General features: G+C 38.6%; 2 protein-coding genes across 5 annotated transcripts; one reads left to right on the top strand and one right to left on the bottom strand.

Moving 5' to 3' along the window:
- Positions 1 to 24064: 24064 nt before the first annotated feature.
- LOC125326388 (von Willebrand factor D and EGF domain-containing protein-like) lies at positions 24065 to 31557 on the top strand. The gene is made up of 5 exons (XM_048304594.1): positions 24065 to 24315; positions 27044 to 27139; positions 28979 to 29083; positions 29487 to 29582; positions 31149 to 31557. The coding sequence occupies exons 1-5, from the start codon at positions 24135 to 24137 to the stop codon at positions 31256 to 31258; spliced, it is 588 nt and encodes a 195-aa protein (XP_048160551.1). The 5' UTR covers positions 24065 to 24134; the 3' UTR covers positions 31259 to 31557.
- Positions 31558 to 35693: 4136 nt separating this feature from the next.
- VWDE (von Willebrand factor D and EGF domains) lies at positions 35694 to 67673 on the bottom strand. 4 transcript variants are annotated; one of them, XM_048304582.1, is made up of 30 exons: positions 67493 to 67673; positions 65948 to 66179; positions 63972 to 64037; positions 62976 to 63235; positions 61489 to 61578; positions 60267 to 60411; positions 59379 to 59593; positions 58479 to 58552; positions 56192 to 56465; positions 55901 to 56109; positions 54436 to 55421; positions 53136 to 53272; positions 51055 to 51210; positions 50344 to 50448; positions 49884 to 49998; positions 48278 to 48528; positions 47940 to 48159; positions 47272 to 47409; positions 46624 to 46686; positions 44528 to 45184; positions 44101 to 44196; positions 43921 to 44016; positions 43304 to 43399; positions 41952 to 42047; positions 41518 to 41613; positions 40932 to 41027; positions 40739 to 40834; positions 39367 to 39462; positions 38717 to 38820; positions 35694 to 37597 (listed from the first exon to the last, which is right to left on the bottom strand). In XM_048304582.1, the coding sequence occupies exons 1-30, from the start codon at positions 67535 to 67537 to the stop codon at positions 37577 to 37579; spliced, it is 5331 nt and encodes a 1776-aa protein (XP_048160539.1). In that variant the 5' UTR covers positions 67538 to 67673; the 3' UTR covers positions 35694 to 37576. The 4 variants fall into 4 exon arrangements, with proteins under 4 accessions (XP_048160539.1, XP_048160513.1, XP_048160530.1 ...); XM_048304556.1 differs by having other exon boundaries at positions 43921 to 44196; positions 67493 to 67613; XM_048304573.1 differs by having other exon boundaries at positions 35694 to 38820; positions 67493 to 67613.
- Positions 67674 to 72089: the final 4416 nt, after the last annotated feature.

Raw genomic sequence — 72089 nt, 5'->3', positions numbered from 1 at the left:
AAGGAAAATTAGCTCCTGCATAACAAAACTATCTGTATGTAGGTATCAGAGGGAGGAATGCTAAAGTCAATACAAAAATCAACTTTACAGCATTGTTTAGCTGTTGTTTTCTCAGATGGAAAAGAATATTTCCAAATTTTTTCTTTTTTTTATAGAAATAGGTATTATGTAGTAGGTTTTTTTTGTCATTGCCTGATACAAATATACTGGGTGATTTCCTTTGTCAACTTGATCATTAAATTAAAGATATAAAGCAAATAATTTTAAGTAATTTTGAAAAATTAAGTGTCCTTCTAATGAAATATTAAATGTGCCATATATAAGAAAAGCAGTCATTCAAATGCAGCAGGAAGTTAAGTGTAATTAAGATAATGTTAGTCGAATTCCAAGTAGATGGATAGAAAGATACACTGCTCTTTCCTGGTAGGGTTAAAGTATGATTTATCCCTTGCACACCTAATTCTATTAAAAAGTAAAAAATAAAACAATCAGGGAGGAAGAGCTGTTTTATTAATGTAGTACAACACTCAAAGTCTGAAGCAATTTTCCACAGACATATGTGGCTTTTGTAATTTTAATATCTTGATCTTTGTTTTTATAGACTGCATAATCTGTAGATGTTTGCAAATTACTACTCAAATGCCTAAGTCTTAGCATTAAACTACCACTGCTGACTGAAATTTGATATCCATGGAAAAAATTGCATTTTGTTTTGAATCAGAAGAAAAATCAGGAGTTCTCCAGGTAGCATTATGCTGATTACAATATACTATGGAAACTCAAACTATAAGGATGTTAGCAGGTAATTTATTTTACTTTGCTGTAGGAGCAGGGTCCCAAAGGCAGCTTCAGTCCCTGTTGTGGTTTGTGGGTGGGGGATCTGGGTTACAAAGAAACACTGGAGATTCTATGGAATCTCATAGGTATAGCTAAACCCAGGATTTTGGAGACCTAAAATTGTTTAAATCAGGAATAGAGACATTTGAATTTGGTAAAGACTTTAATATGAGACCAATTGTGATTGGTTTGCCTACTAGAAAAAAAATTAAAAACAATGAACTAGACATTGGTAGTACCAGTACCATTGCTGTTCTGACAGCTTTCACCCATCAGGTTTGTTTCTCTTCAGTGCATAAAAGTGCATTATAATTTTGACCTCCAGCACATGAAGAGATGTGTTTATGTGTATGTATACACATACATAAACAGACATTTTAGTTACTAAGCTCTGAAGGCCCATGGTAGAAGACATAAACATTGATGGGGTCATTGAATCTAAGGATTATTCTGGTTTTTTGCTGATGAATAGGCTATTAGGCTTTAATATCACATTGTTTAAACTACATTTCTGTGGAAGAATTATTATATAATGACCATCTCTGCCATCTTTGTAATATACTGATGGTCTTGACAGATTTTCAGGAGCCATTTGTTAACAGTCCCGGGAGGGGTGTCATGATGATAAATAATGACTGTATCATCCAGTGTTGTCTCTAGAGAGATGTTCCCTCCAGAACAGGGTGACTGGGGAAAAATGGCTAATGGCTCAAACTGAATTGACATACAGACTGAAGGTTTCATATGACAGTATTTCACGCTAAAGGCTGATTCTGTATATTGGTATACATCACCCCTCCTCAGTGTGTCGTTATCCAAATAATTTCCTGGCACAGTTTATCCAACAGTGTTTCCTGCTTTCCTCTGACCTAATTTCTGCCTTCAAGTGGTGCAGCATCCATTCATAACGTGTATGATGGAAGTCTCTGGCTTGTAGGCTGTATCTGAAAGCATATTAAGCAAAAACACAGTAGTGCCTGTAAGCCATAAGCCTGGACATGTCAGGTGGATGATGCTGGAAATACAGTTTCTAGTTTAACTGTCATTTGCGATACATTGAAAGTGAAGTTACTATTTATACAAGTAACCCATGTGTTTTCCTGGGACATCCAGGACAAAATTTTCCATCTGTCCATGTATGAAATGAGTCTTACAGCCTCACAATCCTTACACTGTCCTATCTAGGTACACTTTTTGTGCCTAGCTCACAAAGGTGACTCAGGTGATAGCAGATCTCCAATGGCTGCCCAGGCGGGCAGCTGGAGTGGGACTGTGAAGGAGGAAGGACCAAACATTAAAAGCTTCATATATTCTGTGGATGCAATACTTGATATCCACAAAACACATTCACAGACTTGAAGGAAGAAAATTAGAACTCAAAAGAGATGTTCCTCCTTAGGGGTTTCTAACCTCCCCTTTCCCCTCTGTGCTGGGGTGTTTTCCAACAAAACCATCTCAAGATTAATTTCCTTACATTAAATTTTTGCCATTCCCAGCAAAAATAGTTGCACCTTTTTGCTGGCAGGAGATTACTTAACACATTTTTTACCATATTGTCTGTCTCTATTTATTCTCATGAATACATATGCCTGTGCACATATCCAGAATACATGACTTATACATCAGATTGTAGTGGAATCTGCAGCAAGAAACATGAACAGTATGAGGCCAATAATATTCATTAAAAAATTATTAGCAAAACTTATTTCTACACTTCTGGTTAAACCTACAGCATTCAGTCAGAAACACCCTTTTGTGTCACATTCTGCAAAAACCAAGGTAAACAGTCAATGCAGAATGAATTGTTCATTGCTCCACTGGAAACTAGCTATGGACTAGGTTTAAGCTCCAGTATAGTCAGGATAAGACTCACTGAACTGAGATTTTGGAGCACAATTTACCTGAAACAAGGAAATTATTTTTCGTTAAAATTTTGTTCATGTACTTGGTTACATATTTAAAGATAACTTTTATTAGGTATCTAAGTTTTAAAAACTTTTGTTAAGAGTTTTGTGAAGTTTATGAAATTTTGTTGAGATCTTTGGTCAAACATTATGTTAAAATGTTACTGAAACTTTTAATATAATTTAAATACGACAAGAAGCTGCTTTCTTCTTTCAAAGCCAAAAAGAATGTTGTAGATTAGATAATGTGCTTATTTAAATTTTTGGTTTGGGCAATCATCACTCTGCCAAGGATTTTAATTTGACCTGGAAAGGCTGGCACCTCTAAAGCTGTGGTAACATTTGCTTCCTGCTCAGAAGCAGCACAGAGCTGGATCTGGGGAGGAGTTAAACAGGAGAGGCTGCTGGATCCAAGTAATATCCAGAGGTTGTAATGTAATGTGAAGTACTGTCTGGACACTCTGACCCATTCCATTTGCTTGTGCACTGGATGTGACAGTCCTGTTGGACAACTGGAAAATAGCCCTTAGCTTTGTGGTTGTTCAATGTACCTTCAAGCTGCTCATCTGGTGAACTTGTCAGTCACATTCCCCGTTGGCAGTGCAGGGACAGAAGGACAGGGTGGCAGTGCCAAGGTTTCACAGTGTCCTTTCAGTTTCAGGTGCAGACACAGCACCCATGAGGAGAATGCTCTAATACATCTTACACCACTTCATGGCTTCTGCCTGAGTCCCTGCAGCTTTCCACACTCTTCTGCCTTTTCCCAGCAGGTGCTCTGCATGTGGCTGCAGGTGCTCCATGGACATGGGGTGGCAGGAGAGATGTGCTCTCTTACACATCTTTGTGTGCGTCCTGCAGCAAAGTCCCTCGAGCCTTTCCTCAGGAGACCTCCATACCCAGTGTGACAAACCCTGCTTGACAGACCCCATCAGTGTGGGGATTTCATGTCCACAGACAGAAGTTATTTGTTTATTTAATATTAATTCCATGCCTGCATTCAAGGCAAAGACTTTGTGCACGTTTACTCCCTCATATATGCACACTCACACTCTTGCACCTTTGGGTCATTGTACATTTAGCTGGAAAAAACACATGTAAGGGTAATACACTGTTAATATTTAATCAAACTCTATTAAGATTTCCACCAAACTAACGTTCAGAAAACTGAACAGATTAAAAAAAAAAAGGCAACCATCATAAATGGGGTTATTTTTTAAAGTCACAGGTGAACTAGGTTTATATAATGTAATATGTGATGGATAAAATACTGTAAATAAGATAATCTTTGCCATGTATCTTCATTTTCAGAAATGAAAAATGAAAGCTCTGTGGGGGCTCATACTGCAGATATGGTTCCCACAGTCTTCTATATTGTTAAACAACATGTGCTTGGGTTAGTTAGTGTCCCATCATAAATTCAAGCAAATTCTGACAAATCCTAAACAGAATTTAATTACATTAGGAGGAAGAAACAAAGGTATTTCTTAGGCTAAGAGTTTGCAGAGAAATGTAAGTTCCATCCCTCCTTGGGCTGTCTTGATGCAATGTAGTGACTGCAGCCAGCCTGAACCAAATCCTAGAATTGTCAATGGGCTTTTTATCCCAGGTCTCTTGCTGAAAAAGTCACTTTTCTTGCGGATATGCTTTCAACTCCGTGATTGAACTGTGAATTAACATTGCAAAACACTGTCTATAGTCTCTGGTTCCTGACTGTACAGCTTCTGCTTGCACAAAGTCTCCTCTGAACTGTGGAAGGGCTGGTTGAATCTATCCAACACTTAGACCAAAAAAAATTGCCATTTTTAATTTTGTGTGAACAAACACTTTAAAGCACTGTATTACAGTTGACAAAAATGAAAGCAGATTTTCTCATGTAGACAAGTTTACATGTCATGTGAGTGACCACATTGACAGAACTTAAGGTTTCCACTTCCTTAGCCTCATCTTCAGTCTCTCGGGCTACAGATTTCTTCGAACTCCCAAGTTTCAACCATGGAGTTGAGCTCAATGCCCAAGTTAATCTTCTGCATTTGTCAATGCTCTCTGGAGAGAGATGAGTTTGTTCTGTCTCCACCTTCCCAGGCACTGGCATGGTTTCTGTTGGAGCTGCACCACTGGTCCTGTTCCCAGCCTCCTGCTTGGCTCACAGGCTCTGCACAGAGCATTCTTTCCCTGAAAAAGGTCTAGCAGAGAGATGAGTCCATCCCTGGTGCATCTTCAGGGCACCACAACCCTGCTTGAGTGTTAACAACAGGGGAGGGCTGTGCCCAGCTCCCCAGTTTCTCCTGATGGGAAACTACCTAGGCAAGAACATTTATCCTTTCACAGAAAGACATTTACCATATAGTTCCTCTGCACCCTAATGATTGTACTTCCTTCATAGTCCCTGCTGCTGTGCCCCAGAATACTCCATGCTCTAATGGATAAAACAGATCATTGCAATGCTGGCCTTAGTGTGTTTGTACTTCAGATTAAAGGATGTGGTTTTGACAAGACATCTGCTGAGCAAACCACTTTTTCCTTAATCTGCATGCTCTGCTCCTATCTGCTTAATCTCTTCTAACTCTCATGGCAAAAATAATCGAGCCCACAATCTCAGAAGCATAGGCTCTTAGGAGATTATTTATGGCACTGACCAATTTGGGATTTATTTCTTAGAGGGATTGTGTGTCTGGAAATCTAGGCACCCCTAATTTGCCTTCCCTTAAAACTTTTATTACACTGTCAGGAACTTTCTCTTTTCCATTTTTTTTAACAGTAATTACTCTGTCAGATAAATCAGTAAATCCTTTAGATTAGATATTTTGCAATTGGACCATTTGTATGTGGAGTCTTCAGTGGTCCAAAAAAGGGGAATTTTCCTACAATTTCTACTTTTGACATCTCTTTTTTAAATGAGTATCTGTTTTTGCAGCAATTTCAAAGGCCTGATATCTCTGTTGTCTTCACTTTTGTGTTTGGTTGGTGGTGTTTAGTAGGTTCAAAGACAATAGGCAAGCTCCAGTCAGGCAGATAGACTGTGTGTATGCGTATTTATTTCTCTAAAACCAAGCTGAAAGCTTATAGTCCCTGTTCCATTATGATTGCACTTGTTAGCTACTTCATCTGTGGATTTGAGTCACATGATTTTGATTTGGAGATGCCTTGAAAAGCTCCTTACGTAAATGGGATTCTGTGTGATGCAGGAGTCAAATAACTGAGTGCCAGGTGAATGTGAGAAACATGACAATCTCTCTGCACCATGCCCTGCAGGTGAGGGACATGGTCATGAAGGGAGTATGAATGAACAAGCTTATTCATGAGATACACTGGCATCTTCCATCAGCCAGTGTGACTTTGATGAACTGGATTTGGAGCTGGTTTCTTGAACTGGCTTCACTGCTGAGTCACTGTGTGTTGGTGGCAGAGGATGATATAAATAAGCCCCAGCACCTGTGTCCTGCTCCACAGCTGACTGAAGACTGAACTCAGTGTAGTTATTTGCTTTCTTGATGTTGTAGTCTTCCCACATCTGAAAAAGGTGGGGCAAAAATGAACTCGCCTTTTCTGGAGCCTGGACGCTTAGGAAGATCCCTCTGTAAATGCAAGTTACAACTAATTTTTCTTCTCCAATGTCCTGATCAGCCTATCTCTTAAGGGATGTGCTGAAACTTTTTATTCTCTTGGTGATTTATTTGGAGCTACAGATCCCAGGTGTTGTTAATGACATCACACAGGCAAGCAGATAGTCACACAAACAAAATTAAATCTAACTTTTCCTGTTTGTCACTGCAGTGAGCAAATATTCACATGCTGAACCAACTGTAACTCTGAGATGAGGAGGAGGTAGCTGGTATGAATCTGTGCAAGGAGGGTGGAAGTCGGAGGGTCAAACACTGGCAGGAATTGACATCTCTGCCTTTGATATGTGTTATCAATTGTGGAGAGCAGGAAGTAACTGCAATGGTGTCAGGAGCATGGTTGCTGTCCTTAATGACATATTTCTTTGGGGATTGCTGCATTCCTGGTTCATTTCAGAAAAGTGTGGCTCCCTGACCTGCTGTGCACACCCACTGAGTCAGGGCAGCAGCTGGGGCAGAGCACACCTGGCTCACGGCTCATGGCACCAGGTGTCTCAGAAGATCCTTGTCGTGATGCCCTCTGCTTTTCCTTTCTCTCTCCCACTGTTGCCATTAAACAGATATCACCTCTGGGCAGTGTCACACTGGATGAAGCTGGCTCTTCCATCCTGGACATGCAAAGGTGAAGCCATGCTGGTCCTGGCATGCTCATCTGCGCCTTTGTGACTGCTCAGTTGATGCTGTAACTCTGTACAGGTGAATCGGCACTGCAGGCATGATGTCAGCGTTTGGCTTCACCTGTTTTCCTGGCTCTGAGGAGAGCCTATCACCTTCCCCAGAGTGGGAAGGAAAATTATGTCCCTTGCTACTTTCTATGTTCTATAGAAGAATTATGTCTTGTGAAAGGGAGGAAAAAAATGTTCCTCACCTTCTGAAGTGCTCTTACCTCTTAGAAATACTCTCATGAAATGCTCCAAATGAAAAGCTTTTGACTACAAATTTTATCATTTAGACAGAAGTGCCAGTGTTGTGGAGAGGCTTCATTTATTTCTTTGCTTAAGTGTGGAGTCCTAATTTCTGGTTTAATCTGAAGACTATTTCAGACTTGAGCTCTTTGGGAAAAGGAAATGAAAGTGGGCTCAAGAGTCCTTTGTTTCTGAGCCCCTGGTTACCACTCAGTAAAATGCTTTTATGCTACAAATGGATAAAAACTACAAGGGTTCATTCAGGAGTGGAACATCTATTTAATTGATCCATTCACTATCCCAAAATTAAAGACAGAATTTATTAGGCTTTGACATATGGATTGAGTATGCTCCTTTTGTCTCTAGATGACGTTTTCCTCCTCTCAAGTTCAGCTAAAAATGTAATAGCCCCTCAGTTCAACAGATTCACAAACATTCTTTGTCTCTTCTTGGCCAACCATTGACTCTTTGTAAAGCCCAAGAAGGAATCACAGTCTTAATGGATAGTCCCCTTATGCTGTGGAGTAAGAAAACCAAAAAGGACTATCATGAATTACTTATAAAGTTCACTGAGATACAGTGACTGACAAGAAGAGTAAGGACTAGCTCCTAGGCTTAGCTCTTCTAGGCTTTTCTTTCTTTTTCCTTCAGAAAAGACTTTCATTACTGAGCCACAAAGGTGTAAATGGGCTGACAGTGTTTCCTGAATTCACAGAGTGATGGAAAATCTAACAAGTAATGTAGGACATGGACATTTTTCATGGCATCATGTTTTATCTTTGAATTGAGAAGTACCAGCTTCTTCAGATAAAGTTTCCCTCAAACATGAAAGATACCTCCTGTCTTCTTCTTGACTGTGCAAGTCACAGCTGCTGGGCCTGTTTGGAATCCACCAGGAGCAGGTTAATCAGATCCCATGGTAATTTCTGTACTAAGAGGAGAAGCACTAACTAGATTCCTTGGAATGTGTGTGTGAGATTGAAGGCAGTGTGGGCTAAGGTGGGCTTAGGGCATAGCCATGCTTTTCCAATCAGTGCTGTGCTAGGGGCTGAAGCAGTGAGCAGCCCTGAGTAGAGCATAACTGGGTTTCTGAAATGCACTGCTGTCACCTCTGTCACTTGGACCCTGCTACAGAGTTACTGTTTCTGCAATGTCACGAGCTGCTGATAGCCATAAACTACATCAGACAAACCATGCAACACAAACAAAAACATTATTCATTTATTTAAGTTCAACCAGACACAAAAAATCCCACTGTTTCACCACCCTGCATATGTAGGATTTTCTTGCACATCTTCCAAGATAGCTGAGTCACCTCAGACTAAGACAGCTGCTTATGTGGGTTAGGTTAAGGTGCAGACCTCTGGGCTGTGATGCTGATGAACCCTCTGAAAAACATCCTCCCACTCTGCCAAAGAGCTCTTGGAAAGAGCTTAAGGTGTTTCTCACCAATTCTGCCTTCTCCCCACAGCAACTCCAGCTCCCCCGGCAGGTTTCCCTCACCTCACAGTGAGACCTTCACACCTAACCAAGTCAAAGCCTCATCAAAGCTGCAGGGCCAGTAAAGTGCTAGTGTGGGCAATATAAATCCTGTTCTTTTGCAGTTAAAACTGGGAAACTCATTTCCTAACCTCACTTTCATGTTTGCATGGCCCTTCCATTGTTTTGTGCTCAAGAGCATTGATAAGGATGAGATGCATGTTGTGGACAGCACTTTGCCAATTGCTTTAATGCTGTTATGTGCTGGGATACAAGAGCCCTCAGCTCCACAGGTGAGAAGCTGCAGCCATTTCACCAGCATTGCTGATTCACAAAGTTACCATCTCAATTTCTGCTGGCCTCCTAGACAGCAGGGAATTGCTTTACTCATCAGTCAGGGGCAGTGCTCAGCTGCCTTCCTATTACCTGTCCCTCTTGCCATTGGTACTGTGTAATAAAATGGTACATTTTTCGGCTGAAACCTCACTGTTTTGAAAGATATTTGCAACAGAGCTGTCCCAGGGAGCTTTTACTTCTTGCTTTATTTAATGATGAGCCCTAACAGTTTTGTTTAATTAACAGTGTATCTTTTAGAAACAGGGTGATCCTTGCAGGCAGATACCCAGACTTTAAAGGCTACATGTATATCACCTGTTTAATTAAGCGTGGGATTTGCCTAGGACAGCTGAAATAATTTGCCAAGAGAAAACCAGATTTTTCCATCCCTTGCAGCATTATAGATAGAAACTTTGTTATGAAATAGGCAAATTTACCATTGTAGCTTTAAAGTTATTTAGCCTCTCCACATTTTACCATCTGATACTTTGAATTTAATATGGCTTGCAATTAGCTTCTGCAGGCTTCATTCAGAGGAGCTTGTTCAAAAGCACTTAGCAAAAACCACTCCTTTGGCACCATTACAGGGAAATGCTTGAAGCTCTGGGTGTAAGTGGGGCCAACCCCCTCCCCCCCCACAGATAAGGAGGGTGAATTTTTTTCTACAGTGTGTGCTTGTCACTTGTGCTAAAAATGAAGCCAATTTTTTCTACATTTACTTCAGAGGAGCTATATAGTCTTATGCTAGAACAAGTAAGGTAAGTGTGGTGGTTGTGAGGTTTCTCTTTCATGATGATTTTTTTAAGCTGTGTCTGAGGTGACACCAGGATTTCTTTCTTAGTATTTTGCAGGACTGAACTCAAACTGAAGCCTACAACAATTTCTTTTCAGATGTTGTTGGAACAAATAAAAAACATTTTAAAATATGTCCAATTTTTTTTACAGTTTATGTTAAATTACAGGTGTCAAGGTAAAAGTATCAGCCTCTCTTTTTCTTCTGTGAGACTCATGCTGAGGTCTTTTGAGTTGCTGAGCAATAGAAAGTATAGTTAGAGCTTTATATCGATTTTTATGTGAATCACATATACATGTGAACCATCAGATGCAGGCAATTTAGAGGGACATTTGCTGCTTCCAGAATGTATTCAAATTGCTTATTTTATCCAGCTATCTTGGTTATAAACAGTTTTCACAATGTTTGGTTTTGCTTTCTCATTTCTTTGCTGTTTAGCAATATTGAACCTGATGGAGAAACAGATTTGTTTTCTTTTTTTAATGATTATTGTCTACGCTGATGACTTTTCCCCAATAAAATGTAGGCCAATTGATTAATGTTGTGAAAAGTAATTTGTGTTGTTTTGTAAAGCTTGCAATTGTTTCTGTGTTGCTTTTATGTTAGGCTGCAGACTGTAAGCCTGATTTTAGGAGCAAATCATAAGCGGAATGAATACGTTACTGTGAGAATAGACTGGGAACTAAAAAGCTGTGATAGCCCATCCAATGGTGCTTTCCTCCTGCCTCTATTACCTCTCTAAATGACAGGTCTCTCATTCTTCAACAAGCTTTCTTGTGAATGTCTTCTTCCCAGATCATGTCAAGCTGTGGAGTCTCTCTAAAAGTAGTCCTAGTAATAAAGAAAACATACTCTGAACATTTTTACTACTATCGAGTCTGAAATGTAGCTCAGACAGAGGCTGAATTTTTGCTACAAAAAGAAAAGGTGTGAGAAGAATATTGTAAAATAAAAAAATAAACAATGGTATAAATAATAAATAAATCTCCATTTAGATGATGCACAATACAAATTGGTCTAAACAGTCCTCTATTAATCTGTTTATATCACTTTCTCTCACATTTCTCATCCTAAATATTTTAAATTTGACATTGTATAAAATATCAAATGAATGCTGAGCAATTCTTACTTGCAAGAACATAAAGTGGAGTGAGCACTTTACATATCTAACCCAATATATAAAAATATAATAGCATATGGCATAAAATTAAACTGCTGGCTGCTGTTCCACTGAACTAAAAGGTTTTTTTGGTCAGAGATGAATCACAGTTGTGTGTTTTCCTGTGTGCAAATCTTAACACGGTGACATATTGGATAATAGTGAATCTGGGGTAGATACCCCTATGGCACACTGGGGGATGATAGGGCTGTAAAGCTACACCTGGATTAGTGTATTAAAAGTATCAAGGTTTGTTTACTGATGAATAGACCAACAGGCATGATGTACCCTGCCCATGTAAACAGTCTTAGGCTATGAAACAACGTGGTGGGGCACACACTGCCTGCTGGGAATAGTCCTCAAGGAGTTCATCCCTGTAAATGTCCTCGGGAGTGGCCTGTGAGAACACTGGCTCATATGGCCAGGGACCAGACTGAGGGTGTGAGCTGTGTCCTGCAACACAGAATTTGCCATTTTCCCAGTCATGGTCCCTGGCACTGTTTAATGCAAACCTACAGGTTTAGCATGATCTTTGTGCTGGTTTCATATCTGCTCTTGCTGTTCAGCTACAGACTTGGTTCACATCCCAAATCCATCATGTCAGACCCATTTGTGGTTTGAAGGATTAGAGCTGCTGCTTTGCCAAATAGAGTATGGAGGGGAAGGATGACTACTCAGGGGGAAATTCAAAGCTGAACACTGGGAGGCCTGGGCACACTTTGTCCTTTAAACAGATCAGGAAATATTAGAATGCTGAAGTACCACTTGTAATATGTACAGTCAACAAACAATCATCTAATTGCACAGTCTGGAAATACAATGTACAGAAAACAGTAAAAGGAGTAATTAAGTAGTCCAGAACATGGGATTATGTGGGATAGACATGTTTCTGTTGCCTCCATGCTTTTACTGCCTTTTATCCTGACTTCAGCTGTTTCTTTTTTCACAGTTTGGATTTTATTTGTTTTCAGTTCCTTGTTAAGAGTTTACCCCACCAGTTTCATCAGAAACTCCAGGACAGCTATGTGTGATACCCAGATATGGACAAAAGACTTTTTCTGTCACTGTTTAATGGAGATTGAATTTAAAAAATCTACAAAATTGTTATTTTCTTCTGGAAAATGGAAATAATACAGACAGGATTGATTTTCAGTGGGCTTTAATTTTTGGCTGATTCTAAGCAGAATAAATTAAACACTCATTCTTCTTCACAAAACCAAACTAAAAACCTCTGCCAAGGCAGTTTGTATCATTACTGTGCATATGTTAATATGGAATTGTATTTTGGAATCAAAGACTACAATCTAAGGTGATCAACAACAACAACAACAAAAAATCATAATCATAAGTTCCATGTTATTTTTCTATGGCTGTCTTTTTTTGACCATATCAGACAGTATCCTGTTTGGATTTGGTAGTTTGAAAATACTTCTTAATTATTTGTTACTAAGTAGGTATAGTACCTATATGCTGGATGTGAAAAGAACTTAAACAGAACAGAAACTGAGGAAGTTATTGACAAGGAAGAATAATTATGCTTCTGGCCAGCAAAAAATCTAGTATGTTTTGGAGGGGAAACAAAACCTCAGGGGAGAAGGAAAGGCAGCTAGTTGCCATCAGCAAATAAGTGGCAGGAAGTCATACTTCACATCCAACTAGAATAACACAAATGACACAGTGAAGCACAAGCTAATAACTGCAGCCATTTTGCTGGGGGCAAGTAATTGAGAGACATGGGAAGCAGTTTTAGGAGTGCCAAAAAATACATCATTATTGGCTATTTGATGGGACATGTCAAAAAGGCACAGTCAGCTGAATATTAAGACACATTTGAATAGACATATCTGTAGCAGCTCAGACAATATTCTACAGATGGAGAGCTAATACTCAGGAATGACATAAGCAGAGAAGACATTAAGGTATTTACACTCCACTTTAGCTCTGCTGTATCCATAAACTGTGAGCAGCTCACCAAGTCCCAGTGAGACAATGGGATGCACTATATGGGCTGTGCAGATTGCTGGGTCATCTCCTTCTATTACAAATCCATAATGGCCAGTAGCTAATGTGAGGATTACAAAGAAGACAGAAATTCTTACAGTCTCATAATGACTCCATTCACTGCACTAGACTGTATTGTGTGTTGACTTCCATGTCTGCTTATGGATAATAGCTTAGAGGAGAAACAGCTATGAATATGGAATTATTCCATGTAGGTGTTCTTAGCACTGAAAATAGGAAATAAAACTTTCTTTTTCCAGACTATTATTTTTATTCTTATTATGAAACAGAAATATAACACGTGCTTTTACAATTTTAATTTTTGCAACTTCCCTTGTTTCGTACCACTTTAAAATCAGTCATGCTTGGCTTTGGCTATATACTGCTTCTTTTATTTCTGTGATTAGGCTCATTGCAACAATGGCAGTAACTCACAAAAACAGTATCCACAAGTACACCTGGGAATAGTAGCATTGGCCTGCTGTTGGCCAGTACCTGGGCCACGACACTGGTTTTGCACCAGGGAGACTCCGACTGAGTGGTTTTTGAGTAGGCAGAATGACTGCTACCTGGTTTTGATTGTGTTGCTCTAGAGGAGCTGGTGTCCTCCTTTCCTTCTCACAGACTGGGCTGGCAGGGAGCCACTGGTGGGGTATTTCTTTATGATGAGAAACATTTTCTTCTTAGGGTTATTTGGCTTCTCTAAATTTTCACTAAGATAATTCCAGGCAGGTTTAAGCAAATGGAGCTTTTGCAGTGTCTTTCATATACTTTGGTTTCTTTCTGAGGAACAACACAATTTTCTCAACAGGTTGATTTTATGTACTAAGAGTTTTTGTTTGTGTAGGGTGTTGGTACTGGATGACTCAGAGGGCTAAGAAGGGGTGCAGGGACCCAGTGTCTTTGGAGCCATTGGGATGGTGCAGATTCCCATTAGCCTTATCTTCTTCTGGCAGTGTAAAAAGCACTTCCAACGGTGAGTCAAGCATTAGTGATATTGATTACTAAGTGTGAAGGGCAGTTTGAATTGCATCTGGAACACTTGAATGCCACTGTTGAGCTGGCTGGGGAGGGAAGTGATGGCCCTTCATTTGTGATCTGCAGCCCACATGCTCCTCTGAGTGCCATTAAAAAGAAAGGGAAATGGAGGATGTATGATTTATAGAAAAGAGCATGGCTGTTTTGTCACTTTCTTCCTTGCAAATATATATTGACTTGCACATGCAGAGGCATCTTAATTTAAGGTGCCAGGGCAGCAGGACACCAAGTTTCTCAAAGCAAATGACCAACTTTAGAAATTCTACTCGACAGCAAAAAACAAGTTTCGGCTTTACTTCATCAGCCATGTGGTTTATTTTAGCCCATAAGCTAATACAGCATAAAGCATGAAAATTTCAGTCCTGTAAAAATTAAGTCAAGCACCCTCTAACAATGATTTGTCTTAAAACAGTGTCCTGTAACCTATGTTAATTCTGCAATCCGCCTTAACAAGCCCTTAAAATAAATTCACAGAGCAGCATTTGACATCCTTTACTGTAGTATTTTTGTCAGCCTGTGTAGTCACCAATCCAGGGTCTTAAGACAGAACAGAATGTCTCCAAAAATGAGCAAATATGTATGAGACTGTTAGCACAATTTTATATGCAGATATGTTCTTTTGAAGGATTTTGCTGGCAAATACTATTGGTGACACGTTTGTCACTAGTTTTCATTGCAGCAAAATAAAAATATGGGTATGAAATTATTTTTAGAAATGAAAACTGCTGCCACTGGGAATCATTTTAGAGAGAGGATAGAGATATCATAATCTAACAGTATTAACTAAATTGTATTTATGTTCTTTTATTCTGTTTTGACTTAGAAAAATTGCTAAGACCCTTCTTGAAAGTATGTAAAAAAAAATCTATAAAAGGGGAAGGTCTGTTTGGTATTGTCTGGTTGTCTTGTTTAGGGCACAGAAGAGGCTAAGTAATGCAGGACTGGACTTTTTTGTCACTTTTTAAACTTTGGTTATTCCTTCCTCCTAAAACAAGACAGAGAGCATATGTTCAGTTTACCTATTAATCTCCAGCCAGCAACATGCAATTTGGAACCAAAATCATCTTGCATAGAAGTATGAGTGCTGAAAGTCAAAAGTGCTAAGCAGCTGGGCTTTTATTAGTCTCATCTTCATCAAGTGTACTCAGTTAAATTTGTATAGTCAGTGTTTTGGGTTAAGTTGTCAGAAAAATTTTTGCTGAGTTTTCTTCTACTGTGTTTCAAGTCAGAGCTGTGTTTGCTGCAGCTCTGCACTCTTCTGTTCATCATCTAAGTTTTATATATATGGTACAACATCCATTATACAGCTCTGGGTGGGATCAGCACAGAGGTATGGGATCATTTTGTGTCCATGGGGCGCATTTCATCCAAGGACCTCTTAATTTTAAGTCTCCCAGTGGCTGGCAATTAGGTGCAGAAAGATATCTCTTTTATTTACATTGAATTACCAGTTGTGGGGACCAGGACCCCAGATTTTGGTATCTGCCAGCTATGTTGATGCTGAATTTAAACAACTTAAGAATAATCATGAATAAAATAGTAATTGTGAAATGATCAGGTGATAAAAGGAGAAATGTCCTCTCTCCACACTGGCGATTCACATATAACTTGCAATTGTAATTTTGTAACAAGGAGAAGGAAGCTTCCCAGAAGAGATACAGCCTAAGAAATTGGTTTAAAAAAATGTCAAACGACAAAATCACCTTAGGTAATGCAAGGGGTGGCACTGCTAGCGCTTGTAGATGGGATGTCTAAACTAGTGAATGGAGAATCTTATGTCTTAGAAGTATGAATTACAGGATTTTTGGACTCGGACTGTGCTAGAATGCCAGGCCACCTCAGGCTCTGTTTTCATGAACATGTATTCCCAGGTGTGCATGTATGTACAAAGTTGCTATTTTGCACTTATAAAAAGTGAAATTAAGAACATCATTATGCACCCTTTCAGGAGCTCAAAAGATACACACACAAAAATAAACTTCTTAAACCCAACATTTTTTTACATTACGATTTCTATTTTTTTTTTTAATCTGCTTGAGTTTTCTAGGATTACACTCTTAAATCTTTGTCACAAGTTTTAAAATTCAATCAGTGCAGACAAAAGTGTCCATCAGAGTTAGTGTCCATCAAGGGGTTGAGTTTAAATGGAGCAGAGTGGTGTATAAATGGCAGAGAGAGCTGAGCTCAATGACTGGAGATCACCTATGTAATGGGGTGTTTAAAGAGAGACAATGACAAAGATCAGGTTTTTTTCTACAAATGTTAAAATTTTCTGGATATATTAATTTCCTCCAGCTGTTAGCCACACATACATGAGTCAGAGTAGATCTGATACATTTTTATTGACATTAATGTTCATTTTCCCTTTTTTGTTTGTTGGCTAACATGAATTTTAATTCAATATCAACCTGTTTGCTCTCTAGTCATTAAGGATTTTAAAGTTTCTGGGGTTCAGATTCCAGCTCTGTTCAAGTTAGAGGTGTGCTCCCTTGACAGTCAGTAAGGAAAGATGATGCTGCTCAGTGTTTTTTAGATGAGTGACAGAGCTCTTTAGAAATAAACTACTATCTGACCTCCTTCTTTTCACATATTCATTTCCTGGCCAGACAAGTCCAGATCACATGAAGACACATTTGCATTAGTCATGCTGTCCTGTTTCAAATGTGGACCAAACAATACCATGTATACTTCAGCTTTGCTATTAGCTCTAAATATGAGTTGCCAAAAAACTTTTTGATGTCTTGGCATGTGTAAAGTGGTTATGCTGTTTAATTTTCCCTCAGAAGTGCTGTGAAAATGAATACAAGCTGGAAACATTTACAATGAATTTTAAACTTGTAAAGGGCTTCTAAACTTCTAAGTACTGTTTAATTGAGATACCACTTTCCTTTTTCAGATGTAGATTTGAAGCAATATATCTTAACAAACATAAGACAGGAAAACCCTAGAAATATGTATTGAACCAATTTTTTAACAATCAGCTGCCAAACCTAAGTCTTCTCTGTTGGTGGACAGTAAAGAACTGATTGTAGTTTTTCCTTTTTTTTTTTAAATAAGGGAGCATTCAGAGTGCTGATGCTTTGAATGAATTCCAGCATGAGTAATTACATCCTACCATATTTAAATATCAATTAGATGTGGTCCTTTTTTTATTCATTTCCTGTTTCACATTGCTGGATAATGTTGCTGTGCACTGCTGAACAGTAGCTGCATTCACCCTTAAGCTGGCAATGTTTCTGTGGCAGACAAAGTGATATCTTTATGTCTTAAGGATGATTCTCTGAATGCTTCCACTCACACTAATTTTACTCTGGGACAGCTTCAGTAGTGTTGCTTTGGCTTACAGCAGCATAAGTGTGTATGGGGATTATGATACAATAACAACTAAATAAATATCAAATCATCGATAGTGCTTGATAATGCAGGAAGTTGACTGATGAAAGCTGAATCCTGTAAAATTCACTACTAAATATTAAAACACCCTATCTTAGAATTAGTATTTAGCCTCTTGGTTTTTTCCTCAAGTTAATCAGGATGAATTGTGAATATGGACTTTCCACTTCAAACGATTTACAGAACATTAGGCCCCTGGTATTTGTACTGTGTGCAGTAGCGTGGTATCTGAGTTTTACTCAATAGTTACACCAAGTGCTATTCAATTATTCTTTTCATTGAATATTATGCCAAATTTCTCTGAGGGCAAAATATAAGATTCTGTGACCATAAAAACCCCCATATTTATTTCTGAGGGACATGGCTGAGAGCCCAGGAGTGGTGAGAAAATCAAATTATTTTCATTTTCTTGCAAGCCAACTTCATGCAGTGCAGAAAGAAAAGCAGATGAGAGAGGACTATTTCAGTTTGATGGTATTGTGAGCTACTGAGTCCTCTAAACTCCAGGCCAAACACAAATTCAAGATAACCATGCAGTATCATGCCCATTATTTGCCAGAATATAGTCTGATACTATAGTGCTGACAAAAATAAAGTGTTTTCTGGATGGCTCTAAAAGAAGCTGGATGTGATAGTTAAGTGTCTTGCAGTCTTGCTTGCTAAGAACCAAGACTTTGGTTCTTAAGAGTCATTTTTGTATATTAATCATAATTAATTAATAATTAATCATAATTAATCATAATTAATCATAATTTTTGTATATTAATCATACATTTGGGTTCCACTGACGGGTATCTGCTCAGCATCTTTCAGATGGTGCATCTATAGAATGGGGCTGGTCTCAACACCTATAGCATGAGCAGAAATTCCCTTAGTTGAGACTGGCCTCAGCTTTCAAGTTAAATTGGGTGTTATATTTGTGCAGAAATTTGATGTCTCCTGGTTGCAGTGGCTAAGCAAATGATCTGCAGTGGAATGTTAGGGCCTCAATTTATAAAATTACAATTATGAAGTAATGCTTTATGCTTGTGAAATCAGATAAAGGGTCACTGGTCTACTGGCTCTGTAGAAATTGAAGGTTTCTTAGCTTAGACATCACCAAACTATCCCAAAAGATAGAACAAGATCCAACAACAAATTAAGGTTACTGCTGAAAGCTGAGCTGTTTGCCAAGCAGCAAGACAAGCCTTGACCTTTTTTCGCAGTAGTCTTTTAATGGACAAAAGAAACACCCATCAGGAAATTTAAATCCAAAATTCAAAAGAGGGAGTAGTGACTTGGTGACCTTGACTTGCATGGAACAAAGCTTCAAACAGAGTTAAACTGTTCCTAGTGAGCCTGGCTGGTCTTTTGACAGTAATTTTGTATTACTTTGGGTTACCCAGAGTCCCCAGGCAGAGATTTATTCTGCACTCTAATTGCAAATACCTACATAAGGTGGCAATCTGAGAGATTTATAACTAATTGCAATGATTAAAGTGTTAATTCTGAAATATCTCACATATACCATTTTCATGTTTCTATCTAGTAAGCAAGATAAATCTGTGAACAGGAACTTCAGTGCACATCAGTCTTGTTGACTAAAGATCATGTATTGAGAGTTTGCTATTATGTGAAGAAAATTACTTATTAGAATAATGGTTTTGAAGTTGCATACAGGGCTGGCATCCTTTGGATTAATGTATTCATTTCATATAAATTAAAATAGGGTTTCGTATTATGGAACCAGGGCTAGGTGCAGTAATGGAGACAATATGTACATGCAATCCACAGATGCCCTTAGTTTTGGACACCAAGAAGACTTGTGCCTGGAAGTTGTGGATGAATGTTTGTACACAGCCTGTACATGTATAATATTTCTGTTCACCTAATTCACACATAGACATGTTTGAAAATAAACCCATATATCATCTTCCTTCTTTAAGTGTGGATGCTCAAAAGCTGGAAGCAGAGAAATTTTCCAGCTTTCTGCCAGAATCCTGTGAAAGTTTTGCTTTCTCATGGAGGCTAGATGAAAACAGTGAAGAGGTTTTTGTAAACCAAGACTTTATCTGCACCTGCAAGCTTGTTATGCAGTATTGTTATGGTACATTGAAGAACTATTTTGAAATGGGTGTTGTAGGGTCTTAACCAATCATCCTGGGAGGTGGATGGTCAGAGGACCAATAACCTTATGCCATTCAAGTGAACCAAGTTATATAAATGAGTTTGTAATTTATTAAATAATTCCATTCTTCCTGGACCTGATTTATGTCATTATTCTCGCCGTGCCCGGTACAACAGCAACATTTTAGCAGAACAAGAGTGAGTTTCATTCAAATCCCACTGAAGCCCAATTGCACTGGAAGACAGATCACTATTCAAGCTGTCAACAAAGAAGACTGATGTTGGTCATAAGTCCCTATTATCTGACGTGGGCTTGAGTTGAGATACAGCTGTGATCAATGCTACTTAACTGTACCATTACCTGATGGCTCATCTACACGTGGTAGAACAGAGACCAAATTATGCTGAAAAGTACTTATAAATGTGGTTGCTACCTGTGATGCTACACTGATAAACAAAGCATCAGCTCTGGATGATGCACTTTTTAGATGTACTTGGGTACCGCACCCAGTGCAGCTGTAACAGTGCAGGGATGATTGTGCCAGAGCCTGAACTGCACATACTGCACAGGACTAGTAAAGAGGTCAGCTGTGGAATACACCTCCTAACATTACCTCTCATCCCAGCAAATCTAGTTGATTATTGAGATACTGACATTTTATTAGCTGGTTATGTATCACCACTGCACAAGTACCCTATAAGATTTTGTATCCCAATTTCTAGGCTTATTGTTTCCTTGCAACTACTACTGAGAATATGTTGTGCTGTATTACAGCTGGCTGACTCATAAACTGCCATGGTTTCTGAAGATCTGAGCTTGTACATCCTGAATATTTGTCACACTGTAATGAAATAAAAGCCTCTGAAATAGGTGAGAGACATGTGGGCATGCTCTAAGCTGGCCAGAAGTGGTGTCTTCCCATAGGGTCGTTGGGACCCTTGTTTTGTACCTGCTTTGCCTTACATGGAGCAGAATCTCAGACTCCAGGTGGGCATCCTTATTGCCATAATATACCACTCCACAGAGTACCTTAACTCTGATTATAATGGAGACTTCATTTCTTCCCTGTCTTCTTCTTTGGGCTGGACAGCAGTATCCCTCAAGAGGCTATTACATATTGCTATGATACAGTATTTCAGGAGCATGTTGACACAAAAATGAGCCTGTGAATGTCCTATGGCTAAAACTGCCTTATTTTGGTTTGATTTTGAAAAGAAGTATCAAAAATGACCATTAAGGCAAGACTGAATGAATCTAAATTCTCTTTGTCTAACTCTCTACTTAAAAACTTCATTATCTGCTGTCTTTTTTTTTTTTAATCAGATTGTGCTTCTAAGGCTAAAGCATGTTGGATGCCTGGAAGCATTTCTGTTTTCAGTGAGAACCTCTGTTAACGTGACTCAATCCCTTGTAAATGCAGACATGCACTCAGCAAATTTGATAAGCCCTGAGATGAATTTAGATGCACAAAAATGGTGGAGCAGCCTAATCCTTCCTACAGAAGATAATGTTTAAACAAATTTACTTAATTCAGTGAAACACCTGGGCAAGCTTATTTAATATAGTCTTTGCATTTAATTATCTCCTCTGAAGGGGCACTTGCCTTATTTCAAAATATGATTATTTTCTTTGGTATTAATTATTTTAAGATCCTCAAAGGAAACTGGGAGGGAAATAGAAAAAGGGGGTCTTAATTAACCTGAGCCACAAAAAGTCATCTTTTGGAATAGGGAAGATGGGATATGGAACTGAAAATAAATAGTGCTTTAAAAATCATGAATAATGAAGAATAGCTCTTAAAACCTGAAAAGAATTCTGTATGGAGGTGTTGTTGCTAGGCATTAATATCAGAAAGGCACACTTCCACATTAAACTGTCTTATGGAGGAAAGACAGTAATGGAAAAAATATTTCTTTGAAGAAATCAATATGGACAAAATTACTGGCAGAAATCAAAGAAGTGCAAAATTATGATATACCCAGAGAACAACACAGCCCAGAATCGGCATCTTTAGTTCTTTTCTTCTCTCATTTTGCTCCTGTGGGGATGGCATAAAGAAAGCTATTCCTTTTGGGAAGGATTTATTCCACAATATATTTCTGGCAAGTAGTTTTACTAAAAGTGGTATCACTGCACAGTCCTGTTACTCCTGTCCTTGCAAGAAGGAATACTGTATGTGAAAACAGGAGGCCCTGTTCTCCCCACCACAACTGGAACTGAAATAGGAATGGGGTTTGGATGTTCTTATTCTAGGTAGCAAATTAGCACACTATGGCAACTTGTGCATAAGTAATTAGATCACTGGGAGGTTTTGCTTCATCATTACTACATGAAAGGATATTTGCTATGTAGGTTTGCACAGGACAAATGTAGTTGTATGTATGTATCCTCTAAAAGTTGCTTTGGTTGCCTAGGCACAAGCAAGAGGGAATTGTGCATGTTTTGGGCAATTACTCAGTGTGGAACTTCTAGGTTACTCATTTAATGGTAGTTTGCTACTTGAAAGTCTAAATGCAGTCTTGCAAAGATAATTTTATATGTGCCTTAACCTTTGCAAGAAGCCAGACAGCACTTCATGCTGTTAGCAACAGATTTGCCTCGTATTCTACTGCTATGAACTGTATGTTCCACGCTCTGTAGATGTGAAAAGGGATTAAAACCGGTTTTACAGAAGACATTCCTCTGACTTTTATTCTGTCAATTGTGAGGCAATCACACAAATTTTAATTTCCAGACAAAGTGAAAGCAGTTACCAAATCATACTCCTGCTTCACCTAGAAAACAAATTAAACTCTTTTATGCTACTTGGAAAAGTAATTCTAAGTCAGCTCTCACAGTTGAAGACAAGACTTGGTTTTCCCTTAGTTTTTTAAAAGGCATGAGATTTATTTCACTTTTCTGTAGACACTGTGTAGGTGGTTAAAATCTCTCTTTTTCATTACTGATCATTCCAACTCATCCGAAAATGCTTTGTTGGGCTGAGTCTTGGTGTTGAAAGTGTGTGCTTTTTCTGGGAAACTTTTGAAATGATAGGAAATGCTTGTGAAATACTGGAAATAATGAGAGAAAAATGTTTTCTGATCATCTATGTGTTCTTTGCAATGGAATATATTTTCATGATCAAATTAAAATATATTGCTATTTTGTCACAGAATTGTACTCAAGCCATTCCCAGAGACAGTATGGCAAGCAGCAAGTCCAGAGGAGGGCAATCAGCATGCTCAGAGGGCTGGGATACCTCTTCTATGAAGCCAGGCTGAGAGCTAGAGCTGTTCATCCTGGAAAAGAGAATATTCTGGGAAGAACTTAGAGCACCTTCCAATACCCAAAGGGCCCACAGGAGAGCTGGGGAGGAAATTTTGACAAGGGCATGGACAGGACATGGGGGAATGTCCTCAAACAGAAAAAGAAGAAATTTGGATCATATATAAAAAAGAAATTGTTTATTGTGAGGGTGATGAGGCACTAGAACAAATTGCCCAGAGAAGCTGTGGACGTCACATCCCTGGAAGTGTTCATGGCCAGGCTGGATGAGGCTTTGAAGTGGAAAATGTCCCTGTTCACGGCAGGGGTGTTGGAACTAGATGATTTTTGAGGTCCCTTCCAAATGAAGCCAGTCTATCATTCTATGAGACCCATACTCTCCTCTGTAAGGTGACAGTGAGTTCAGTATGGCAGTCCTCTCTGAAATCATCCTTTGAATATTGTGTCACCATATTCACGTATGGCACCCTTGAAGATGGAAGTGTATAGAAATCAGAGTCTGTAAGGTCTCAAACGGGGCAGGAGCTCAGAGCTGTGCTGTCCTGGAAGTAGTGGCAGGGCCAGCAGCCGTCAGGCATACCAGCAGGCAGGTGCTAAGGTGGGCTCCTTATCAGACATGCCGTGTGACTGCCTGGTGGATGGATGGTTCGCTGCCAGCAGAGGCCTCTGCACCTGCAGATAAAATCACAGGATGAGTCAGGTTGGAAAAGACCTCTGAGAAGACTGAGTCCAATCTATGACTGAACCACCACTAAGTAACACGTCTAGTCTTTCCTTAAACACTCTCAGGGATGATGACTCCACCATCACCCTGAGCAGCCCATTCCAACGTCTAGAAACCCTTTCTGTGAAGAAATTCCTCCTAATGTCCAACCTAAACCTCCCCTGATGCAGCTTGAGAGTATGTCCTCTTGCCCTGTCCCGTCGCTGGTTGCCTGGGAGAAGAGGTCGACCCCCCACCCGGCTCCAACCTCTTTTCAGGCAGTTGTAGAGGGCGATAAGGTCACCCGAGCCTCCCGTTCTCCGCAGCCCCGGCCCGGCCCGCTCACGGTGACCCGCTGGGCTCACGGGCGCTCGGGGGGGCTCCCAGCGCCGTGACACGGCACGGGGGGCGGCGGGGCGGGGGGGCCGGCGCCGAGGAGGTGGAGGAGGAGGAGGAGGAGGAGGAGGAGTGGGAACGGACTGAGAGGGTAAAAGCGGGGGGAGGTGAAGGAGCGGGGCTGAGAGCGGAGGAAGCGGAGAGGAGGCAGGAGCGCCGCGGGACGAGCTGCCCGGGCCCGGGGCTGCCCTGCCGGGCCATGTGGCGGCGGGACGGCGGCGGGACGGGGCTGCCGCGGCTGCTGCTGTGGCTGTGGCTGTGCGCGCTGGGCCCCGGCCCGGCCGCCGCCTGCAGCCCGCGCTGCCGGCACGGAGGGCTCTGCCTCGGCGACGGCTCCTGCCTCTGCTCCAAGGGCTACGAGGGCGAGCGCTGCCAGCACGGTAACAGCGGGCGGGGTGCGCCGGCTCCGGGGCGCCTCCGGGTGCGGCAGGCATGGGCACAAGCGCTGCCTTCGCTCTCTGTCAGGCCAGCCCTCCGGCGACTATTCCCTCCGGGAAGGTCTGAGGAGCTGGGGTTTGGATGTGGTGTGAGAGGCGGGTAGTGAGGTGCCGGGGAGGACCTAAAGACGGAGAGGTGGAAGAAGAGAGTTAATGCATCCTTTGGTAAGGTGAGGCAGTGATAGCAAACTAATGGAGCACAGCCAAGAGCCGGCGTGAAGACCTCACGTTGGTAAGCAGACCCCGCTGTCAGAAACGGCTGTGGGTCCGTAGAGAGCTTTTTCCCACTTGGATGTTGAGTAAGAAGCCACTCACTAGACGGGCTTCGGCGTTTTATTCCTCCTATTGCTTTAACTGTGCATGCTTAAATACTCCCCTGGAAGTATTTAAGGAATCAGAGAATCAGTCAGGTTGGAAGGGACCACAGTGAGTCATGTCATCCAACATCCCTGCCCAAGCAGGGTCATCCTAGAACGCAATGCACAGGATTGCATCCAGATGGTTCTTGAATGCTTTTAGAGTCTTTACAGCATTCTAAGCCTCAGTAGCATTTAACTAGTATTTCTAGGTGCAATTAGTCAGGACTAGTCATTAACAAAAACATCAAAAAAGTGTGTAGAAAGTAGATTATTTTCCGGGTTCCTTTTTATTTAGAATATGTTGTGCTTGTAAAAGTACTGTAGTTTACTTCCTGGATGTTACCTGACGCACGGAGTCATTTGTACATCCCCTTTCCACGGTAGGAGGCGTAAAGCTAGGGTTGAGTCTGTTCCTGTTAGTGTCCGCGGAGAGACAAAAGTATTTTTGAAAATGGCACCTAATATGCAAAAGCAAACATTGGGAAGAAGAGTTTTAGTTTAAACCCTGTTCAATGTAACACGTTAAATTTCTAAATCCCTTTTTGAAAAGTTTAACTGTAGAGCTTGCGGCTATTAATTGCTAAAAAATCACTCAGTGTCAGGAGTTCCTTTGCTTTGCACGTTGTCCTATGTGAAGAGGTGATATAATTGTGCAATATTTGTTCTAATTTTCAGTGTCGTTCATTTAAAATGCAATTTATTTTTTTTTAACTCTGAGATGAGTTTCTGAAAATTTCATTCAGCAGTGTAGTTATTCATGGAGTGTTGTTTCATTTAAAGGCTGAGGCTAGCAGGTGGTAACAAATGATGTATAGCTAATGTGCTGTGCAGTGAAGATTAAAAACTATGCTATATGAACTGTTCCAAACAACTGTTGGTTCCTAGACATTTTGGGGTTTAAGGGAGAGGTAAAATATTGCTGGAGAGGCAGATCAGTTCTTGAACTAGAGAGATGAACTGTCTGGAGTTGTTAGGGGAACCACTGAATCCTTGTGCTCATATGGCCATCAACGTAGAAAAAAAATAGGGTAAATGAAGATTCATCCCTTGTTCTGTCAAGAAAACCGAACTGAAAATTCTGTGAAATGACACAGAAACAGAATTTTTCTTAAATCAGGAGCTCTTGTATGGCTCTCCCAAAGAACTGAGAGCATCTGGTAAAAGTTAGGGAGAGCTGAGCACTGGCTGGTTTTTTCATACATGTCTCTGTCCTTTATTTGCCTGCTAATACTCATTCTGCATGTACTAATGTGAAAAGTCCTCTATTCTTCAGCTCGGTTGCTTGAGAGTGCTGTAAGTATATGGGGACAAAATCAGGGTGGTGTTACTCATCATTCATATTTTCCCTTTTCTTCCCTCTCATACTTTTCACCCATCCAGTCAAAGGATTAGTAGAGAAGCATCTCACACCAGCAGCTAACTCAGATGAGGCTCCCAGAAAGAGATGGGTTCTAAAATCTGTGTGTGAATAAACAAATGTTTTCTCAGACAGCAGAGCTGATTCTATCTATATGATAGGTAATTTATTTGCAATCTGACTGGATTTATCCAGAATTTTGCAAAATTGAGATTTTTATTTGTACCTTATTGAGTCTGTTCAAGCTGTCAGCAATGAAAAAGTTGCAGGATTTCTGATGATCATAGATGCTTTGCTCCCAACAGATAATTACAGTTATGAGAAAAGTTACATTTATCTTGGATGCTTGCTAAACAAACACTGTACATTTCAGAAAGGTCTCTGAAAAGCCAGCTGAAGCAAATAAAGGAAAAAAAAAAAGAGCGTGGGGGAGAAAGAAAGCCTGAGTTATTTCTGGAGACATTTTAGAGAAGAGATATAAGGAATAGAGCATGTAGTTTTTCTGAAGAGGAACATAGGAATCCAGTAAAAAGTCTGATGTTTCATCTCAAGAATCACAAGATGCCTCTCAAGTTGTAACATCTTTTTATTAAATCATTTCTACTTATCACCTATATTCTTACCTGTCATTTCTCCACTTTAGTTATCAAAAGCTTTTTTGGCAGTCCAGCTGTGTTCCTTTTTAATATGGCTCTTTCTTCTGCCTGTTCTGTCCAGGCTCAAAACATTCCTTAATTTGGAGAGCTTAAAAGCTCAGTATGGTGGAGTACTCCCTGTGCAGGGAAATCATTTCACCTTATCAACAACGTAAGATGACATGGCAGGTATATCTTAGAAAATAAGAAGACAAACTGATGAAAATATAATAATGTGCAAATTTCTTACATATTTGAGTAGTAACTTTAGTAAGATTCACCAATATTTATCCAACCTTTCTTTGTTGCCTGTCTTACAGCTACATGTTATCCAAAATGCAAAAATGGTGGAGAGTGCCTCCGACCTGGAAAATGCAGATGTCCACCTGGCTATGGGGGTAGATACTGTCATAAAGGTAAGACCCAAGCAAGCAGTAGCTTGGAAAGACAAGGAGTTTGAAAACAGACTAAATTAATTTGGGACTCCTTAAAGCCCTGCATCTGATGCATTTTGAAATAATGACCTTAATTCTGTAAATCTCTGAGCTTACTGTCAAGACATTCATGGCCTAGAGGATGTGCATGCTTGCAGGAGGATAGGATGGAGTACATGTACTGAAATGTGTTGTGAGAATCTGAGCGAGTTTTTTCCCTTGGAAAATATCCTGTTTATGTGCTACGTAAATATTCTATTCTATTTAGCTCTATAACAGATTCTGTCTAAATAATTTCTTGGGATGGTTGTATAGATACATGTTTCTTCATTAGGTGGTTGAAATTTTATGTAGTATCTGCAAGATGGTAACATTGAGGGCAAGTCACTGAAGATACGTGTGTCAACATATTGTTGAGACATAATGGGAGATGACAGAAAAGGAGTAGCAAAGACCATTTTTATGGTTTTGTGAAGCCTATTGAATATAGGCATGGATTGGAAAAGGCAATCCAAGAAAACACTGTTATGTTGTGCATGTACAAACTTGTGTTGTGGGGCATTGTGCTATTATAGAATCTCGCAGAATCACAGACTGGGCGAGGTTGGAAGGGACCTCTGGAGGTCATAATTTCCAAGCTCCCTGCTCAAGCAGGGCTACCTAGAGCCAGCTGCTGAGTGTCATGTCTTTATGGCTTTTGAATATCTCCAAAGACAGAGATTCCACAATTTCCAGGGCAATCTGTAGCACCATTTGGTCACCCTCACCGTGAAGACCTGATGGTGATTTTCTCATCCTTAATGTGGCTGGAAATGGTTTCCAGGGTCAGTTCTTGTACTGCCTCACCAGGGACTGAGGTGAGGCAGACCAGCCTGTAGCTCCCTGGGTCCTCCTTGCCCTTCTAAAAGACTGGAGTAATATTTGCTTTCATCCAGTCTTCATGCACTTCTCTCTGTCACCGTGATTGATCAAATACAATCAATATTAAATACATTAACCTACATTGTGTGACAAAGTAATATGCAAACAAGCTTTCAAGAGCTTTTCCAGCTGTGGTGGATTTGTCTTTCATGTCCTTGCGTGTTCAGTATTTGTGCAAAAAATCTGTTAGCTGAAATTGTGCTCAATACTTGTGGTTGAACAAGATATTTGGACATTTTTTTCTGCAAATTATCAAGCAGACATCCAAACTGTCCATGTTTATACTGAAGGATGGCTGTTTCTCTTCAATACAGTGAAGGTGGTGTAGAATATACTTTCATACTTGCGGAAGGAAGCATTTGGTTGTACGGAACAGTAATTGTGCCAATTTTCGAAGATCGTTCTCTCCACAGTTGATACCAATCGTATGTCTGGCATAAATAATGCCTCATTAATGAGGCCGTCAGGGCTTTGTTGTGTAGAACAATTCTGAAATGAGGAGGCTAACTTAAATATTTGGCCTTTGGGAAGGCACCGCTTAACTTGACTGTAGTGATAGTTTCATTTGTCAAAGGAATATCCCCATCTCTTCTTCCTCCTGTTACATGAAGGTCCTGTCAGGTAAGGAAATACATGAATCCTTAACCACATGATACTGGCTTACCAGCTGTGATTTGGCAAGCTTGATACAAATATGCATGTTAGTAGTTCCTGCAGTGTAGCTGATGAACAGTGGTGTTACTGGTGAGAAGCAGAACAGTGCCTTGCTCTGAACAGTTGAAATTTTAGTCTTTGCAGATATGATAAAACAAGTAGTTGATGCCAGATGAGCTGTTTAAAGACAATTATTTGAGGTCCTATGCTGCTTTTGAAATGTATGGTGTATGCTGTCTTCCACAGTCAGCTGTGAAGGAGGCTGTCAGAATGGTGGGGAATGCATCTCTGTCAATGGAGTGGTGAAGTGCCTTTGTGCTTCTGGCTGGACAGGATCAAGATGTCAGGAAGGTGTGTGTCAACATTCATGCAAATATTTATATTAATACAAAACTGCAGTAACAAAAACATCTTAAAAGTATTAAGGGACTAATAAGAATGGAAATTGCATTACTACAGAAATGAGTGACCTACATTATGGATACTTACACAGATAAAATAATGTGAAATTATTTTGCATTAAGGTGTACAATGTTCACATTTAAACCAAGGTTCATAATACAGTACCTATATATTTTTTTTCCATTTCCATGGTCCTGGAAATGCTTTTGGAGTTATACAAGTTGAATATCTGGCCTAGAAGAAAGTGTGTTTTGCCATTTTGACTTGTATCATCCTGAATCTTTCATTCTGTCAGGATTCTTTTACATCAGTTTTATAAATCCTGCTGACTTTCCCATTCTTTTTCTTGTAGCAATTTGTCCTCAAGGTTGTCGGAATAATGGAGCTTGTGTGGCTCCTGGGATTTGTAGCTGTCCAGCTGGATGGGTCGGTAGAGCATGTCACTTAGGTAAATGACTTCTGACATTTTTCATTTATCCTTTCCTCTGCTTGTTTAATTTGCCAATCAAAGTGTTCAAATCTTCAGTGCCTAACAAAGCTTCCAGGGAAAGTATCTTCGAATAGTAACTGAGAGCTGCTTCCATGTACTGGGGCTCTTACAAGCATGCGTAAGGAGTAGATGGCTGTTCAGTTTGGCCAGAAACACAGAACTTTTCCACTTTGAAAGAGCTTCAGATTTTGGTTGTCACCAAATTAATTACTGGGTATGTCTTATTGGTATTTCTGAAATATTGTCTGTAAACTGAGACCCCAGTACAAAGAACTGAAAACTACAGAAATACTATTGCTACTGGTGTGGATTAGAAGCTTCATTAAATTTTACAGACATGTAAAATTGAAACTCACTTCTCACTTTGAGGATAAGTTGAAGAATCAACTCCAGGTGTTCTTAGAATTCTGAAAGCTGCCTGTAATCAGGATTAGTACTGACACTCTTGCTGAACAACCGCTTCTGTTTTCACAAACTTTGATTCACAAAGGCAGGTGATTATAAAGTCTTTAATCTACACTTCTCAGGCCTTCTACGCTTGTAACAGCACTGCCCGGATGCTAAAGGCAATAGTCCTGACACTACAAAAGGAAAAGGTTTTTTATTTGCTCTCTGGGAGACTGAAAAAAACCTTGTGCAAACATTGGTTTTGAATTGGATATTGTGGGTGCACGGTCTCTGGATTAAGTCCTCTGCATCTGATATTTTGGCATGGCTGTGGGAATTTAATCAGCTAGTGTTAGTTCTACAATATATATAGTCAAACAACTGTTAACAAGTAACCTTTTGATGTTCCCATTGACCATCAGAATGCTTCTCTTTTGTATTCATCAGGGTATTGAGATACAGGGTGATATTAGAAGCCAAGTGTGGGAGTTGCAGAGAACTTACAGAATGCTAGCTCCATTCCCTGCAGCTGCAGTAATGGTGGAAGTGTTCAGGTTCTTAATGTCAAAATAATTACTGTTCCCAAAGTGACTAGATCTGCGTCAAGTTCAACTTCTTTTGGTGTACATGCTCATAAACAAATTGCAGCCCCTGGCTTGTCAGCTGAACTGGTGTGTAGCAGGGGACAGCTGAAGCTGTGCCCACTCAGCCTTCCTCTGTTCTTGTGGGGGAAGAGGAGGGCAGTGTGTGAGACACTGATAGGATGTGGTGACTGTTTCCTCATGGGTGTGGATCCAAGAACTGGTTTGAATAAGTTTCAGCAGGAATTTTTATTGTTCTCTCACTTTTATGGGGGCATCTGTCTCAAAAAACGCCTATGCCTTAAAGAACAGAAATTATAGTATTTTAAAAGGGAAATGGAGCATGAATAAGACTAGATGTACTGTGCCTGTATTCCAGTGAAGGCCACGATGCCATAAATTGAGAGGCATTGCTTTTCAGTTCTTCCATTATGCTTTTATTTATAATGTCCCAGTGCAGTCACCAGGGAACAATTCTGCTACCACAGTGAGACAAAGAGAAAAATGATCCTGTGTTGTGCTCAAGACGTACTGTGTATCTGGTGTCTCATTTCAGCTGTGTGTAAACTGCCCTGCCACCATGGAGGGAAATGCATCGCTCCAAACGTGTGTAGATGTCGACTGCCGTACTCTGGGCCACAGTGTACAAAGAAAAGGAAGGAATGAAGCAACTTCAGCCAAGATAAGCTGCATTTTTTTTCATGTAACCATACAGAGAGGAAGTCTGCAGCAGTGTTATCATAAACATGATAACTTGATTTCAGATAGCTTTTTGTACCCACTATATTAAGTAAATGCTTTTCTATATGAAAGGAAAGTATTGCTGATTGTAGGGAAGTTATTATAAATATCCAACTGTGTGCAGTGTATGACACAAGTTTTCTCCTCATTTTTTCTTCATAAGCAGAAGTATTATGCCTTGGTCAATACAGCTGACCTTGAAATAAAATTTTTCTTCTAATTGAGTACTTCAGAACAGATCTCTGCTCTTCTTTTTGATTTTTCTCCCCTTTGACTAGACTTATTGTGTTATATAATTACATTTTTAAAAAGCACATGAAACAAAAATCCCTCAATTCAGATCATCAGAAGTGAATGTTAGTTCAAGTATAATTTGCTTTCAATGAGATTAAACAGTTGCAAGAGGAAACTTGCAGAGTTTGCAAGTCTCTGGAACATTACCAAACAGCAAAGCTTCTTATTTAAATCGTGGTTATCACTTTATGTCTGCTTCCTGTCCCTCCCCCCAGTCTGATCTGGATCTCAATCAGCTAAAGAGTATTTAAATAAAAACCCCAACAACCGACCCCCCCCGCCCCCCATACTTGTTCAGACAATTCTGCTGTTACTTTCTAAAAGCTTAATCCATGCTGATACTCTAAGAGTCCTTATCTCGACTACTTCTACAGTCATATTATCTGATCATCTCTCAACTACCAATTATTTCTTTTCCTTATCCCAGTGAGACAGGAAAATATATTTTTCTTCTGGAGACATTGATAATTCGATGCTATTCAAGACTGTGTTGTTACAGGAGCAGTATAATGGCAGGCTACAGACTAACAGGGAGGAAAAGCCGTGCCTGTCACAAATCACATGTGTGGGGGATGTTTGTGCTTGCCTTCTGGAAATGTTCCCGTTTGGCTTCATTTAGGTTTTGCAGGCTTTTGAATGACCTGCAGATTGGACTGAGTGTCCTATGTTCACTGTTCCTTGTCTCATTTCTGCTGTTTCCTGAGTGCTACTGTTGAGGAAGGTTTTGCCAAAACATGCTAGTCGAAACAGTCAACTTTCTGAATGATGCTCAGATCAATTTTTATTTTTTTGAGACATTGATTTTCATTGTCTTCTAGATGAAACTGGAATAATTTTTTTTTTGGTGGGAGAATTTTACTATGCATTACTTTAGTCCATTTGTCGGAGCAACATTTTAACTGTGTTTAACTAGCAGAACATGTAGCTCTCATGGCCAGTAATTTATATGGACCTGTTTCTGCCAGGATTACAAGCCACTGAGCAAAGAGGCAAAGGTAATGGGGTCTTCTTAGTTACCAATTTTTTCTACAAGAGAGAACCCAAGCATGCAGAGGGCAATTGAAAGGCAATGGTTTATTTCCTGAGACTCCTGTTTCCTGTTACAAGCAATTGCTGTGTGGTGCAGTTGAGCTTTCTCCTGTGCTTTCTTTGGAGGCTGTTGCCTTTTGTTCAGAGGAAACCTGCTGCAGAGATGTTGTGAAGGATTTCTTGCAGGGACAGGGCACAACACAAGAGGAATGCACATTTTTTTGTGCTGCTTTTGCTGTGATACACTGGCTATTTCACACTTGCTGGTGAAAAATGTGATTCTCGTGTGTGGACCAAGATGATTCCATCAATGGTTCTGAATAATTTTATAATGATGATGTTGATGAAATTCTGTGTCACAGTCCACTACATCATGCCATAATTTAGAAATTCAGGAGCTAGGCTGAATACATTAGGTGACATACTGCTTGTAGGGGAATGAAAGGGACAAAAATTACTTGCACCAGACCCAAAATTTAGAATAAATAATCAGTACTATGTAAATACAAAGAGGCATAATATCTCAGTATTATTCCCAAAAAGACTGACTTCTCCTAATAAAGACAAAAGTGACAGTAATAGTGACTAGAAGGTTGAAGAGATACTGGCATTGTCAGGAGCAAGAGACCAGGAGCAATCATTGAGAGACTGTAACTGGTGTTTCTGAACAGGCCAAAACAAATGCTAATTTAGTTTTTGGTTTAGAAATGATTGAAGTAAGCAGTAATTTGATGCCACACAGAATGCAATGGTGTATCTCAGAAATACTACTTGAACGTAGCACCATCTACTGGCTAGAGGGTTTTTTGTCGTTTTTTTTTTTTGGTTTTGCTTTTAAGAAATACTTCTTCTTATTATTCAATTAAACTTTAAGTGAGTTTAAAAGTGATTTTTCTAGTTAGTTAGAGAAATCTTAGAATGTATTATTAATGACAGTCTGTGTCCCCAGATTATTATTTTCACAGTTCAACATGCATTTACTAAAAGAGCTGCCAGTAATTCTTGCCTTTTGTTTGTTTCCTGCTCGCTGGACGATTGAACATACGAGCTACAGCATGTAATTTCTGGAGATAGGTCTTCGTGTGGAGAGATGTCATACATGCAGCTCAAAGGTCAAGAGAAGCAATACAGAACACGCTAGCTCTCTTATTCATTAGAGCTAACTGTAACACCTTACACAGATACTCTAAAACAACTGTAAAAATTTTAGCGGTATTGTAGTGGTTGCATTTTTGATAATCTGTCTTTTAAGAGTGTGCATGGAAAGGTGAGGTGTTTCTTCTTTATGGTTTACTTACATGCACATTTTTGTTTATGTTTTTTCTTCTGCTCTAAGTGCTTCTGGCAAGAATGGATTTACTTGGTCTAGCTGTAAAATATCATTTGCTGGCTAAAATGAGCTGTGGGCAGAATGACCAGATACCAGCATGTGACACCTTTATATGACAGAAACTGCATAAAAAACTTTAGTTATTAGTAAAGCTTTCTAATCTCTACATTTGGATTTGTATATGTACCTAGATGCTATGTTTTGAGAATTTAAAATTTAGGTTTTTCCATTTGGACAAATAATGGAGTGGGGGTAGACAATTTGTCAAGTAGCTTCTGTTTTTACACGTATTTACTTTAGGGTTTGTGCTGATTCTTCTTCATCAGTTTGCTTTTGGTAAATGGAAATGTTAACTTGCTTTCTCTTCTTAGCTATGAAAATATATAATTAACTTTTGTAGAAAGAAAGAGCCTTTCACATAGGGCCCACTTGTGGTTTTATTTTTAAATCACAGCCAACATGACTATCTGTGGTATCTTCTGTGATACAAGCCCTTCCTTCAGAAAACATTAATTGTAGTGCATTTTAAAGATCTTTTCAAGATCAGGGGCAAAAATCAACATGCACTTGGGAGAATTTCTGCTGGCTTGCAGAGCAACTGCAGTACAACCAGGTAATAAATGGATGATGTACGTAGGTATGATGCCTTGAAGTGGCTACCTGAAAACAGAGGCTAGACAAAATAACAGAATAAAAGTAGGTTATTTGAAGGGCCTTCAAAGGTACACCTTGGGAGTGCAAAGCCCACGAGGAGCTCCACCCAAGATGGACACTGGGTCACAGGTTCTTCATACTTTTGTAAGTTTGGTCCATTTGCACACCAGGGTTAATTCTCCAATTATAATTTCAGGCAATGATGTCATTACGCCAAGTTTGCCTGTCCTCTCAAAGGCTTTTAGTTTGCACATTTTGGGGCCTGGGACAATCAAGGTGTCCTCGAAGTGCAAACCTAGAGAGGGTTTGTTATGTCTGCCTAGCACGAGAGAACAGTAGTTAACAGGCTACACGGAACTTCAGAGTTACACACTAGGCAGTACAGGATTTAAAAAATATAAAAGTTAAAACCTAAGGCATCAGGTACCTTCCAGCACTCTTTAGTGTGTAAAGAAATCTTGCAAGAAAATTCAGTGAAGATACCAGTGCAGTGCATAATGTGGTAATCACTGCAAAATCTTCGATTTGATACAAGTTGCCCTTCATTCCTTCAGAGTGGAACTGTGTCAACTTCAACCCTTCTCCCCACTCTCAAATCCCCTAACTCTTTTGAGCCTAGTTTCAGGTTGCAATTCAAGCAGTTCTGTTAACCTCTGTACACAAGCCCTCTGTATGATTCTGCATCTTGTTACACTGAGCAATTTTACTGTATTGTTGGCATGTGCTTTCTAATTACAGTGGATCTTGTTTCCTGTGTATGATGAACAATGTAGTAACAAAGTAGTTTCAACTAATCGCATAATTACTGGGCAGTTTTGAAATAGCTGCCTGGCATTTTGCATGTACTAATAATTTTTCTGCACTATGTGCTTGCTGGAAAATAGCAAAAATAGCACAGCTTAGCACTGAGCATTTTTAGCTACTGTAGCAAAACTCTGGATGTGCCTTTGTTCACACAGCTTGCATTTGGAAAATATAAAAGAAATAATTTCTCCCTTTAAAACAATTGAAAATAAATGGCAAATACTAACAGTTATGATTAAAAATCCCTTTATTGTGCCTGAAATCCTAGAAATGCACATATATGTATTGATTAAGTTTTGTGAATGAAGGATTGCACAAACTCATTAACCAAAGTACTATTAGCAGTGCTCCAGGCAGATGTTGTCTTTCTTTTTCACACAGCACCCCTATAACTGACACATGGAACAGCAGTGATTACAGTATAAGATTATGTGATATTGGTGTGTTTGTACTTTCAAAACTTTTTCAGACACTTGTGGGTCCAAAGCATCATCCTGAGGCAGCAGTTCCGAGAGCTAGTCGGGTTTTGTTCATCGACATCTTTGTGAGATGTGAGAAAGGAAATGGCTCAAGAGGAGTAGTTTTAAATAATATAACAGTTCCCAGATCATCAGGCTATCAGCCATGTGGATGCTTGATTGAAAGAAACTATGAAAACACTAAAATTTAAAATGCAAGTGGGAAATTGGACATTTTTAAAATACACCAGTCAGGCACTTGAAAATCCATCAGGTATCATTCTGGAATGATGCTAAGCTCTCAAAATGCCAGCTTACTTTGCAAGATGACTTAAGAAGACTATCAAAAGGTGAGGAGAAATCTAGGCACAGAGCTGCTAACAGCTATGATTTGGTAATCAGCATCACAGAACTGCAGTAAATGGCAAAATTACCTCTATTTTCTTCCTGTTCAGAATTAGAGTATATAAACGGAATATTGCTCAGGAGAACAGAAAGTCATGATGTTTATTTTTGGCTTAAAAAACCAAAGCAGTAAACTTCAATGTCTTAGCTAAAGGGATGTTTGTGTCTGTTACCAGAGCTCACTTTGTTATGGCAGGAACTGAAATGTCTTTCACAGCTCTAGGACAAGATAGCAGTCCTCTATAGGAAACTTCAGAAAAACTGGAATTTTATTTTGTAAAAAACTATCTGGCAGCTGGTAGGTGCTAACAGTTCATTGGAGCAATAGGTAATGGAAAAAAGTCCTATGTTAAGTCTTTACAAATACTTTCTGATGTGATGAGTATGGATGGCATGATGTACAACAAATTTCTCCTCTTATTAGTTCCTATTTTAAGATTCAGCATTACTGAATGCATTGTTAAATTTCTCTAAGAGGCTTGGGAACAAAATTTCCTCATATTACTGACTTCCATCTCAGGGGCATAAAAGTCTTATAGACACAGGAATAATTCAAAGGCTGGCTATTCAAATTTGTGACTGTAAGTAATGAAGTCAAGACAGAAAAGTTGGAATCTGGCTTCTGGCTGCAAAGGCTTGTCGTGGATAAATCAGTCATTCTGCATCTGGCTGACTGTTAACAAGAAGGAGGCCTTGCCTTCATTGTTAGTAGCCCAGCCTCAGTTCAAGTTTCCCCTCCTTCCTTCCTATTGGCTTGTCATTAGAACAAGACTGATGTAAATACAAAACAAAGAAGAAAAACCAGTTCTGCTTTTTCTTCTGTCTGCAGCCAAATAGTATGTATGTAAACAGTGTTTATAAACAGAAGGTACCATTCACAAGTGCTGAAGTGCTACCTTCCTTGCTAGAGTCACTCAGCAGCTGCTACAGTCTTGTTCCCTCAAAAGAAATTTCATAGTCCAGTTGACTACATCAACAAACTGCAGAATTTTGGGCTCAGTTATCAGATCTGGGAATTCAATGAAGACATCAGAAGCTGTGGGGTTTGTACATGAGGTAGCAAAAAATTATAGAAATATACATATGTATAAATGACTACAAGATTGTTGTTTTGAAGCTTGCCAACATTTGTGACTAATATGAATCTTTTAAAATAAGGCTTCTGAATATTCCTTTCATTTAAATGAACTCTATAATTGCCTTCAACCCTTTTGCTATTTTCAAGTCTCATACATCCATGCAGCACTGCAACTGAATTGCCACACTTCTTCAACCATGATGTCTTTGTACCTTGGAGAGAGAAAAAAGTATTAAAACCAGACTTTAATGATGCAACCCATTTTTATGATAAAGTTTACGAAACAATTTTAATGAATCTCTGCTGGCCTGATATGCAGAATCACAACATTAAGTTAAACTTGTGTATATTGTTTTTCTGTTTCATTAAGAAAATGTGCCATTGTGATCAATGTATGACACGACACTGTCTGACTGACCAACAATATATATTTTCTAGACTAAAAATACACTAACTCTATGCAGGACATATTTATTAAAACATTTACATCAAAATTATTTCTCCCGTTGGGTCACATTTTGCTAAATCAATATAGCAAACATTACAGTCATTGATATAGGATTTGTAGTTTCATATTTTCAAAATCTGTATGAACACTTCCTTGTTTCAATTTCTGAAACATATCTACCACACCTCTCAATTCTGCTGGCACCAGAAATGTGTCTAAATATACTGAAATTAAAAGAATAGAAATACCACAGATGATGTAAGAAGAGCAGAATGCTTTTACTTCAGACACCACAAAACAGTTAGTTGTAACAAAATGTTTAATTAACAGTGAGTGAGCATCAGCACTCAAGCAAGGGAATCCAACAGAAAATTGCATGTCAAAACAGAGAAATGGCCATCATTTCCTCTGAAACAAAAAAGTAAAGTTATTCTTGAGTGACACTCGGGGATAAGTCATACTTGTATAAAACAGAGATGGACTGGCAGTGTAGCTAATTGGGAAAAGATCAGGGCTTGACTTGGTTCAAGCTGCGAAAGTCAGCAGTAGGACACTCTTCCCTAAAATGGGGCCACATGCTGGAAAAGAAAATAGTGGTTATTGTCAAGAGGATAGTTATCAATTCCTACTGCATGGCAGGAGACAATCAGCTTAATTTGAAACAAAGGAAGTTTACATTAGGTGCTGAGAAAAATTCTGTAGGTATTAGAACCTAAAAATTACTGGAATAGCTCTTAGGAATTCCATTAATTTTCTCTTGCTGCGGAATGAAAGGAAGAAATCAGACAAAATACACATTTGATGTATATCATGCTGCTTCACTGGACAAGAGTGGACTAGTTAATTAGCTCCCAGATCTCTGGTGTCTTAACTCTACACATACCTGAATTTTCTTCCCACAGAGGACTCCAGCATAACCTGGACGACATGAGCACACGTTGGGCAATACACACTTGCCTCCAAACAGACACTTCTGGGTGCACACAGCTAAAACAAGAGAGGTACATATGAGGCTTTATTCATGAACAAATGAATAATTCATTGGTGAAGGAAAAGTGGGTGCCATCTCTATATACTTATTCTGTTTGCTTGTAGGAACCAAGACCTTGGAAGGCATTTTCACAGGGTAAGGACACTTAAAGGCCACATGGAGCCAACAGTGTTCTTATGTCTATCCCATCCCCCTTTTGCTTTGATGCAGATTTAACATGAGAACACACTGAAGGCATGAATGAGACTGAGCAAAGAACACGAGTAAGGTGTTTTTTAGCACACCTTGCTATTTCAAGCTATTGCAATGGCCTCTCAGCAGCATACAACACTGGAGCAGGCCAACACATACTGCCAGGGTCCCAGAGTGCCATCAGATCCTGGAAGGCTTCAGAAGGGGCAGAGCTATCTTTACTCTTTATCCTGCCTTTGACACAGATGTGGCTAAACTACATGCAAGGTATAGGACTTCTCTGCACTGCATGTGGCTGAAGCACTCTGAACTGTGCTGAAGCAAGAGGTTACAGGTCACATCATTCTTACGTGTTTGACACTGAATTCCTTCCCACTGTGGAGGACAATGACAGGTACTCGGTCCAATACACTCCCCACCGTTCTCACATTCCTGAAGACAGATTGCTGCACAAACATCATCACAAAATATGGTTATATCCCAAGTGGTTACATTGAGTTTTTATTCAGATTTCAGGATGCCCACGAGAGGTTGTGCTTTTCATACTCAAGAGTCACATCATATTCACTCAAATATCTAAGGCCAACAGGATATTAAATAACAAAGGCAACTAGAAACAAAAATCTCTACAACCAACCACAGTCAGAGGTTCTGCTGCATCACAGATTGCTACAAAAGCCTGAAATACTGAATTAAGACAGCAACATTAATGAGCTTTATCTTTTGCAAATTTACCTTCTAAAGCATACACCTTGGTGAGAGATCTTTTGTCTGTCATGCAACTGAATACCCAATGAATCAAGAATATTTGATCCAAAGTTATTTTCTATGACCCATTTGCCTGTACATTTGTCCCTGCTTATTAAGCCATGATCTAACCCACATTATTTTCATTCATTCATAGCTGACTATTTGATAATCAAATCTCTCTTCCACAGTGTCCAAGAATATCTCACCCCTGTAAATACTGGTAATATTTTTTTTTTAAAAACAACCCCTTTCCAATAATTACAGAAAGTAATACAGGGGAATTTATTTTTCCTCCATGCCATTAGAGAGCTCATTGCCCACATCAATTCTCAAGCCTCGGGTGGGTACTATGACAGACACTAACACTTTAGCTATGGGATTTCTACCATCATGCTGATTTTCATGCAGACTGTGCTTTTATCCATGCTGGCACAATTTATTTATGCACCATCAATATCTTTATTAAGATACAATGTGACCCACAGATGTGCAACCATCACAGTACTATTTCTACCTGTCCCAAAGAGCTTGTACCCATTGCATATTTTATTCCCATCACCTCCAACTGTTTCCACAGTTTTCCAATATTTCACTGAACTTCTTTTTCTATTATATCTGGTTTTATGTCCTACAGCACAAATTGAATTTCTTTCACTTTTTTGACTTATCTCTTTGCAGAAATGCAGATGTTTTTATTTACGCAAGAATCCAGAAAGAAACAAATAATATTTGCTATACAAGAATTTAACAGACATTTCGGTCTCATGATTTCGCCTAAGAACTGCATGGTATTAGTTCTCCATTCTAAATTTTGCTGCCAAGTTATAGATCACTATTTTTTCAATGTGAATAGATGTGTATATATTCTTAAGTTCTTTGGCACTAACTTTGTATTACTTGCATGGACAGAGTTGTCCTGAGTCACATACTACTTTTAAGGTATGGTTCTCCTGGTAACTACGAGGTACTTACGAGAGTTACATCTTTTTCCTCTCCATCCTGAAGGACAAGAGCAAATGTTTGGGCTTACACATCTTCCTCCGTTCATACACATTGGCTCACACACACCTTAAAATCAAAAAATCTGCTGTTTAATACATTTAACTGATTACAGAATAATTTATTGGTTATTTTTGGGTCACAGAAGATTTTAACGCTGGCTTACTTTTTTCACATCTTCTGCCTGTGTACCCATCAGGACAAGTACAGACATTATTTCTCATGCAGTGACCACCATTCTTACACGGAGGGCTGCAGACAGCTAAAAGATACAAACAGGAGGAAAAGGCTGTAGTTTGGACTTTGACTTAGTGATATACTTTTGGGAAACAAGAGAGCAACACTAAGATTCTGACAGTTTGTATGGACAATTCAGCACTATCAGGCCTGCCTTGTAAAAATCATACTACTGTGTTTTGGTGCAAACATCAATAGTAAAGGCAAAATCAGATAAAAAGGAGTTGAGGTTTGCAACTGTATGTGTACACAAGCAACCAGACTACACATTACATACAATGAAACTGGTTGAAAGCTGCATAAATGTTGAGTGGAATACAAGACTAATTTTGAGTCTTCATTCTCCTTGGACAGTTGTTGAATCAGCCATAAAATCTAAAAAATAATGTAATTTTTGTTTTGCACCACTTCTCAGGTACATGACTTGATTGTTAATTTTGTGTCATGATTTTTTCTCACAGATTTCCTCATAATAGCAATTAAGGAGTGGGGAGAAGAAAAAAAGAAAATATTACCATTCTGACAGTGGGCACCAAAGAATCCATGTGGACACAGGCAAACATCTGGCTTAGTACAGGAACCACCATTGAGACACACAGGATTACACATTGCTGCAGAAATAGGGTCAAGAAGAGTGGGAAGCACAACATCCAAATAAAGTCCATAAAATACATGTGTCTGTTTCAAGAACAGGAATTAAACACCTAAGATAACTGCAGGCAACATCATTCCCATAGAATCTTTACACCAAATTAAGGCATCAGTATAAGATTTCCCAGAGGTGCTGCTGGCAGCAGAAGTAACATGCAGAGACACAAGGGAGTGTGGGGGCCCTGCAGCAGAGAGCAGCTGCCCATTGCTGCCACCTGAGCCATGCAGTTCCAAATTTCAAGCTATGGGAGGTCCTATGGATGCTTTTCCAGGAACATGGAAGTTGCAGGGGTGTTACCTGTACTGCAGGTGGGTCCGTACCACCCAGGTTTACACTGGCAGACGTCTGGGGTGAGACATTCACCACCATTTTCACAGTGCCTGTTGCAAACCACTACCATCCGAGAAGTTGGGGAAAACCATCGGAGAAGGCAGGGGAGGAGACAGGGGGTAGGAGGACAAGAAAGAGATTACAAAGTATTCTTGATTTGTTTTCCAGTTCCTTCCCAAAAATTAACACTGGAAGTAACATACAATTCCACTAGTAGAAGAGGAATTGCTAAACAGAGTAATCTAGTCTCATACCCATAATAGCTAGCACCAGATGACAAAGGTAAGTAAAATGTTTTTCTATGCAATTATCCATGGTCTGGTTATATATAATGTTAAAAATCTAGAAATTTAGAAAAAAAAATTTCTAAACCAAATGGGAAATGCAATACTAAGAGACAAATGGACTGTGTTACATGATGCAAGAGCAGCTGCACGCACACAGTAACACGAGACTGACAAGCAAAGACATTAAAATATCACAGCTGGGGAAAACCATGAATCACTTCTTCAGGGAGACATCTCATTCTCTTTAGTACTGCTTCACAAAGAGCAGCTTTTTTCTGTCAAAATTGAAACTAGAACAAGAAAACCTGAAAAAAAGTCCTGGGATTTGAGGAGGACAAACAAAGGACTTTCTGAATTCAGGGTTAATAATGCAATGGTACGTTCATGTGAAAAATACATAAACAGCATGTATAAATTTGGATTCTCTGAAGGATACAAATTACCTGTATAAAATCTACCCAAAATTTGGAGTTGCCAAATTGCAGAATGTATGATTTGATATGTAAAAGACAATTTATGTGAGACAAAGAAATTCCAATCTTTCAGTTATGATCACAGCAAATTTTTCAATTTTCAGGCCAGGTAAAAGGAAAAAGACACCGTAATGTGGTTCTGAATTCAATTTTCCTGTATCCCAGTCTTTCTGACACACCATTCACTGACAACAACTTCTGAATGTACCCAAGTATCTAATCAATCTGAGCTAATAAAAGTTAAAAAGCTGCCAGGACATATGAAACATCTGCGTGTTTTTCTAAAGATGTTATCAGTTATCACATACAAAATGTACTCAATTTTTCCATGCCCATGAATCATAAAATATAAATTATTTGCACCTTTTATAATGCATTATGTTTTCAAAGTGATGTGCAGTTTCATGATGTTCAAAAAGCTCAAGTATGGGAACCTTCAAAGAGGCACAGGTATTATGTCATTTGCTAGCATAAGACCGAGGGGATAAAAAATCTGCTTTCTTGCTCCCGAAGAACAGGAAAAATGCCATTTGTTTTTCTCTTATGCTCTTTAGCTTACTTGTATCACATCTTGGTCCCACAAAACCATATGGGCAGGTGCAGAGATTTCTGGCCAAGCACGTCCCTCCATTTTGACACGGTGGTTTACAATGTGCTGCAGATATAGAATTATGTTGTTCAAGGAATCACCTCTAGAAAGACGCATGGGCTGGTTATGCTTTATAAAAAAGCAAATGTTAATACCTGACAGTGAGCAAAAAAATGGAAATAAAATAAGGAGATACATGCAATGCCTTTTGACAAGAGTAAGTAACAACAACCACTTCAATAGTACGGAGTCCCAACTGTGGTGGTCACCCTGAAGAAAAGAAAGCTGACACAATTTCCAGACAGTGCTTCCCACTCTTCAGGAGTGTTTAGCTTAGAGGCAACTACATTCACTGGTGAACTGCTCTGCTTACTGTGAAGGCTAAATTTAGGAATATCCAATCATAAGCAACATTTACAGTGTATATCAAGAAAACCAGGACATATACCAACATGTAACTCAAGAGTCCTGTTGCAGTGACAGTAAAATGAACACACCTTTTTGCTGGCAGAAGGAACAGACATGGGAGTTGTTCACAGCATCCTTTGGGTAGTTATGGATTTAAAAGCAAAAACTACTATATTTACCTTCCTCACAAGTGGAGCCACTGTATCCTGGTAAACACTCACAGATGTTGGGCTTAATGCACTTCCCATGGTTTTTGCAATCAGGTCTGCATAGAGCTGGCAAAAAAATCAACAGCACTCTGCAAGTTATTAATTTGTGCATATGAGTTACCAAAGGCAAAATTAACATGCCATACTCACCAGCCTGACAGTTATAACCAGCATAACCAGGCTTGCATTTACAAATATTGGGTGCCACACACTCCATATTTTTGCCACAAGGTTGTCTACATCTTGCTGAAAGGCAATGAAGAAGACAAAGAAAAGAATAAGGAAAATGAAAGTGGCATTTCAGCACAATGTGTCTTGCCTAACGTAGTGAACCAATTACAGAGAATCCATTGTGTCCCTGCCCATAAATGAGGAGTCTAAGACACATCAGAAAAGCATTTTTAAGTGCATCAATACAACTAAAAGCCTGTAGGCTATGCCAATATTAAGAATGAAAATGAGAAAATTCAATATACCACACTTTCCACTGATTATACAGTAACAATATACTTTCAAGTGATAAAGACATCTCGAGATCCTTTTCTTCAAAGCATTTAAGCACAATTATTTGTAATACCTCTGCAAGTGAAGCCATCTCCATAATAACCATAAGGACAATGACCACACTTGACACTTCCATCTTGACTTGGCTCACAGGGTACACCAGGAAAACAAGGTAAATCAGAACAGGTCACTGCTTTAGGAATCACTGTTTCACTCAATTCTTCAGGAAACATTTTTGGTGGGACAGTGACTTCAACAAGGGAAAAAGGTAAATGACTAGCTTTATGCTTAGCTAATAGGTGCAGAACTCTCTGAGCATTTCCACCTTTGAAGGCTTTGTTTGGCAAAGAATATCCTTTGCTTATACTTGCTCTGCTACTAGGGGAAGTCTTCCTGTTGCTCTCAAAATAGCTGAAGGCCTCAGTTTGTGTTCTTGTTTCCTTCTCAGGTGATACAGCACGGCTCCTTGAAGAGGCAGCCTTCACAGCATGTACCGAAGAACTGTTTTCCATGTCAGAAAGGTGACCACTGATGGTGCTCAGAGCAGGTTGTACAGAAGCAGTTCTCTGAGAATCAGGTGTCTTCCAGCCAGTGATTGTTTTTACTCTGGAGGCTGGTGGCATGCTGCTACTGACCATTTCTGTAGAAATAAATCTCTTTGGGACATCTGTAGAACTGGGAATATAACTTGACATTCTTAGAACCTTCTCAAAGGATGATGGTTGAAAACCTACAACATGTTAGAAAGAAATGGGGAAGAAGTATGTGAATACCATCAGACTTTTTTCCTTTTGAGGGTGGGGAATGTTTTCTGAACAGATAAACATACAGCCCATTCATTCTGTGCTTCAGGAAGTCTCTCCTTGTGCTACCTCAGAATGTAAGCATGCAGTAGAACCTAACTGAGAGAATTAGAGAAGATCAAGGTATTCTGATTATAACCATTCCTGCCCTCACCATGGCCTTTTCTTGGCTGGAAGAAAAGGAGAAAGCACGATTTATATGAGGCAGACAGCAGAGATTTTCCCATATTAGGTCAATAAACAGATTTACTGTCAGCAGATTATCAGCTCCATACATTGCTTTCAACTAGGTAACTGAAAGAATTTAAAGCAAAAATATTGTATATGGTTCATCAGTGTGTCTCAGCACTAGAAGCAGAGATAAAATCACATGTATTTAGATGCTTAGACACACTGATGCACCACGGACATTCTAGGTGAATGAGCCACCAACTTGTAGCAAAAGTATTAACATGTTTTATTCTTCAAAATTTATAATCAACTTTCTCAAAGTTTTTACTTGGGTTTTAGTAGTGGGATGTTTCAACTGTTTAATAAACATCAGAGATTGACTCAGTCTCCTCATTCAAAAGAGTGCAAAATGAATGATAAGTTCTTCGTATTCTGCCCAGGGAAAGTGTGTGGTTTGTGGAAAGAAGTACAGCACTGTAATCCCAGACTGGTAGAATACTGTATATGTGGTTTTAGCATTATGGGGCAGTGGAGGAATGAAACCTTAATCCATTTATAACTAGAAAATGGTTTACAAAAGGTTAAACTTTACTGAATTGTAGTAGTGTGGTCTCCCACTGCCTAAAAGCAAACCATTTTGTAGCTGATGAAGAATTAGCCAGCACTGGTAGTGCAGTGAGAGAGTCTTCCTTCTACCCCAACAACAATTCAGAGATGAAGGGAAAAGACACAAAGAAACCCCCAGCAGGCACAGACCAGGAAATGCCAGCAACAGCATTTACAGAGTTTTGGAATAAAGACATGCACTTGCCATATCCTTCACCTTTGCTTTGAGTTAAAGTAGGAAAATGGCATTCAGCATAATGCCATAAACTTTTGCTTATCTCATATAACAGATGTCCCTATCCCCATGTTACCTATTTTATGTCAGTGGTTAGTCACTAAAACAAAAGGCAACTGTAAGAGTGTCATACATCACACTGTTAATAAAATGACTTGACTGACCCAAGGGATTTGTTGATATTGACATTTCAGTCTCATTTTTCAGATCAGAATACAGCCCCAGTAATTAATGAATTGTGCCACACTGAAAAATAAAGTGAATAACATAAAACTGACTAGAACCTTTATTTGCCAGTTATATTCTTATCAGTGTGTGAATCAGAAATTCCATTTTCTTCATGAAAAGAATCACCTTTATTCCCTCCAATTTCTCCTGTGGAATCCTTCCTTCCAACATCAGCATCATCAAAGCTTTCTGAAAAGATGTGAAGGCACATTAGTAGTGCATAGAAGTAGCTACATTTGTTTAAATTTAAATAAATTACAAACAGAGTTAAAGTTTCACTACATAAAAACAACTCAAAATTCAGAAGGCAGATAACGTTTAAAAATGTTTCTTAAAAGTTTTTTAACAGAGTATTTTAAAGATACAAGTTATTCAGTAATTGCATATAAATAAAATTTTGGCAACTGCCTTGACTTGGGTAAATAGTTCTATATTAATCAAATAGAAATATATTTTTTCAATATTTTATTAATAATTTATCGTATTATGAAAATAATGAAGAAAAAAATGCCAAAAGTATTCCATTGTATTCTACTTGGGTATAAAAGAATGAGGGTTTGTTTTTTATATGTTTTTTTCTACACTGGAAAAAGTGTTTCACAGCTGTGTTGACCCAGAGCAGTCTGACATTGCCATCAGGAGAGACACAGCCCTGCTTTGCTGACTACTGAGAAGAGTTCCAAGTTACTGTTAGAAACATGAAGCACAATCAAAGATACTTTATCTGAATGACAATAAGACAATACCATTCTTCTGAAAATCAAATAATTTTACCATGACATGACTTCCCATCTCCTTGCAGATTATTTGGGCATGGACCACAATAGTAAGAACCAAAAGTATTGAAGCAGAATACTCCAGGGAAGCAAGGACTGGATGCACACTCATCTACATCCTCTTGACAATTTTTACCTGTATTGAAATACAGATTTAATTTTTTTTATAATATTGTGGCACTAGACTTTGATGGTCTGTTTATAAAAGTACAATGTAGGCAAGTTCTGAAATTAAAAAAAAAAGTGCAACCAGGCATTTCAGTCCATCTAATAAGAACAGCTGATTAGATTTGCTATTCACATTTTTTCATCTTATATCAAGTATTTTGCTTATTGTAGAATATGGAGAAGGTGGGCTGTGGGGACTACATGCTTATCTGCAGGAGGAATCTCCTGTGTTTTTCTATGTTGCTGAATTTACCTTTGCAGAGGAAAACAATGGAAATTAGCTTTCATAATGAACTAAAATAAACAACCATTAGAGCCATGCAAGAAATACCTTGAAGTATATCACATATCTGTACCACAAGACCATAAAAGTTCTTCATAATATAACAATAAGCTATTTATAATGGAAAATTTAAAAAGAAAATTGTAGACATGAAATTAAAAACTCCTATTTATCATTAAACATGATAAACACATGTAAATAAAGTAGCAATTTACCTTGAAGTTCATGTGGACATTCACAGTAATAGCTGTTTACTCCATCCACACATCTGCCAATACCACACTGGTTAAGTTTACAGTCATCAGTATTCACTTCACAGAGATCACCTTCAAATCCAGCCACACACACACAAAGATATCTTCCACTTCCAGGTGGGAAATTAATGTTTGTCACACATGAGCCATTATTTAGGCAATCACATGATTTTACACTGACCTACAAGACACGCCCAATAAGACAGTTTTCTTTTTTTAAATGAACTAGCAATGAGTTCTATAAATAGATATTTTAAATATCTTATTAGTAGGTGTCATTTTACTGTAATATTCATTACCTCTATTTCTACCTTAGTCGTTGCATTGCAGTCATCTGTCAAAGAAAATGTTAATTTATGGACATTCATTGTCACAGCTTTCCACAAAAGGAGACCTGATGCAGAAAGACTGGCACCTTCTGGACCAGAATCCAATGTGAAATGAATAGCAGAGCCCTCTGGATCTGAAGCCAAAAACTGATATACAAAATCTTCTCCATAAAATGTCTGTAGCATACCCTGAAAAGTTTCAAGCACTGGAGGCTGGTTACCTGTAACAAAGGAGATATTTTCCTCTTCTAAGCAAAAGTCCCAACATACTTACAGAAATTAAAAGGAACATATCTTTCTACTAAAGAAATCCCATGTACTTATTTCTCTTAAATTCTAATGTCATTCAAATGGCACAGGAAAAACACTTGATATTTTCAATACTAGAGAGTGCCTGCTCCAAGCAGGAATCCAGCCACTGTGGCAAAAACCATGAAGAGAGAAGAAGGCATAACCAGTGTCTCAGCTGCTAAACTCTATCCTATTTCTAACATCATCCTCCTTGCAGAAGAGGTTGTGCTCCTTAGTTTCAGAGCGTTGCCTCTGGTTTACATTCTTCTTGCATTTCTGACTGTCAGTATTGAGTTCCAGTCACAACATGGCTGTAACATGGAAATCCCTTGACTCCCTGTCTGCTGGATGAGTTGTGTTTCATTCCTTCCATTCGTGTCTCATCCTTTTAGGATAGGTATATATACCTTGGCTTTCAGTACAAGTTCAACTGGGACAACATTCACCAAGACAGGCACCAGAAGTCCCATTCAGCCAGGACCTTTCCTAATCAAGGCAGAGTCTTGATTTCATGAGTCTTTCACTCAAGAAGACGTGGATGGAATGATTGTATTTGCGATGTTATAGACCTGAGTTGGCAGGACAGGCTGGATGGCTAATATGAAAGCTCCAAGAAACATTCCATTTGATGAAAGGACCAATGTGATATGTATATCCAGACTAAAATCTGAACCAAAAGAGCTACAATAGGTTAGAACTTTGTACTACAGAGAAGGAAAATTAAAAATTTAGACTTAGGTTTTCCCTTCATAATGCAGTTTCTAACTGAACTGGAGTACAACAGCCTTGGATATACTTTCAAGTAGTTAGGCCACATATCTATGCCATCAATGTAAATGATGCACAGATATTAAGTGGCTAATAAATATGACATGTCCTTTAATTCACTTTGTGATCTCCACTTGTGTGTTATCAGAGTAATTTGTTGAAAAATACCTGTTATACCTATATGTTGAAGACAAACATATGTGGGTGTAGCTGTGCTAAATATCAAGACTGCAAAGTGCTAATTAGACTGAAAGTTGTTAATTTTCATTAGTTATTTGTAATGGCTACTGCAGGAGAGTCAGGGAAAGAAAATTTTTAAAAGCCTGACTTTTACATATATGGTCTGGAAACAAAAATATAATTTTCAGAAACTTAGAAATGTCAGATGAAAACCAAGATCAAATGACAAGCTCTAAGTGAAACACTGGCCTAGTTAAAACATCACTATTGCCGTAAGTTTAAAAACTTTGCAGACTTTCAACTTCTTGGTATTAAAAAAGAACTATTTAGAACTTACTTTCAACAACTGACCACGTTAGCTTTGATAAGTCAGGTCTGCACAGTAAGCAAGGGCTGGTTGGATTTGTGTCTCCTTCACCATAACAGAGTCCATCTATGTTGCATGTTTTCTCCTTTTAGAGAAATGAAAATGTGATTCATTAATGTTTTTGGTTATCAAACTGGTTATGAATTTGTAAGTATCAAATAAAATCTAATCATTCAGCACTTCTATTAAACAGCTAAGCTTGTTTTTAAATCTAAACAACTGACAGCAAGTTTGGTTTTATCTGATAATTATATGAAGTGCTTTTGGTTTGATTTTTTACATTTAAAATTGCTTCATCCCAGCTTCTCTTTCTGTGCATTGAAAATCTCTCTTGGAAACAAGAACAGAGCATGGTCTGCTAATTTTTCTAGATTCCTTTTCTGCCTGAAAAAATGCATATTTTCATAATAGAGAGTAGTGAAACACATACCTTTAATGTACATGACCCAGATTCTTGTGGTTCACATGTCTGACAGGCTCCATCATATAATACCATTGTTTTAGAGTTGCTATAAACAAATCCATCATTAGAAATCTGCAAGGTGAACAGTAAAAATGGATTAACTGATACAGGTATCAGTATATCACTCGCATGTTCTGCCAGCATGAGCTTCCACTCATTAATAGACACCCACATGCAGGTTTAAAATCTCACAACAGCCATCAGAAATCTAACCAAACCTGCCAATGACTCTAGGCAGATTTTGACCAACCACACGTAGGTGTCTGCTTTAAGGTAAATTGAATTGTGTGTGGGCTCTATTGATCTTATTGACTCCATCTGTAGGAGAGCTCAGATATCTGCTCACACAGGGATGTACATATGGCTGAGCTCAACTCAATTCTACCAAAGATGGATCCAAGGTCATTTGAAATACTCTAAGGTAACTACCTGGCCTTTAACTTCTACTCTTGAAGAATGCGTGTCTCTGCAGGACCAAGGTTGTATCTACCAGTCTCCTTGCAGGAGAACACAGCCAAATGACACTCGATGCTTAAGCTTAGGTGACAAACTGAGACCCCCAAGTTAAGCAAGCTGACTTCTCCCTTTAGTACCATTAAATAAAGGACAATATCTACATGATGTGTTTCATCTTAATAGGAATATTTGTAAGCGAATATTTGAAATTTCTGAGAGTACCTTTATTTGCCATCTGGCAATGGGTTTATCATCAACCACCTCCATGACATCAGACTGCTGGCCATCATTTGGTAACTGGCAGTCGACAGTCCTGGCATTTTGGAAGGCAGCTGGCATAGTTAGAGGTTCTCCAGGAATCCATTGTCTATCACTATACTGAATGTTAAGACAGAAGATTTTTTTTCACTGAAATACGTCACGAAAACGTTTTTATCAGAGAAGAACTCCATGTGTATTGCACAGCATTTGAACAAGTCTAATGTGTCTGGATTAGAATTCAGTGGCAAATATTAAATGACAGTACTTGCACATGCAGATTTTTACCTAAGCCAGCTACTGTGGAAGAACAGGCAGAGAAGTCTTTCGTGCACGGCCCTTTGGCACTGCATTGCCAAGGACAAACAGTCCTTCCAGCTGGAAAGTAACAGGAGGGTGAAGCAGTGGGTGGTCCTCAAACACCACTGGTCTGATGTGAAAGTGCCTCTGTTCCCCTCCATCTCTGCTCCCACGCAAGGACAGGCTTTAGTCAAAGGAACAGATGAGGGTTTCGGCAGTGCTCAGGAATCATTCTGGGTGCTGGGGCAATGCTGGCAGTTAGCCATTTAGCCCTTGTACAAGCCAACAGCTTGTTCAATAGTACAAGATGCCATCGACCTGCAGACTTTTCTTCTAAACTGCAGTGAGAACAAGGCATCCAAGGGTCCATCTTGAGAGTTCAAGGTAACAGAATAAGGGTGATAATACCATTTGACTGAAGCATTGATGTGGAAGTAGGGATAAGCATATGGAAAATAAATAAAATGAGATGGAAGTAAGAATTCAGGCAGACTAAGAACCAAGAGAACAGCAAGTAAAAAGAATTTTGAGCTTGACTAGTTTTTACTGAGCTGGCATATTTTTTTAGTTACTGGAGTCAATCAAGACATTTATTCAATCCCAATCCTCGCATGGAGAGTCATCTGCTGTATAGGCCTTGCCTGGTTTTTTTTCAGACAAAAAAATAAACACTTTTCTAAATAGATGTATGTGCTACTTCTGCTCCTACCAAACATTTTTTTCTTTCATCCTATACTCAGTTAAGGAATTCACAGCAAGGGTAAGTATAAAAGGTAAGTATTTCTAAATATGTAATTTTGAGTGCATTTAGTACTGTAACCGTTGAAATGTGATACAGTCTAATTCTTCAGAGAGGTTTTGTTACTAGCTGGAGGCAAATGAAGATAATTTTTACAGAAACAGTTTAACCTTGCAAAAATCAATTAAAAGGCCTTCAGATCTGTAAGCATTCCAGCTCATAAGGTTCACAGAAATTGAAGTTCAATGTAAAACAGAAGGAAGTAAAACTGTAGTTTTGTTTTGCAGAGATTAAACATACTCTCATCCTTTACATTTAAATTCTGTATCCCTATAATCATAGGTTCCTGGCCATTTCCTATCCAAATGTCTTGTAAATTGCTTCTATATTTGCCTTGAAAAATTTTTTTAAGAGTGAGCAACAACAGTCTCTCTACACAAATTCCCCTTAAGTTTACAGTGAGACATTTTTTAATTTCCTGTTCAAACCTGACCCATATCATTAAATATCCATGGCATTCTACCTCAGGGAAATGGACAACATATCAAAAACACCTTTATCTTTTCCTAATAGATTTATTATGTTTATAAAAGACTATTTCAACCATTAGATTTGAGACAGAAATCTAGTAATGGCTTTAACCTTGCTGTCCTTTTTCAAAGAAGTGGTACTTCAATTCCTCTCCATAAGCACTTAAAAATACGGTGATGTACTGGTTGTTACTAATAAGGCTGCCCTTGCACTTTTCTGAGGGATAACTGCTGTATTCTGTTATCTCCCTCCCAGCTGCTGAACATTCCCATTATGTTTTGTATTTTTCTTATCATGGAGGAAATGGCAATCTTGCAAAGTTTTGAGTGTTTGCTGCAAAGTGCTGAGTGCCTTTGCTTTTAGCTTCCACTAAAGCATTGGGTTGTAGGCACATCAATGAATAATATGTTTGACACTTTGTCCCTTGTTCTCTAAGAAGTTTAAAATGTAATTGTCACTATTCAGGGAGACCTACTTGCAATTTGATGATTTCACATTTCAGGTTCAATGAGTCCCTGAAGCCATGTCCAAAAGCTCTCACTGATGTGCAGTCATACTGCCGAATATCGCACAGCCCAGCATTCTCCAGCTCTGTAATTTCTGGAGCCTCGTCTTGGAAGCAGAGATTAGACAATAAATGCTACTATGAGAACTCATTCATATGCATTCACATTATGCAATATGTTTATTTTTCTATCCAACCATGAAAACTATGTAAACAACAAAATCTGGACCCAGCTGAAGGGAAGCATAAACAGAAAGATTTTACATTGTTAAACTGAATCTTAAATTTAAAGCTAGGCTTCTGTCTTCTCTTACAACCTCAGTATTATGAAGCAGAGGAAATTCAGCTGATAGCAAACACTTGTGAATGCATGTTTTGCTTTCTCACCTATGGTTCTTTACATCACACTTCCAGATTAAAATTGAAATGAAACTAAGGCCTTATAAATAGAACTGGAAAGGAAACAGTTATGCAATAATTTAACAGGGATTTTTTTTTTATTACAAACTAAACAAAAATCTCAGATGGAAGTTATTTCAGGAAATAAATTGACTCAAACCCAGTTTTTATGAAGTAAAACCAGCTTATTTTATTCCTCTTGAAGTCAAATATTTCTTATTATTCTATTCCCTCTTTCTCTATCTGCTTTTAAATAAGTCACTAAAACAAGAACATCATTGCAAACCAAAATAGAACAGGTTTTATTTTGGAAGAGTTTTGACTTTTGTAGTACTGTTCATATTTTTCCAGCATTATTGTTTAACTGAATTTTTAGTGAATATCTTACCTACTGAAAATGAAAAAAACCTGCCCAGCACTATTTGCTATACCTCTTTTTTCTTCACCATCATTTCTGCTCCCATCCCATCTAACAGCTTATAGAGACGTAACATCACCAAAGACAAAAACATCCCACTTAGAGTTAACAAACAGGATCACATAAACTGTAAAAATCCAGGGGAGGGATGGATGTGGAATATTTTCCCTGAAGAACACAGCAAGTGGAAACATTGCTAGTCTCTTGGGGCTATACTCTGCATTGCAAACTGACTTTTAAAATCTGGCATATTAGAAACCAAGATCATGTTTTGTCCTTGAAAACAAGAAGGTTGAATGGAAAATAATTATAGCTGTAGTAAACTGGAACTAAATAACTGAGAACCCTTGTCCGTGTATAAAAGCAGGAGAGAAAGGCAGCAAAACAAATACACTTTGCACAAACACAAACACAGAGCATTATTGAAGCAAATCTCATTTTCCCCCCACTTACCAGACAGTATTCTGCAGTCATATGAGCTGTAGCCTTGAAAACATGCACAGCCCCATTCTGTACATTCCCCATTACCGCTGCAGAGACTGGGACACTTTAAAGCAGTAAGTAGGCTCTCAACCGACTCTTCAAGTTTCTGTGGGTTGTAATTTATTTCTTCTAAAATTCTTTTCTCACATTCATTCTCCAACAGAGCTAAGGAAGCTTCTGCCCAACCGAGGTCATCTTTCAGCAGCAAATCTTTAACACACATATCGATGGCATCGCCTGTTCGCCGGCCAAGGAGGGCACCACAAGATCTTCCTATGCTAGAATTAGCTACTGCCTGCTGGCACAGGAACAAAGCACTAGATTCAGTGAGGCCTGAAGGTGTGGGCCAAGAAGGAAGGAACTTTTGGTCTGTGTCAGTAGCATGGTCCTCTGGGAAAAAATAACTGTATCCCTCTAAATCTGTTTGGCTGAGACTTTGGAAGAGGAATACCGGATGGTATTCATAATAATTTTGGCGCTTCCCTCTACTTGCAGCAGATTGACTTTTGTGAATATGACTGCTGTAATGGTGTGAATTTCTCCTAATGTCTAAGCTTGAACTTCCTTCTCTTTCTGTACCGGTATTTCCCACTGAGGTGGCAGAGAGACGCGAGTTTATTAGTGATGTTTTGTGAAGTTTGGTTTGATTATTCTGCCTCTGCAGAAGTGTAGATGAATCCATTTCATGTGTAGATGAACGTTTCTTTAAGCCTCTGACAAGATCAGCAGGACCAAGATATTCATCAGTGACATCCAGTCCTGGTATCAAAGAAAGAAATCTACCATTTTCACTTTCTTTACAAGGCAGAGGAAGTTCTGACTGAGTAACCACCTCCAGTTTGTTCACTGGTTGATATAATCTGGCATCTTCAAGTGCACAGTCACAGAAGACAATTTTTCTAGAAGATGTTAAAGAAGCAGGTGTCTTGTCAAACAAGCTCTCTCCTGGTAAAATTCTAGCGAGGAAAGAAAAAGGTGAAACTGTATCATCTGAACTATTTTCTTTATGTTACTAAAGTATTAACTTTTTTTTGTTCTTTGTTGTTTCATACATACATAACATAATGTTATATATATAACGTTATATATAATACATATGCTGTAAAGACAGCATGTCTGCAGCACACAGCTATAACACAAAACCTCAAGAGTAACTAATGAAAGAATTGAGATGAGTGGATGTTTTCTGTACACCCTGATACTTTGTTCTAAACCTAATCAAAACAATCTTACATCATAGTACTTGAACACTTATTTGGCAATTCAGTTTCAATTTTCTCTTAAACTAATTATGGAATGCAATGATGACATTATAACATCAACTTTAAAACTTAAGGAGATTTTTTTTATTATTTTGACAAGTTTTTAAGACTGTGAAGGAAAGGTAGAAGCAAAAATGATGACATTTGATTTATCAACAGAAGCATTTTGTTACCTCCATTCCTTAATAAAAGAAAAAGGAATATTAGCATGGTTTGGGATTTCCATGCCACTGGCAGTGTGATAGTCATTCTCTGCATTTCCATCAAAGGTGCCACATAGTCCCACTGTATGTCTGTAATCTGAACTGGGTGCCCTAAGTGTTATGCTCATTCCCCATTCACTCACATCAGCACGAACGAAAGCTCCAGAAGAAAACAAAACCTAAAAAGAGATTGAAGATAGACTCATGAGAAACGTGAGTTTTTTATTTCACCTGTTCTGTAAGCAATTATTTACCACTTACTGTTACTTTTCTTCCTTGATAGGACTCAGTGATTCTGACATTGCTTCCTGTTGTGTCTCTATTTATTACAGATAAGTGTGGCTGTGATTCATGGAGCTGACCACTGCACATGTCAAATGCAATTATATCACTTCCTTCCTTAGCAACAAAGCCACAGTTGCAGGATGCTGGGTAGTGAAGACTTCCACAGTCCCACTGGCGAACATGAACTTCAAAATCTCGAGATGTACTCTTGTAGAGAACAAATGTTCCTGTTTTAAAATTGTCATAGACTCTGGAATCAAAAGAATAGCACATGATATCACTTTGGTTATGAAATAACTGTACCACTACAGCTCAACAACTTTATTTTCAAACAGATTTCTAACATTTGGTGAAAATATTGATAGGGAAACTCATTCTGCCAAGTCAGAAAAAACAGTACAGCCCACAGAGCAAAACACAGCTTTATCCTGAGCAAACACCATCATATCTTCCTCTGAGCAGCGTTAAATCAAAAAACAAAACAAAACAAAACAAAACCACTAAAAAGAAAAAGCAGCGTTAAATCAAAAAACAAAACAAAACAAAACAAAACTACTAAAAAAAAAAACCACCTTATTTTTACAGCAGAAAAGAAGGATCATGCGTAGAATATATGTAGACAATGGCAGTGAATAGAAACAAAAGCATGAAGATACTGCCATTCCTTGATTTTTTTAACAGTGCATATGGAGGGTACTTCTCAACCTTTGTGTTTTTACAACAGTACACCTCTGCAGCAAGAGCAATAAGATGCATAGCAGTGTGCATGTGGGGGCAGCTGCTGAAAACTGCACAAGTACCCTTGACAAAATGATTTAGAAAGTCACATCCTTTTAAAAAGGTCTGCTTTATTAAGATGGAGATAGGGAGTGCTTATTCCCAATGATCATTTAAGATGAAAACCATAAATAGCAACTTGCTTTTTTTCCTTAGGGTTAGCCATCTGTCCCCTGAAGCAAGGTTAAAATAGCCAATTTAATGATTCAGCAGCAAGAAAAAAAAAAAAAAAAAAAAAGAAAAAAGAGAAAGAAAACCCCTAAACTTTTGCTGTAAGTTTAATAGCCTCTTGGCTACAAATGGCATTTGACAGTTGATTGTAGACTGGCAATTTGCTTTGTGTATAATGGGCCAGCAGGCAAATTGCAGATGGCTGCACTACTGGGACTGCATCGGACTGTCCATAATTCAGTACATAATTTGTTTCCTCCGTTTGTAGAATAAAATAATTTATCCTTAAAAAGAAAGTTCTTTCCGTGCAGCATTATGCTTCCAGACAGATCACATTGCAGTGAAACACTGTTTCATGAGAAAGCTTGATCACAATGCATTCATGGTTACTATGCCCAGTCAAGACATCTAAAATTTCCACTGAAGGAGAAACTGCAAGATCAGGATAACCCCACTGACTTTATTAGTAGCAGTAGTCAAACTTCTATCACAGAACCCATTACAACTTTTATTTCTCCTTCTGTTATCATGTGTGGGCTGAACATCCTTATTTGGAGGCAACATATCCTCCTCTTCTCACCCAGCCACTTGAAGAAATGTGTTCCTGCTGAACAAAGAATGTAAAACTCTCAGGTGTAGAGCTTGTGTTTGTTCAGACATCTTTTGTGAATTGGAAACACCTTGAAAGAAAGAAGCACACCAAAAACAGCTGTGGCCAAGAAAGCTGTTTTCACTTCAAAATCCTTTTTGGCCAGTGACATGCAAGTGACAGCAGAATATAAATGACTTTCAATGCCACTAACAAACACAGCAAAATACTACACAGACAGCAGACAGCTTCCAGTAATTCATCCTTACAAGGATTCAGATACTGACACACAGAAATAGGGAAAGTATGCTTTTGTTTGGAAACACCTCTGCATGAAAAGTTTTGTCTAATCAATCATTTTATCATGGTTCATATTTAATATAGAAACATTTTTATCTTTCATAGTCAACAGGCTGCACAGCTACCACTCCTCTTGTCCATTTGCTTCATTCTCTTGCCACAACCCCAAAACTTGCCTTTAGAAATGCAAATATTACAAACCTCATCATGTCTGGCAAGCTTTTACCAACTAAAGCACATTTATCCTTATTGTCACAAAAAAAAAAGTAAAACAGTATAATTGCAGAAAACTACAGCTGACTTGTATCACCAGCACAGATGTAGAATAAATATAGAAATAATTAAAGAAATAAAACACACACCCCAAAACCCACCCACAAAAAATCCCAACACACTTAAAATTAAGAGCAGCAAGCCAATAATTACCTTCCATCAAATGTAATTACATGAGGGTCAGTAAATGAGTAGCAGTAGGCAGTGGGTAGGTCCCTAACTGTAATCTTCAAAACAAAGAAACAAATTGTAAAACATGTCAGATTAGGAAATAAATGGACTCAGGCACATTATTTATCTTATTATAGTGATGCCATGAAGATTTTTGCCTTTTCTTTTATACCCCTGTTATACCTTTTTACAACTTCTGTATTCCTGGTGCTTTTTGCCTACATTCTTGGACTTGTTTGTTGAGCTAAGAGACTAAACATTTTAGAAGCTTTGTAGCTAAGGATCAGTGTGCCCCAGACCCCAAGGTCCTCTCCAGAACACATTCTGTAAACCAAGATAGAACCATCCAGGAGAAGGTTCCTTGGGGAGGGGGGGCTCACTTGAGCCTCTCATTGGGGAATCTTTGATAGATATGCTAATTAGTAAAACCTATAATGTTATACCCAATGTTGGGGGGGAAGTAACAGGAAGAGAGACACAGAGACACAGGGAAAGACTCGGCGGGGTGCATCTCGATGCATATGACCTGGACGTGTACACCTAAGGATCCTTAAAAATAAATACCAAAGTAAAATCCCTTTTCCCCTTCTAACTGTGTATGACTCTTGATTTTAAGACCAGGAAAAGGCATCAATAGTGGTTTACTTTATACTAAATACATTATATTATACTTTTAATCAATCTGAGTAATTACGTCAATATTAAAATGTAAAAGAAAAAAATTCAAATTAAAAGACAGAATTTCAAGAAAAAATAAAGCAACTAAAATCAACCATTTAGAAATCTTGGTGTGAATCAGCAAGTCACAACTGAAATAAAAGCTTCATTAACACCAGCCACACTTCTGGTCAGTTTACAGAGCTTAACATGAAGATTTTTAACCTGCATGCTTTCTGGAACATAGCCATTCCACAGAAAATTCTCACTGGATATAGGTTCGACTGCAATTCTGGTAATCCTGTCTCCATCCTGCATGAAGTCTGTCACAGCAGTGAAATAAATTACAGCTTGACTACAGATTCCATTATTGCAAGATTTCTGGAGAAGATCCACATGACAAGAAGAAAGAGCCAAGTTTAGACCTAACTGCTCTTTACCTGTTTTAAAGAAAATACATTATTAGTGAGTTCTTCTAAATAAGTCACGTTCTGCATATTACTGTTAATATAGATACTAACTTATTTACACACACTTTCATAAATTAAAATAATTACTCATTTTTCTTGGGTTTGGTTCGGTCATGTAAAAAACCTCCTCTCTACCTCTTCATATACACACCCAACAAAATGTTTTTGCATTTCCCAGATGGATAGACAAATAGGAATCATGATAGGCTTGCTAATGTGAAAAAAAATGGTTGTCTACATAGGCAAGGCTCCTCCTGGTTCACAGGATTTGTGCTTGAAAAAATATTACAGAAAATGTCTATAACAGTAAAAAATGAAGAGTTTGTGACTGCATAGATCATACTTGCAGTGCAACAGGTAAACAAAATCAACTGAATTATAAACTTTACAAGTATTACAGTATTCTATCTATTCAAGTTAAAGAATGTGACTCTGATATCAATGTCTACCAAAACAACACTTACAAACTTCAACAAGTAATTCTTTCATATTTTCAGCAGCATTATACAGACTGTGAATCCTTTTTGTAATATTTTAGAAAGTATTTTACAGTGTCACAACTTCTTTGAAGAAGGAAACCAGCATAGTATTTATAAAACTCCATTAAATATGCAAAATATAAAAAAATCAGGGTAATACTTACCTTCATCAACACTATTTAATGTCAGTGAGATTTTGCAGTCACTTTCTAGCTGGCTAAATTCAGGACAAGGAATAGGAATGCTACTTTCTATTGTCAGTCTGTATTCCTTCCCATCTTCTGATATATCATATGTTTCTGCATGTATCTAGCACAGAAGAAAACGTACTTAAAATGCAATCTGTGAGTAAACTGCAGCACTGCTTCCTAATCAGTTAGGAGTGCTTATTTACACAGGCTGAGGAGCGGCAGCACATTGAGAAGAGGCAGACACAGCAACCAGTCTTGAAGAGATGGGTAAAGGGGCAAGGATAAGGAAAAGGCAAGAGTAAAGGTTAGCTAGAAAGGTAAGGAGTTAGCAAACCACATTAACACCACAAAAGTTAGTAACTCCTGAAAGCCAAGATACAAACAGTTTTGTGTACTGTCTGGGGGAGGGGGGAAGGAAGGAAGTGGGAAGCTACCTGCAGGCAACAATTCTGAAAGAATTTGGAATATTTCTCCTGGGATTCCTCTCTACAAGCTTACAATACAGATCACCAAAAACATATAACCAAAAACTCAGTTAGAGATCAGTAATAGGGGCCTACAGCTGAGCTTGGTAGGCTGGGTGGAATCCTGAATGCAGACTCACAGGAAAACAAAGATAACCCATTGCCTCTTTGCAGGGTACACTGTAGAACTGCACTTCCATGAGAGAAATCTGGGCCCTGATCCCACAGAAACAAGCTCAGGCTAAGTCAGCAGGACTATACCCAATATGTAATGACATGCAGTACATCTTTCCGGGACTGGGATCCCATTCTTGGCCAGCAAATGGCTCTCTATAGCTCTATCCACAGTAGGAACTATCACTGGTTTGGCACTCAGCCTCTGACCAAGCAGCACAGCACAGCCCACCTCCCAGCTACCCTTCTTTAAGCCCAGACCAGGCTGGCTCAGGGCTGTCACCTCAAACTTTATGAGCACAGCGCCAGTCGGCTCCAGCTGCTGGAAACCAAGGCCCACACTGGGTGTGCCAATTCAGCCTTCCTGCACCTTGAGTACATAGGGAGCACACAAACCACTTCGACTCTCTTGCTTTTGGACAAATTTAAGTGCACCTCAGCTGACAACATGCTCTATTAATTCACAGTTAATACATTTTAAGTGCCTTCTAGTCAGATGACTGATTGCTGTAGCAACACTCAAAGATTACTACTACGTTATGTTTTTACAAAGTTACCTTAATCCCAGCAAAAAATTCCTTGCTCTCAACTGAAGAGCTTTGTATATCTGGCTTCTCCATGAAAAAAGCAGAACTGCTACAGTAGACCTGTAGGGTAAAACCAGAATAACAGAATACATTTTTGGTATGAAGTGGTCACATGAAGACAAAACCCTACCACCATGGGTTGGTTCAATGGATTCATTGGCCTATCTTCTGGTTGTGCCAGAAGGTACCAGTTGCCAGTGGTAAGTACAGCTAAAGGAAAAAACAGAAACAGACTGAGCATGCTAGGACCTTCTCCTGGCATATTCTAACAGTGGTGCAGAGACTCGTTCAACTAATGGCTGCATAGAAATCATATTTAATGGACACCTAAAAAATCTTTTCTGGAGCATTTCTGCAACCAATGATACCTGTGAAAATGTATTTTACACTTGCTTATATGTTATTTACTACGTTCTTTTCCATTTCTGTTTTTGCCCTTTAATTTTGTTTAGTGACCATTAGATCTTAGATTATGTTTTTCCTGCTGTTATGGACTTGGATAATTTTTTTCAAGATGAGGAATTCAGTGCGGTTTCCCTCCATTGAACCAGTTCCATGCTACTAGACACTATGTTTTTGCTTTGGTTTTGTGTTCGTTTTGGGGTTTGTTTTTATTTTGCTGTATCCATTTTGAGATGTGTTGACCACACATGCAGTATTTCTGATCCTGAAAAAAAGAAGAGATTCATAGCAGCAGGAGGTAGCTTATGATTGTGCCTTTCCTTTTGACTGTCACCAAGCCAACACTGTCAGGCAAGTCTTCGCAAAGTCCCCAAAGGATTTTTGAGGATTAACAATTGCTATTGCTGTCCATAAACCATCCAAGCAGCCTGGCTTTGGCCTGAACATACATATGCACACCAATCACGTTTTTTTGGGTTTTATTTTCTCCAGGAAAAATTAACCTGTATTTCAGTATAGATATGTAATAGGTTTATTGATTTTCCAGTGCTTAGGCTTCTCAAAGTTACTATGAGAGCCTAAGTCCTCATTCTGGTACAGTGGAAGGTAGGGCATCACACTGCTTTTGATGGCAGAGATTAAAACATATAAATCCAAGACACAAAACCAGTAAGCAGCAGCTCATCCAGAGAAAAAATATCTATCTAATGAATCAACAACACAGCTTTTCATAACCTCTGGCTCTTACAGCCTCTCACTGAGATGCAGTTGCATCCAAAAATCCTCTTAACTTACAGTATTCTAATAAAAATTTACCTCCTGGAGGCACACTGCACTGTATTGAGACAAACAGTATCAAAACCTTAAAGGCAGTGGTAGTTATAGTTCTGTGGTATTTATACATTCATATGGGCAGTTGGTGTAAAGTAGAGGCAGTAGGCTGCTGCCAAGAAAACTTATGCAGCAAGGTGCTGGACCTCTCGCTAAAAACTGTCAGTGTCTACTGAGCCATATTTGCAAATACACAAAGAAATCACATTAATGTTTTAACCTACTCTGTCTCCAAGTCTGACGTTTATCCCATCTAGTTCTAGAAGTGAGAAGGTATGAACTGCTGTTTCATGTGTAAGTTCTTCCTTGATACCTTCAGGAGAAAGTCTTGACCAAGTTACAATGAATCCAATAGAGCTGTTTGCAATAGGAATGTCAAAGGTACACCTTAGGTAGATGCTGCCTTTGATCATCTCTGCTACAACTTCAGGAACAGATGGAAGTGGTGGTGACACAGACGGAGATGATGTAGGAGCCAGGTTACCTAGTCAAACAGAAGTGTGGTCTGTGCTTTTTATTCTGCACAAAATCAGTATTGGATACAATGACATTGACATATCTTTTGCCAATTAATACACTAATAATATTACCTTTTTCATTTGTGGAAATACTACATAATTTCTTAAGAGAATCAAAGAAAAATGTGTATCTTTCTTTTATTAATTATTACATGGAGAAAAAACTCTTTATGAGCTTTTGATTAGTTCTAGCCAATAGGGAGGTGATAAAGAGGGGAAAAAAAGGTAGTCCAAAAAACCCCAAACAAGATAATAAAATACAATTCATTATTTTACCAGGCAGGAGAGAACAACAAGCAAAGCAATGTGTCTTACAGAAGAATAATTTCACTATTTATGAACACAGTGGGGAAAAGAAAAAGAAAAATGAAAAAGAAAAAGGCTATTTAGAAACGAACAGAACAAGCAGCAATATGATTTGTAGATTCCTCTTATATTTTACTCCTGAAGAATCAAAGTAATCTGTCATTCAGCATAATTACAAGTACTTCCTGACATTTTGATATTCAAAATATTCTGAGAAAGAACTTTTGTAATCCAAAATTGTCTGAAATTACCTCCCAACTGCTCACTTTGCAGCAAACCAAGCAATACCCTTGATAACATGAACATGTTTTTATTCAAGACAGAATATGACTAAATGGTGACATTATTGGGTCACAGATGCACAGAAAACCTTGAAAATCAAAACAAAATACTCACTGCTACAGATGCCTTCAATTCCCATTCCCTCAGGATCACAGGTCTGTGGCCTTGCATCTGAAACAACTACAGATTGTTTTGATATTGTATATTCACACACATACCGAATACATACACCAGTGCTCTTAGATTATAGACCAAATGTCACAAAACACTAATTGAAGTGCAAACTTGCAGAATAGAAGCAGTCTTTTAATCTGAACCACGTACAGCTATGACAGCAGTGAGCACAAAGCCTTGTGTTGGAAATCATCTAGGACGAAGAGCACAGAACATTCTAACACCTCTACAACTTTTACTGCTGATGTGCTCAGCCAATACTTATACATGTTGTTAGCAAATAAAAAGGAATTATACTATTCTCTTAAATATATATTTTGCCTCCCCAAACTCACATCTGAACACTTCAACTGTAACCCTGGACAGTGAAGTTCAGTGTAGACCTGCTTTGAAAAAAAATCACCTTTCCTACAGAGGCCTAAGGAAAAGTGCTTGCACACTGCTATTGTTTTGTATTTTGAACACTGTAGAAAAATAAGTGGAACTTGGATTTAACATGAAAATGCCAGTTAGCCACTTTACTCAAACAACATCAAAAGGGCAGCAGCAACACTGGAAATCCCATTCACCAAAAAGACTTAAGAACAGATTTTGCTGTTCCACACTTCAGTGGTATAACGTTTGAATTCCATAGCACGTAGAGGACAGATTGAAAATTTGCCTCAGTTGTTTACAGCTATCAAGTGTTAAAGAGAAAAGACAGTACACATGGTAAGCTAGATACAAAAAGCAGTACAATAGTACAATGCACTTTAAATGACAACAACATCTTAAATGCAGGGATTTAAACTCAAAATGTGTTTCAGATTTACAGCATTCAGCAGAGGCAAACACGAGTTATGCTTTTTGCCTGCTTTGCTTTGAGGCAGTAAAAATTTGCTAGTTCGCTGTCTAGCTGTGATTTTATATCTTCTTTCCTCATCATGTACCAGGATGCAAAGTAAATTGCAAGTCCTATTGTGCAGGAGTTCTTCATTGTTTCAGGCACATGCTTCCTGAACCCTTGGAGAATGTCTTAACAATAGGATCTAAAGGTGCCAACATGGCACCAGAAAATCCACTGATAGATTTGCTATTAAGCTTTTGAAAGAAGTCAGTAATAGAAAATATGACTCCAAGCAATACAGCATATGATGCATGAAAATATTGCTGGTATTTTCACAATGGTGTGTTATACAAACTAACAAGAATTTCCTACTACACTAATTTGTCACAGTTTCACTGTATTTATAACTGTAAGGATTTAACCATGGGTTCCTTATCTGAAAAATCTGTCATGAATAATGAAATACTGAAGTCTTGAGCTGTGAACACCAAGATACTTCTGCAGCACAAGCACCCAAGACAGTGGGAGACATTGCAAAAGGTCTCCTGTTCTTTCTCATAGTACTAATAAAATGTATATCAGTAGAGCATTTGTGTGCTGAATTTTCTTCTAGCAACAACATGTATACTCTCCAGAAAGATGATAAGAGTTACAACAAAAATATTCCTAACAATGCTAAATAATAATTGATATAAATACAGTTTGCTCAAGTTCTTGAGACAAAATTTACTCTGATACATAATTCTATGCATTTTAAGTAATGAATATTTGGAGAGTTTGAGTGCAATGAACTACACTGAATTTTGACTTCTAGATGTGTCTTATAACCCCACCTCATTATATGGAAAATTTCAATTCTTGAGTTTCTGGGCTTTGAAAATTAGTGAGATGTTACATGTAAGTTAAAGAGGGGTGAAGTGAACCCACCTCATCATTTCAGATCATTTCTTCTCTAGTATCCATATTGAAATTCAGGATTGCAAGAAATTTTAGCAAAACTATTTCCTGACATTTCCACTCCACCAAATATCAGACAGATTTAGATCAGAAACACACCCCCTTAGCTGAGTTAGAGCATGCATTTTCTTACCTTCTGCACAATACCCCATGCATCCTTGGGTGGGCTGCAGTAAGTAAACAAAGAAATCTCCGCAGTTCCTCACCCTGACAGGGATTCGGAAAAGACAGCAGTCTTTTGAAGTGCTGGAGAAAAACTGCCATGTAGCACAAGCTGTTAACTGTTTCATCTCACCAGGTTGAGGCATGGATTCTGAGTCCCTCAGAGACAACCAGACAGGGGCTTGAGTCCCACAGTGATTCATCTTCAGCACCAGAGAAAAACATCAGGAAATGGTTAATGCTACATCAAACTGTTGCTGTGCTTCAATGAGAGGTACATATGTAATTAATTTCTCGCATGAGCTTTTAGCAAAGTTCAGACAGTATAACAGAGGGATTGCTGACTTTCCTCCTCAAGGTTGAATACAAATGCACACAAAAGAGACCTAAGACCTTTTTTGAGCCTATCGAATTTGTGTTTGTTTCTAAAGACAGGCTACAATTTAGTGACTGAAGAACTTAACTGGAAGCCACACCTGAGTGTTTTGCTCAAAAAAGCTCACAGTTGTGTTATGGCTTAGTGAGCTACTTTGCACCATTAACCTACAGTAAGTGACTGTGTGGATGCTATCAGAGCACAGCAAACACAGTGTAGAGCATAAGTACACTGAGTATCAACTAAAGGTGTTAAAGCTGACACCTTTTATCTGCCCTTTGCCATCACCTGAAGGCTCAGCTAACCTGGATTTCTTCTTAGAGATGTGGGCAGCTGATGCATTCGTATGTTTAAACTGGTTTGTATTAATTTAAAAGCAGTTAATTGATGGGATTTTAGTTTATTTTTTAAGAGACTGTGACTGTGAAATTTCAATTCATTAGAAAAATCAAGGGTAAAATATTCTAACGACATTTTCAGGCTTTTTAAGGAAGGAAGTGTCTTAAAAAGGGGAAACTAAAAAGATGTATCTCCTTAGAATATAACAGAGCTCCAAAATAAAACTCCAAATAAGCTCCAAAATAAAGAATTACACATCTGAAGCATTAAATATTTCAAGCAATTATTGAGTCTTTGGAGGCTTTCAGAAGGCAAGGAAACTAACCTTCAGTCAGCTCTGGTAGTTCAAGCTATTTTAGGAGTAATCTCTTCTGTGACATGATGACTTTAAAAGCTCCACAGTTACTGGATTCATGTGGCTGCAAGTCTTTACACTGCTCTCACATGGCCGTCCTAACACACTGGCCATCACAGAGTTCCAGCTTTACAGCATGATAGCCCTGCTATGCTGCCACTGAGAAAATTTCTTTAGCACTGAGTAGAAATTACAGTTTTTGAGTCCTCTGAAAGGGATTTAATTTATCATCCTCTGCTACTGCCAATTCAGTGTAAAATTTTCAATGCTTAAGACTTAATTTTCCAGCTAACACATTTTAATATAATCAAGTTTTTAGGGAAGATAGGTACTTTGTATTGTTCCACATCAGTTCCCTTAACCATACTCTTTTTTTATACCTACCCTACTGAAAAATTCTTCACCAAAATATCTATTTCCCAGAATCAAATGATTTGTAACAATACCTCCACGCACTTGGTTGGCATCTCAGCAGGCTTATCAAAAACCATGAAGCGATACCATCCTGGTGTTAGGGAATGGTCACAGATTAAATCCTGAATAGATGATTGCTGGAGGTGGGATGAATCAAAATCCACACTTCGGTAAGGGCTCTGCAGGATCTGATGTCCACCAGGAGAGCACTCAAGAACTGTGGAGCAAGAGCATTTCAAGTATCAAGATGGAATGCCTAACAAGTATTTTAGAAAAGATGTTAAGCATTTTTAAGTGAAAAAAAGGATATGTTGCAATATCATGTGAAACTAATTTTATGAAAGAATATATTGAAGTCTTAGTAACAACTACTGTGGATGTTAGCACTCTGAAATTAAATAGAATTCATTATGTCATAACTTTCCTTCTTTTAGTGGACAGTAAATGCAATACTAACCACACAGGCACTTACCCTGGATGCAAAACCAGTGGGAAGGAATATGTTTATACATATACCTGGATTTGGGTTTTCTCATCCCACTGGTGTTTGCGAAACCTGAACACAAATGGGGTGTCAGATATATGAGAATATAAAAACCTTACCTTAAGAGGAGTAAGGATTATCCAAAGGTCTTTGGATAGAATAGACTATCACTTTACAGAACTCCTCTGGATGAAATTAATTCCCTCATATGGATGAGAGAGTTGGATAGCTGCATGCAGTTTGCATGTATACATGCAGAACATAGCAAAAGCATGTATGAAAATGGGTAGATGCTTGGTTAAACATTTTAAGTCAATTTGCATGAATGACATACTAAATACATACTAAATACAACTGCCAAACATATTTTTTGACATTTAAGTGACCTTGTGGCATCAAAAATTCTCTCAAAATTGATAGATAAAATGAAGGATCAGAATATGAAGAAGTCTTTATCACAATTTTTTTTTTTAAATGCAAACTCATTCAGAAATAAAGCAGAATGACAGAATTTCTGAGTCTGATCAGGCAGCTAAGTTGACTTCTGTCAAAGACAGTGACAACAAAAGTTCTGGATAATGGCATATTTACATGCAGAATACTGAATAGCCATTGTTGTTCAGGAATGTGGTTGAGAAGTGAAAGTAGGGAAAAATACAGTAAGGGAATGTTTATAAATAAGTGACATTAAAAGTATACCTATCTATTTACCTTGCTTCTAAAAATGGACAGCAACTGATGCTGACTGTGAATAAAATTTTGGGTTATACTGAATGATACAGTGAATCTTAATTCTTGCCTTCATTATGCTACTACTGACTTTAAAGATGCAGCTGTAAGCAAAGCTGTCTAATGTTACATTTTGAATATGGAAGCTCTGATCTCCAGGTTTGTCTGTATTTGTCACATATTTTGCATGGTATAATTGTGTCACTGATTAGAAACATCTTGGCTCAAGTCATGCAATGATTTACTATCTTCCACATTTTTCATGTCATTCTAGATAACCACAGTTATAAAACAGTTTCAAAATCAGGTAATTCCCCACCTTTAAATGGAGAATATGCCCTAGTGAAAGAATAGACTTTATCTCTTTCAGCACAGTATGAGAATCCTACAGTCTTTCAAAGACTGAAGATTTAATCTGATATGGCTTTAGGCTACCCAGGCAGGTAACAATAGCTTTATCTTCTATCCTCTAAGGGCAGCTGGAAGTCAGTGTGATTGACTGTGCCACCACTGTGTTTCTGAGTTTCTTGTAGTAGCCTGTAGGCTATTCATGTCCATACAATTTGACCTTACAGGGAACTTACCCTTCACTGGAATTTAGAGAAAAGCTCTTGAAGAATCACAGGTCAGTCATGTGTGTTATTGAAATGTTTTTTGAGCAACCTACAGCACAAGCAGTTTACGAACCATGATGAAAGTTTCTTCCTGTCCTCTGTTTTTTACTGGAATTATCCCTCTCATACAGCACCCTCATTAGTTTTCTTTCCTGTAACTGAATCACTCCTGAAACAATTAATATCTGTTACCTTCTCCATTAATAAATCAAGCTAGACATGACAAGTCTTTATTTTCTTTTCTTCCACAATTTAATTAGATCATCGTTTGATAGATCTTTAAAACAGCTGAGTGTAGTCACTTGTAATAGGGTTATAAATCCTACTAAAGATCAAATTATAAGTTTCTTATTATTATGCATATCACTTTAAAATGCCATCAAGCTCTTTATGAATCCAGTGTATTCTTTTCTCCTTTCTACAAGTATGCTAATATTTCTATAGTTATTGTTTGGAAATCTTTTGTTGTGTAACACTGGTTGATTTTTTCTTTTTTTTTTTTTTTGTTCTGCAAAACAACTGAAAATAACTGTCATCATCAATAACACAAATAAAAATGTTGTGGTGGCCAAGCCCTCTTCCATATAAAACCAACGTTTTTACACATCTGACTGTAACTGAAGTGCTGTCTAACTTCAGCAACAGCAGAAACAAATAAAATTATCATATTTATGGACAGACATGCAAAAAATTAATGTCATGTTCTCTGCAAAAACATTACCCCTGCAGAACAGATCTGCTCCAACCAGAAGCATTTAAGAGGGAGTTGGCTACATTTTCCACTGAAATCATGATTTCCTTATTCAAGATGCCTTAAATAAAAATAGACTTTGATATAAGCATTCTTTCAAATATTATTCTCAGGATGATGAATACTGACTTTGCTGAAATGCTCCAGAAAAGCTTTGCCTGTGTCTAACACCCAGCAATTTTATAGAATCATCGACCAGTTTGGGCTGGAAGGGACTTTAAAGATCATATAGTTCCAACTTCCCTGACACAAGCAGGGACACCTTTCCCTAGACTAGGTTGCTCAGAGCTCCATTTAAGCTGACCTTGAACACTTCCATGGATGGGGCAGCTACAGCTTCTCTGGGCAACCAGTTCCAGTGCCTCACCACCCTCACAGTAAAGAATATTTTTCTAACATCTAATCTGAACCTACTCTCTTTCAGTTTGAAATTACCACCTCTTGCCCTGTCACTACATGCCCTTGTAAATAGCGTTTCTCCATCTTTCTTGCAGGTTTCCCAATGATTCAAGTCTGACAAAATTATAAGGAACTGAAAACAGGTTCTGATAGCTTGAAAGTGCTAAGGAAGGTTGCCTACAGGGCAGGCTTACCTACCAGCTCTGTCCAGGATGTGAGCAACATTAAATTAGGGGAAGATATCTGTGCTACTGGTGACTTGACTTCATCCACAATCACAAAATATTCTAACACGTTCTGACACAAAACAGAACACTCATGTATGTTTTAACAAAATTTAGCATTTACTCATGATTATTCTTAATGGAAACCTTTCGATATATATGGGAGTATTCTTTTAATTTTTTTTTATGGACCTTTAAATGTATTAGTAATTTAATAACTTTCATTTCAAATATTTGCAAAAGAATAATGAAATTCTAATTATAAAATACACAAATGAATACTTGAGAAATAAGAGAAATATTCAATCTCCTCTGTAGATTGTGTACCTGTGTTTTCACTTAAGCTAGAGGAGATACACGCAATAGGTTATCAGTAGGTTATTAGGAAAGACTTGTTTCTAGAAAGTTGTAACTCTCCCATTCTTTTCAGAGGTCCAGATACAACACACTGCCTGCTGAAAAAAGCAGTCAGTCGTGGGAAAATACGCAGCTGTTTCCCTAGAATTTGAGTTTACTTATCATACTCTGTGCATCTTTCCGCAAACACCCTATATATACTGCACATGGCTCTCTACTGTTCTTTGACTTGTGTCTCTGCACACCAGGAAGAATTTGATTCCATATTTGCTTTTTCTTGACTGTTTTCAGGACTAGTGCAGTGAGCTTTGCTTTGATCCATCCCAGACTTCCTTGGTCCTGATGGATACTGAGAAATGTGACTCTAAGCTGCAACATCTTAAACACATGGATAGCTTTGTGCTAGAGGATGAGCGTTTTTGGAGATACAGACAAAATCTCTGTACACACTTCGGGGTTTCTACCATGGCTGCTGTAAACTGGGTCACATAATAGGTCCTCTGAACACCTTAACCAAAAGTCAGAAGTTTCTGAAATCAACACAGGAGCTCATTTACCCCAAGGAGATATTAAGTGGCTCCTGATGACTATCTCTGAGGCAGTCGGGTGGAAAATTAGTTCCACAATGGAAGGGCTTTTCAACTTCCTGTTCACATCTCTATTCCATCCATGTGCAAAGAGGGGTCAGTGATTTTTCACCTGACCAGAATGTTTCCAACAGGATGGAGCAGTCAGGAACTGAGGACTGCTGGGTACAATCTGGAGTAGAAATGGGAAAAGGAATCACAGCAGACTACAGACAGGCAAGGGCAGAGTGGCAGCACTGGCAATCCAGTTCCTCAGGTACAAAAAGCTTGTATCTCCTGCTGCCCAAAGGCTGGGGTCTGGCAAATGACCATTGATAAACTAACAGAGTCTTTAGTAAGCGCCCACTCTGAGTGTGAATGTGCTTTTTCTTGCATCTACTGACTGCAAAGGATGCAGCATACCAACATCCTAAGGTAGAAACTGGAACTGTGACTGGATTTAACAAAAGTATTTGTGGATCTAAACTCTTCCAAAATAATAAAA

The sequence above is a fragment of the Corvus hawaiiensis genome, chromosome 1 (assembly GCF_020740725.1).
Source record: "Corvus hawaiiensis isolate bCorHaw1 chromosome 1, bCorHaw1.pri.cur, whole genome shotgun sequence".
NCBI classification, from domain to species: domain Eukaryota; kingdom Metazoa; phylum Chordata; class Aves; order Passeriformes; family Corvidae; genus Corvus; species Corvus hawaiiensis.
The sequence above is the reverse complement of the archived record's forward strand: the minus strand, read 5'-3'. Positions and strand labels throughout refer to the sequence as shown.

Coding starts and splice junctions, on each gene's coding strand:
- LOC125326388 (XM_048304594.1), top strand. CDS start 24,135: ATGTGGCGGCGGGACGGCGGCGGGACGGGGCTGCCGCGGCTGCTGCTG. Junction 27,140..28,978: donor GGGTAGATACTGTCATAAAG/GTAAGACCCAAG, acceptor TGTCTTCCACAG/TCAGCTGTGAAGGAGGCTGT. Junction 29,084..29,486: donor AGGATCAAGATGTCAGGAAG/GTGTGTGTCAAC, acceptor TTTTTCTTGTAG/CAATTTGTCCTCAAGGTTGT.
- VWDE (XM_048304556.1), bottom strand. CDS start 67,537: ATGGTTTTTGATAAGCCTGCTGAGATGCCAACCAAGTGCGTGGAG. Junction 66,180..67,492: donor TGCCAACCAAGTGCGTGGAG/GTATTGTTACAA, acceptor CTGGTGCTGAAG/ATGAATCACTGTGGGACTCA. Junction 38,821..39,366: donor AGGAATTCAGTGTCAAACAC/GTAAGAATGATG, acceptor CTCTTGTTTTAG/CTGTGTGCACCCAGAAGTGT.